The sequence below is a fragment of the Muntiacus reevesi genome, chromosome 9 (assembly GCF_963930625.1).
Source record: "Muntiacus reevesi chromosome 9, mMunRee1.1, whole genome shotgun sequence".
NCBI lineage: Eukaryota > Metazoa > Chordata > Mammalia > Artiodactyla > Cervidae > Muntiacus > Muntiacus reevesi.
The window spans coordinates 45,597,802-45,669,890 of NC_089257.1; the positions used below are offsets into that span (position 1 = coordinate 45,597,802).

General features: G+C 39.2%; 1 protein-coding gene across 2 annotated transcripts; it reads right to left on the reverse strand.

The window, feature by feature from the left end:
* Nucleotides 1-4,861: 4,861 nt before the first annotated feature.
* On the reverse strand, nt 4,862-57,073 carry LOC136174805 (interferon-induced very large GTPase 1-like). Of its 2 annotated transcripts, none has more exons than XM_065945019.1 (3): nt 56,999-57,073; nt 47,097-47,166; nt 4,862-14,005 (listed from the first exon to the last, which is right to left on the reverse strand). In XM_065945019.1, exon 3 carries the CDS (start codon nt 13,720-13,722, stop codon nt 6,724-6,726), a length of 6,999 nt encoding a protein of 2,332 aa, XP_065801091.1. In that variant the 5' UTR covers nt 13,723-14,005; nt 47,097-47,166; nt 56,999-57,073; the 3' UTR covers nt 4,862-6,723. The 2 variants fall into 2 exon arrangements, with proteins under 2 accessions (XP_065801091.1, XP_065801092.1); XM_065945020.1 differs by having other exon boundaries at nt 4,862-13,988; nt 47,090-47,166.
* Between the last annotated feature and the right edge of the window lie 15,016 nt (nt 57,074-72,089).

Below are 72,089 nucleotides of genomic sequence, written 5' to 3' on the forward strand. Positions count from 1 at the left end.
CTTTGCTAGGGAGTGAGATGAGTCCTATTGTGTGGTAGTTTGAGCATTCTTTGGCATTGCCTTTCTTTGGGATTGGAATGAAAACTGACCTTTTCCAGTCCCGTGGCCACTGCTGAGTTTTCCACATCTGCTGGCACACTGAGTGCAGCACTGTAACAGCATCATCGTTTATGGTTTGAAAGAGCTCAGCTGAAATTCCGTCACCTCCACTAGCTTTGCTCTAAGGTCTGCTTGACTTAGCACTCCAGGACGTCTGGTTCTAGGTGCGCAATCTCACCATTGTGGTCATCTGGGTCATAAAGGTCTTTTATGTCTAGTACTTCTGTGTATTCTTGCCACCTCTTCTTCATATCTTCTGCTTCTGTTCAGTTCAGTTCAGTTCAGTCGCTCATCTGTGTCCATTCTGCGACCCCATGAATCGTAGCAAGCCAGGCCACCCTGTCCATCACCAACTCCTGGAGTTTACCCAAAGTCATGTCCATCGTGTTGTTGATGCCATCCAGCCATCTCATCCTCTGTCGTCCCCTTCTCCTCCTGCCCCCAATCCCTCCCAGCATTAGAGTCTTTTCCAATGAGTCCGCTCCTCACATGAGGTAGCCAAAATATTGGAATTTCAGCTTCAGCATCAGTCCTTCCAATGAACACCCAGGACTGATCTCCTTTAGGATGGACTGGTTGGATCTCCTTGCAGTCCAAGAGACTCTCAAGAGTCTTCTCCAACACCACAGTTCAAAATCATCAGTTCTTCGACACTCAGCTTTCTTCACAGTCCAACTTTCACATCAATATATGACCACTGGAAAAACCATAGCCTTGACTAGACAGACCTTTGTTGGCAAAGTAATGTCTCTGCTTTTTAATATGCTATCTAGGTTGGTCATAACTTTCCTTCCAAGGAGTAAGCATCTTTTAATTTCATGGCTGCAATCACCATCTGCAGTGATTTTGGAGCACCCCAAAATAAAGTCTGTCATTGTTTCCACTGTTTCCCCATCTATTTCCCATGAAGTGATGGGACCAGATGCCATGATCTTAGTTTTCTGAATGTTGAGTTTTAAGCCAACTTTTTCACTTTCCTCTTTCAATGCTTCTGTTAGGTCTATACCATTTCTGTCCTTTATTGTGCCCATCTTTGCACGAAATGTTCCCTTGGTGTCTCTAATTTTTGTAAAGAGATCTCTAGCCTTTCTCATCTATTGTTTTCCTCTATTTCTTTGCACCAATCACGTAGGAAGGCTTTCTCTCCTTGCTATTCTTTGAAACTCTACATTCAGAGGGAAGTAGCTTTCCTTTTCTCCCTTTACTTTATTTTTTTATTTTTCTAATTTTTTTAAATTTTAAATAACCAAAATTGTAAGTTTAAAGTTTAATCAACATTATTTTTTTTCTTTTTTCTATTCATTTATTTATATTAGTCAGAGGCTAATTATTTTATAATATTGTAGTGGGTTTTGCCATACATTGATATGAATCAGCCATGGATTTACATGTGTTCCCCATCCTGAACCCCTTTCCCACCTCCCTCCCCATCCCATCCCTCTGGGTCATCCTAGTGCACCAGCCCTGAGCACTTGTTTCATGCATCAAACCTGGACTGGAGATCTGTTTCACAATTGGAGAAGGCGAGGGTGGAATGATCTGAGAGAATAGCATTGGAAAATGTATATTATCTCCCTTGACTTTAGCTGCTTTTCTTTTCTCACCTATTTGAAAGGCCTCCTCAGAAAACCGTTTGGCTTTTTTGCATTTCTTTTTCTGGGGGCTGGTCTTGATCACTGTTTCCTGTACAATGTTACAAACCATCCATAGTTCTTCAGGCACTCTATCTATAAGATCCAATCCCTTGAATCTATTTGTCACTTCCACTGTATAATTGTAAGGGATTTGATTTAGGTCTTACCAGAATTGCTTAGTGGTTTCCCCTACTTTCTTCAATGTAAGTCTAGTTATAATTACTAAGATTCATTCCCACCCATAGAACACTTCTGATACTAAAAATGTGGGTTTTCCTTATCAAACAGTTCTCTAACTCTGTGCAGATACCAGCTGGGTGTCCTACAATTTAATTCAGTTCTGACACATTACCTGGAGCTAGTTCAGACCTCAGTGGTTAAGGGCTCAGCCCCACAAGACTGCTCTCCCACTTCAGATAACAATTGCAAATATTGGGTCCCTAGTTACCCACAATTTATCTGACTTGTCTTAAAATTTGTGATTCCCATGACCCTCTCTTCTGGTTTGATAATTTGCTATGACAACACATGAAAGTCAGGGACTTTTCTTATTTACAGCTAAGTATATATAGGATATATAGGTATGTATCCTTATAAAGGATGTTAGAAAATATATAAATGAAGAACCTGATTAAGAGGCAAATAATATGAGATATGGAGGTGTCCTGAATACAAGGGCTTCTGTGACTGTGGAGGTTGAGGTACACCACCTTTCTGCATGTGGGGGTGTTCACCGCCCTAGAAGCTCTCCAAACCCTTTCCTTTACAGTTTTATGGAGGTTCCATGACATAAGCATGATTAAATCATTGGCAACTCCGGATTAACTCAGTCTCTATCCCTTTTCCCTCCTGGAGGTATGAGGGGATTTGGAGCTGAAAGTTCCAACCCTGTAATCACAAGGTTTTGTTGGCAGGCAATCTCCATCCTGAAACCATCTAGGGGGCTCATATAGAGTCACCTCATTAACAGAAACTCAGGTATTCTTGACAGGGACTTTTTAGGAGTAACAAAAGAGGCTCCTCTCATCCCTGTAACTCATGAAGTTCCAAGAATTCTAGGAGCTCTGCTCCAGAAACGTGGACAAAGTCTGGATATATCTTTATTATTTTTTCACAATATTGTACTAGTTAATAATGAGAACATCCCCTGGAATTGAAAACATCCCCTGGAAGCAGCCCCTTCCTTTTCGAGAAGAGACTCACCTGTGTTGCCAGTTTATTTCTCCTCTTGTCCCTCTTCCTCATTTTTCTTCATCTGTGTGTAACCTGTTCACTGAATGAGCTGGACTCAGTGGTGTATGATTGGAATACTCCTTTATTTATCTCTACCCTTGCTTGTCACCATGTTATTTTGGTTCTCCCCGCCCCCATTCCTGATAATATTCTTGGGAAAGTGACTTTTCTAGTCACTTTTGGTATTAGAATATCTAAAGTCTTAGGCATTAAAAAGTTTAGCCCTATCTACTATCAAAACTTCCATCTCTCATTTAATCCTAAGCTGGCTCTTTGACCACCTTTCACCACCTCCATCAAGTTCAGGCCTGATTTACAATTTCATAGACTAGGAGGGAGTAAACTGAACTGAAGTGTGTCATGACCTGTTTTCTTTTTCTCGTGTTTTTACTTCCTTTCCTCCTTCTACTCTCATTATTTGGTTTGAGGGATGAGGGCTGAAGGGTAGCTGGTGCTATCTGTGATTGTTCTTTTAGTTGTTGAATATACAATAGCTGCTTCTTGTGGTTGTGCTTTTGTGGAGTCTTCAGAACGCCCCCCTACACTTAATGACCTGACAGTGTACTGTTTGCAGACCTGTTTTGCTGACATCCCAGGGTAACCTCTTTGATTTGCCCCTCATTCCTGCTTCTGGCAGTATATTTCCAGTTGTCTCTGCTGAAGTGGGTGGTGGGAGCAGTGGGGCATGGAGGGGTGCGCAGGGTGGGGTGTGGGAGGGGTGAGGAAACTCTGTTGGGCAGAGGATCCAATCTGTATCCCATGGACCTTGGAGAAATTCAGCATCTTGTTCAGGAGTACAGGACACTAGTGATCCTTAGCAGGTAGCCCCAGCCACCATGTTAACTATCATTTATTGCTGTTTCCTGGAGTTTGTTCAAACTCAGTTATGCTATCTAACCATCTCATCCTCTGCTGCCCTCTTCTTTTGCCTTCAATCTTGATGTCTCCTCCAAATTAGAAGACATAAAAGTCTGTCTTAAATCTCTATGGACTAAGGGATGACAGTAATAATTAGTCCGTAATAGTCCATAATACACTTTATTCACTTTGAGACCTAAGTGAAAATCTTAGTGAAAATTTCCCTTTTTTTTTTTAAAGCATGTGCTGGTGCTCAGTCACGTCCAACTCTTTGCGGCCTCATGGATGGTGGCCCATCAGGCTCCTCTGTCTGTGGAATTTTCCAGGCAAGAATACTGGAGTGGGTTTGCCGTTTCCTTCTCCAGGGGATCTTCCCAACCCAGGGATTGAACTTCGCCGTCTCTCTTATCTCCTGCATCAGCAAGTGAGTTCTTCACCATTGGTGCCACCCGAGAAGCAACTCACATCTTATTTGTGTTATCTTGTCCTAGAATCCATCACTCTCCTAGCCCCATTCCTGCAGGATTTGTCCTCTCTAGCTTAAATCACTCTGGAAATTCCCTACGTCTATTGATGTGATGACCCCCAATTCCTTTGTTTCCGTGATCCACATTTTCAGTGACTCTGAGACACTCTACTGATCAGGTGAACCTTACCTCCAGTGACCTTACAATGCTGGCCATCTCTAATCCCTGTGACCTACACTGACCCCAGCATCTCCCACTTTTGATGACTATATAATTCTCACCCCTATGAACTCTATCACCCTACTCCAGTGTTCCTAAGATCTCCCTCACTGACCTCAACCCATTGACACTTTGATCCTGACCCCACCTTGATGGTACTTTACTCTCCACTACTATCATAGAAAACCACTTTCATATGTTTCCGTCTACCTTCATTCCCAACTTATGTCTATGCCATTTTGTAGGGAACACTTGACACCGTCTCTGAATTGCATTTAGTAATCACTCTCCTTAAATGCCTGAGGAATTGATAAAAAATTTGTTGTTTATACATAAGAATTTTGCCTGAAAATCAAAGTTAATCATGATGCTTCTTAGTTAAAGGTTTTAATGGGCTTATTGAACAAATATGAAAAGCATTGAACAAATGTTAACATTGCACAGTTATCAAGGATGCAGTGATGTCAGAGACAGGGGCTATATTGTGCATGGGTTCTGTTTTTGTCACTATTTCAACTTTTTCCTATTCGGAGGCTCCTCCAACTCTCAGTGAGACTATTTTTAAAGAACAAAAGGAAAATCCATCTATTCAAGAACATCTGCTTTCTGTATAGTTTTTCTGTTTCATGATTTCTTCTGGAGACATGGTCATTTGACCTGAAACTGAAGAGTATGCTTGGGGCACAAAGATAGAGTGAGCACTCTTGTCTCCCAGCTCCGAAGATCCAAGTTCTGTGATTGTTCTTCTTTGTACTGTATGTTTTCATACAGGCTGTGGAGGGGTAGAGAGTATGACCTTAAATGGAAGCCAATGAATGGCCCTATGTCAGACATGAGTAACTTTTTTCTTTGCTTCAGGGTTCCTTCAGATCCTCAGCTTTGAGAACCTAGCATAAGTCATTGTTTCAGAAGGTATAGGTTTGCAGAGTAGAGATTTCTCCCCTCTCAGGTCCTTGGTTGGCTTCAGTGTGTTTTCCTTTTTTATTTCTGATCATGACTCTATGGCTCAAATAGTGTGAAAAGTCACAAAGGTGCTGGATTTGGAGATAAGCATTTTATTACATTTTAATATACAGAAACATTTCTTATTGAATTATCACTATGGTTTAGTCACTAAGATGTATCTGACTCTTGTGACCCCATGGACTGTAGCTAGCCAGGCTCCTCTGCCCATGGGATTCTCTAGGCAAGAATACTGGAGTGGGTTGCTATTTCCTTCTCCAGGGAATCTTCCTGACTCTGGACTCGAACCCAGGTCTCCTGCATTGCAGGCAGACTCTTTATGACTGAGCTACGAGGGAAGCCCCGACCTGGTCCACAGCCTTGATTAAAATGGCCCTTTTTCCCTGGTCATAAATCTTGTTCTATAAATGGGTCCTTGTCAGACCTGTACAGAGCTCTAGGTCATGAATACCTAAACTCTTGTGAATTTTTTCTTAACCTTTTTAAAAAAACATGCGTAGGCCAGTGCCAAAGTGCCCAGGAAGAAGAGAAAAGTGGTTAAATTAGAAAAAATTATTTAACTTCTATTTTTCATATTTGTTTAATATTGTTTCCCAAATTGATGCAGGCTCTATCCTGGCCAAGTTTCTGGTTTTTGTTTTTTTTTTTTTTTTATTCCTATAATAGAATAGCTGTAAATGGCATTATATTTGAGAATTGGAAATCTTGAATTTCCTATGAATTTTTTTGCATTCAAGCATTAATACTCTTCCTCACAATTTAAGAGAGTGAAAAAAATACACTTACAAATGAAAAGTATTTGTAACTTCCAGTCAATAACTGTATATTGATAAAAATATTTGTATAGTTATTCTATAGATTTTGTAGCAGCCTGCAATGATTTTAATCTTCCTTTATGAAAATGACTTTCTTGAAGCTTTATATAACATTACATATTTAAAAATAAAAATATTCAGAATAATAATATAAAATATGCAGTCGGTATATTGAATGGGCTTTATTGGATTTTATCATGTACGCATGTATATCAGTTATCTGTTTTTAAAAAAGAAGGAGTTGACGCAATGAAAAATAAGGTTCTTACTCAAGAAATCTTCAACTCTTGCTATCATTGATTTAGTTTTAGATGTTTCACTTGAGAAAAATTGATACAAGGAAGGTTTTCATTCTGAGTGGGTGGTATTTTAGGCTTGTTCTGGTAATGTGCCTTCTTTGTTTAGATACTGGACCTCTTATCTGGTCATTGAGTATTATTTTGTTTTCAAGTCATCAAGCACCTCCTGCTTTGTGATTTTCTTCCAGGCATCAGGAATTTCACCTTTATTGATAAACTTTTTGTGATATATTTCTTCTAGCTTTGATCTGAAGTGACAGACAAACCATTTCCAGTATGGCTGGATGGATGTGTCTGGGGTGATGCTCCATGTGGCATACTCCCCTCCTGCCTGTCGATAGGTCTTATATGGGATTCTACTGCCATCATTCAAAATAAAATTGCATTCACTTGCTACTAAACTAGTGCAGTAATCAATGACAAAATAGTCTGTTTGAGACCACCGCCATCCATCGAGAGCCTGTGGACGGTGGAAGGGAACACTGTGGTCTCCTTCATGGGTAGGGATTGTGTTCGTACAAATTGCTTTACAGAAGGGACACTGTTTCCAGCAGCCACAGAGATGTTCAGAGAGCATTTTCTGGATTTCAGAAATCATTTCTACACATCTAGACAAACAGTTCTGTTCTACCTTCTTCATTTCAGGATCTAAAGCTTTACTCATGGCCTCTTTGATAAACTCGATATCTTTTATCTCCTGGTGTTCAATGCTTATCAAGTCTTTTCGTGGAAAGATCAAGGTACTCCCCAGGTGATCACAGAACAAATCTAACCACCCAGACACTGTGCTGCTTTTATCTTTGGCTTTTGCTGTAGATTCATGCACAGCTGAGAGGATGGCATTCTTGATGTCATCTAAACTGATTTGTAGAAAAGTCTTTATTTTTTTACTTCCTGTGTCAGAAAAATATCTTTTAACATGGTTTTCAATGTAATTCTTAAAAAATGATTCTGGATGATGAAGGTACTGCCAGTAGTTATCAAAATTTTCCTCTTCTGCCAGAGAGATGAGAATGTGTTTCTCCAGGTTAGCTCTGTTTTCATTGAATGCCCGGCAGGTGGTTCGAATGTCCCCAGCAATTTTGAGGACCATGTTTTTCCTTATGGTGCTGGAGACAGCAGGTGTGAGTTTGTTCCAGAGAAAATCAACAAATGTTTTAATTGAAGTTGCTCCTTGACAAGAGATCTTAAAGCTCATGAAGAAATCATCTTTCTTGCTTTGCAGATAGTTTACAGGATCATTTGCCCTCTTGAATGCCTTGTGCATCTCCTTAAACTTCACTGATGCTCTTTGGAATAAACACAATGATAAGTCTATTTCATATCTTCTTGTAAATGTGTATCTTTTCTGAGTGGATGCAGACTTCACCTCCTCATCTATTATTCTCAGGATTTCATAGAAATAAGTTGGATTGTAATCATGCTTTTGCTGAGATATTTTGTTAACAGTTTCATTAACTTTTGAAAGAATGCAGTCAGTAGTCATATTTATGGAGTGTATATCCTGGGTCTCTACTGTGATTGTAGAGAGTCCCAAATAATTCCTGTTCATCTTAACATGTTTGTCATAGTTGATTTCAAACTTTTCTCCAGAATAGTTCTCAAGTATGCTTGCCATGTTTTTTACCTTTTTGAAATACTCCAAAAGGATGCTTTCAGAATCCACTTCAATTTCAGGCTCTTTGACTGGAGGGAGATTTGAGGACACATAATAGACCCATTTTTCCCAAAGTGGGTTGAATTTCTCATGGAGCTCTTCCTCACTCAATTCGGTGCCATTTAGCAATAAAGCCAAATTCCTGCTTTTTTCTAATAATTCCTTTTCATAACCTGACTTTTTGTTATCTAGTTTTTCTTGATTTTTTTTGAAACTAATAAGTTCTTTGGCTTTTCTTTGGTTATCTAAAATTAGTGCTTCTTTAAGGGTTATTAGTTTATTTTCAAAATTTCCTTTCCACTGAACCAGCACTTCACTATCTGGGTCTTCATTAAAATATTTTTCAAGTTTTTGCTTGATGGCTTCATATATCTCTGTAACTGGAGCCTCCAGGGCATATGTTTTAAGTGTCTGGATTTTTCCGTTCTGAATCTGGTTAATCAGCTGGTCCTGTAATTTCTGCACATGACTCCTCAGCTCCCACGTCCAGGAGTTATACATGGTTTCCAGTTTGCTCATGGCCATGACTTCTTGAGTGTTCCTGAAGCTGAAAATAAAGTTCTCATTCAGTAGGGCTCTCCACAAATCTTGAACTCGGAATTTTACATCTGATATCTTCATGATTCCTCCCCTACATTCCTGTTGGGCAGTCACAAGAATTCTGCTTTTTAGTTCCTGGACATTGTGGCTATAACGAGGATTGGGTGGGGCCATTGGGGGATTGCCATCCCAGAGGTGAGCAAAGTAGTAGACGTGGGTATTGGCATCAAACTTAATGACATCACTAAAGCAGGTTACATCGGAGCACTGCTCTTCTTCAGCTGCCGTTGCTGACGTTTTGTCCAATCTCTGCTCTAGCCGCCTTCTTCCGTCCATAATTTTGTCTTTAGCTGTAACTTCCCCCACATTCTGATGGACAAAGAGGCAACTGGGAGAGATTTTTACTTGTTTCATCCTCAGAAAAGCTTGGACAACTATTTGTAGAATATCTTGCATTTCTGATGGATTTTCCCCCATAATATTGATCAGAGTCAAGTTTCCAAGTCCGATGACAAAGGTTGCCAACTCATTGTCATGATTCTGGGACGTGTTGCTGAGTTCTGGGGCTCGAAGTCCCTCTGTGTCCACAACAAGCACAAAGTCAAAGCCAAGTTCCTCTGTGAATGTGTCCTTCACTTTCAGAAGCTGCATGTAGGCCCCCCGGGTACACCTCCCAGCACTGACAGTGAACTGCAGCCCAAAAAGGGCATTCAGCAGGGTGGACTTCCCTGAACTCTGCAGGCCAAGGACAGAGACAACAAAGAGCCTCTTGTTTCCAAGTTTCTCAGAGAGCCTGTCAAAAACAGCTGCCACCCACCTCAGGGGCACATATGAAACATCCCCATCCATCAGCTCAATGGGAACGCCAGATATCATCAGATCTGCAGCAATGTGGGGAAGGGAGAGAAATAGGGTATCTTTCATGGGTGAATCTTCTTCCAGAGCTTCATAGATCTGGCCAACTTCTCTGAGAATGTGCTCAATTCTCAAGGTACAGTCATTAATCTCTCTGGAAATAGCTTCTATCTCATGTTGCCTGACTTTCAGAGAGTTACTGTTTCTGGCCTCTTGCTTTTCTGTTTGAACCAATGCCTTTTTCTTCTCATTTAGGTTTTCCAAGTGTCCTGCAGTCAGGTTGTCCAAAGCTACTTTCAGCCATTGGAGGAAGTAGAGTTTGGTGTCAGTTTCTGAATGATTTTGCAGAATTTCAAGGACAGAACGCATTAAATCATTGAGAGGAAAGGCTTTTTTCAACTGTTTATGTCTTATCATTTGTTTCTCTGTCTCAGTCTCACTTTTGTGTTGTTCAATGCTGCGATTCCCCTTTTCTCTCAGATGATAGAGTTCTCTGTCCTTTTCACACCAATGTTGCCACAGTTTTCCCTGAAGAGGTAGTAAGTTTTCCTTGACCTGAGATATTTCCATTTCTCTCAGTAGGGTCATTAGATTCTCTGCCTTTTCTTTAGCTTCCTTGCAATCTCTCTGGTCTTCATCAATAAGCATTCCTTGCTTGCGAGCAACTTGGGCACAGCTCTCCAAGCTGAGTGCACTGTTAGAGAGCTTCAGTAAACGTCTGATTGTAGTTGTGAGCTCACCTATTAATTCTGCCTCATTTCTGTTCCTAATCCCAATTCTCACTCTTGGGCCAGATTTATTGACTGTGACTTTTCCTTTGTCATCAAGCAACAAGATTAAAGGTTTTGTTGACTGACACATGTCATGGACTATTTTTCGGTTTCCTTTATTGTCATCAGAAGTTGACATGAGGACCACAATTATGGAAGAGACCTCCTGCAAAAAGGCGAGTTGCTTCTCATGTTCTTTTGCATCTCCATGAAGATTGGTAAAGGTCAAGCACTTGTCAAATCTCTCCTGCTCTTCCCCCCCAGGACAGAACCAGGCAACCTCCACCACTCCTTCCATCAGGAGACAGTCTCTGCTGCTGCTTTTGCAATGTCGGTGAAAAAAGACATCATGTTTCCTTTCACTGAGAAGACAGTTCATGATCTGAGATTTGGAGGCAGAGAAACCAGTTCCAACTCTAATAAAGGACACAATGGGGACAGAAACATGACACATCCGTTGATTCGTGTAATTGTCCTTCTCCCCTTTTACTGATTTCCCTTCTTGCTGCCAGCTCCTTTGAATTTGACTGAGAGACCAGAGAGAGAATTCAATTTGAGCATTGCAAGGATTCGGTATGAGAAGGGGGAGGGCAAACTGACAAATGGAAAGTTTGTCCAAAATGTATTGTCTGGCAAAATCATCTGCACAGTGAAGAATTGCCATCTGAATATCCATAGGGTGAACATAGGGTCTGACATTGGTGGCTGCTGAAGGCTTAGTAGGACTAACACTTTCTTCAGGTAGATCTTCATATGGATCAAAAGTCTCCTTTTCTTGGTTCAAGGTGCTTGAATAGACTTGGTTCTCTGTGTATTCTTCATGTTTGATGATCAGGTATCTCAGCCCATAATCCAGCATCAATAGCTTCTGTAGGAAATAAAAGGGAAGTTCTGTTTCAGAGCAGGGCTGGGTGTTGTACACAGAAGTCTTGTGGATCAGTTGGAAGTTAGCTCTGCTCATTTTTCTTGGGTAGTAATGTTCTAGGCCTAGACGTTCGAGCAAGTCTCGGAAAGCTCCATTTTCTATGACTTCTTCCTTTTTATTTTCATTATGGTGTGGTTCATGGAGCTCTTTCTTTTCATGGAAAACACTTTGCAATTGTTTTCTCACCTCCTCCACTTGGAATGAAGAGACGGTGGCCTCATAATTCCCATCAATGAGCAGTCTCAAGTCTTTTTCTAAGTTTTCCCAATCATAATTTTCAGGTTTGGTGAGGACATATACAACTTCTTTAGTCAAAGATTGTCCCATGTGATGTTTGATCAATGCCAAGCGTTGTGTTTTCTCCTCTGGAGAAACAGCTTTGATGCCCACTGTTGCTGTCAGACCTGTGAGCACCAGGAATGCCTGAGCCCCGTAGTTGCAAATATTTTTGAGCTCTTGGTATTTATTTTGTGCAGTTTGCATTTTACCCAATAGGAAGTTTAACTCATCATGCCCCAGGAGATACTGAAATATATTGTCAACCACATGATATCCTGTACCAGACGCTATCAAAAGTAGCAAGATGTGTGTGTCTGGCTTCCCTGTTTCTCGGAGGTATTTCAAGAAGGAGCCAAGAGACACGCTGACCTCATAAGTCAGCTTTCTTTGAGCTTCCTCCACCAACTCTGTGGATTCGGAATTGGCCTTTACTTCCCTAAGGTTATTCTGTGTTTTTTTAAATATTTCAGTTAACTCAGAAAATTGGGTGATATGAACATTGTCTTCCCTTGGTTCTGACTGAAATATCCACTGCATAATGGAATGAGCCTGAGGAAAGTTTGTTACTGTATAGATGTGAGGATCCAAAAGACTTCTCAACTGAGATTTAATAAATTTAGTTCCATAATTGGAAGATTTTTTGCAAAAGTTAACAGTGTTTACCAGAAAATTCTGCAGACCCCAGTCTTTGAGGCATATATTAGTCCAAATGGTATAGCTTTCAGTTTTTTGACTCAATCTTTGCATGAAATTTATCAGCCTTTTAAGCTGTTCTTCAGGATCAAAAACTTTCCAGGATTTCACATCCTCTAGGAAAATCCTAACCTCCCTCTCAATACTCAGTAATTCTTCTCCCTCCTGGATCTGGGCAGTGAGTTCAGTCAGAACAGTATAGTTGTCTTTCAGGCAGTTAGCTACTTTAAGAGGATCCTTAAAATCACTTCTGTGGCTAGAGAGGACAATGTCCCAAATAGGTACCAGCTGAAGTCCACGGTCAATGACACACCAGGTTTGATTACTGGCAACTAGACCAGCTTTCCAGTCCAAAAAGTCATTTGCTTCTGGTGGGCCACCTGTCTGGGCCACAGATAATTGGACTTTGGTCTGGAGATTTTGGAAGGTGGTTCTCTGAGAGGCTTTTTTCGAATGAGAGTCTGACACATCCAAATCTGTACCAATGTTCACTCCAGAGCCCCTGTAACTGCCCCTTATGTAAATATCCAGGGCCTCTGCTGCTTGCTGTTTCACTTCTGCCAGCTGCTCTTTTTGGAAACCCTCTGAAATGGCTTTCCACCAGTAGATTCCTCCCAGGTGCAGAGGGCCCTGGTTAGCATGAGAGCCAAACCTCTGGAAGAAGGCTTCAGTCCTATGCCTCAGCAAGAGTAGTTTGTCTGGGTCTTCTGGCTGACTCAAAAGGTCTTCAATGTATTTTAAACCCTGGAGAGCAGCATTGGATAGTTGGAGTTGGTCAATGGGAAAGATGCAGGAGGCCAGTGGGATATAGATGAACTTGGTTGAGCAGAAATATGAGTGTTTAGAATGTGACTGTTGTATTTTCTTGGATTCTGAATGCATGCTCTGATCCATACCAGCTTCCAGGCTAATCCCCCAACCTCCACCCTTTGCTAAGGTAGTTACACTGAAGCCCAGCTTCTCTACAGTCTGAGTGAACATGGAGTCTTCTTGAGAAGATGTAAATTCCTTCACTTCCACCCGTGTACCCTGATTAGGGCCACGGAGTACAAACTCCTTGGGGACACAGAGTAGCTCTTCTTTCTTCTCTATAAGACACCTTTGGTCACTGGTTTTGTAAATTCCCTGTAGGGCTAGTCCTCCAGATGCGTATCTCACCAATTCTCTATCTGAGAGATCTTTCCTGTGAGAAAGTGCCCCTTGCATGAGGTTGAGTTGTCTCTGCATATCTTCCATGACTTCTCCTAGGGGCTTTTCCGGAGATGGCTTGAACTCTTTGATCTCCATTGTTTGCCTCAGTTCTGCTTCCTTTTTCCTCACTGCCTCTTCTTGTTGTTGCTTCCCTTCTGACAGCATTTCTCTTTGTTCCTGCAGAGCCTGTTCTGCCTCCTCCTTCTGTTTCTTTAATGATTCCATCCAAGACTCCTGTAACTCTGAAAGAGTATTTGAGTATGATAGGTTAAGCAGTTTCTCCAGGGCCCTTTTCTCCCAGGAATGTTGCACCTGGCATTTCAGTTTCTGGAGGTCTTTTTCTTCTAAGTGTTGTAAGGCATGGGCAGAAGTCACACCCAGGTGTTTCTGCAGCTTTGACAACTTGTACTCAACTGCCAGTCCTATTCTCTGAGCATCTCTTGGAGATCTTGTCTATTTTTGCCTCTAAACAGGGGTTAATTGGGCATAGACTCTGCTGTGTCCATGGCTGTGGGAAGAAAAGACACTCAGTTAGCCTGTGGCATGTTAATATGCGGAATACTGTGATTCATTTAGAGATATCTGTTGCTTTTGTATACACTAATAATGAACTATCAGAAAAAAAATTCAGGGAACAATTCCATTTATATCACACTAAAAAGAAAAAAATACCAGGTGAAAATCTTAACCAAGAAGGTGGAAGACCTATATTCTGAAAATTATAACCACTGATTAAGGAATATGAAAATGATAAAAAGGAATGGAAAGATATCCTGTGTTCCTTGATTAGAAGGATTAGTGTTGTTAAAAATGGCCATCTTATCCAAAGCAATCTATAGATTTAATGCAATCACTATCAAAATACCCAGGACACTTTCACAAAAGTAGGAGAAAATGATTCTAAAAAATTTTTTGGAACTGCAAAAGACTCAATTGCCAATGCTGACTGGAGAAAAAAAAAAAAATAGCTGGCTGTACCATGTTCCCTATTCAGACTATACTACAAAGCTACATTAATCAAAAGAGCATGACATTGGCATAAAAGAAAACACATACATCAATGTGTTAGGTAGTTAGAATAGGGAAAAAGAGCCCAAAATGGCGATGGCTAAAAGAGCTGGAAGAGAAAAGCCCACAAAAATAAAACAAAGGAAGGTCTGCGGACCGGAGTGAGGACCTCAGGTAAAACAAACAGCACTCCTGGCTGGCCCAATTTACATAGGACAGGCCCAGGGAGAGAAAAACATATAAAAAGAGGAGCCAAAGCTAGCTCTCTCTCTCTTTCTCTCTCTCCCTCCTGTGCGCTGGGGCGCTCTTCTCTTCACATCTTTGGGTCGACATGACCTCACGCCTCGAGAATGATTTTCCTGCTATTATCTAAATAAAATAGAGATGTAACACTGATTTGTCTAAGAGCTATAACATGGTCCATTCAAGACTTGAGAGCTATAACATGGTCTGTCCAAGACCTGAGAGCTATGACATTCCAAGGGGGCTTTAATCTCCATCACTCCAAATCTTTGTTGTGACGAGACAAAAACTGAGGAGCAAAAACTCGCCTGACAAATGAAACAGAGTAGAGAGCCCAGAAATAAACCTACACAGTTATGGTCAATAATATATGACAAAAGAGGTGAGAAAACAATGGAAAAAAGAAAATTCCAATAAGTGATGCTGGGAAAATTGGATAGCTACATTAAAAGAATATTAGGAATAAATAGGCAAAGAATAAATAGATGTTTCTCCAAAGAAGACATACAGATGACCAACAGGCACGTGAAAAGTCACTCAACATTGATAATTGTTGGGGAAATGCAAATCAAAACCATAATGAGGTATCACCTCAAGCCAATCATAATGACCATCATCATAAAGTCTACAAATAATAAATGATAGTGAGGGTGTGGAGAAAAAGGAACCCTTGTATACTGTTGCTGAGAATTTAAGTTGGTTTAGCCACTATGGAAAAGATTGTAGGGTTTCCTCAAAAGTGAAAAATAGGATCACAATATTACCCAGCAATTCCACTCCTGGGTATATATGCAAAGGAAGTGAAGGCGGGATATTATATGCACCCCCATGTTTACTGCATTGTTATTCACAGTAGCCAAGATATGGAAACAGCCTAAGTGTCAGTCCATGGGTCAATGGATAAAGGATATGTGACACAGCATGCACAAGTGTGCACACAGACACAAACACACAATGGGATATTATATAGTCACGAGAAAGAGGGAAGTCCTGCCATTTGTCTGTGACAACACAGATGAACCTTAAGTGCATTATGCTAAGTGAGATAAGTCAGACCAAGAAAGAGAAATTCTGTATAATATTACTTACATGTGGAATCTAAAAAAGCCAAACTTGTGAAAACAAAGTTGTATGGTGGTTACCAGGGGATGGAAGGTGTAGGAATTAGGGAGATGCTGCTTAAAGGTACAAATGTGCCATCAGTAGATAAAAAGTCCTATATATCTAGGCTTCCCTGGTGGCTCAGGTGGTAAAGAATCCGCCCGCAATGCAGGAGACCTGGGTTTGATCCCTAGGTTGGGAAGATCCCTGGAAGAGGGCATGGCAGCCCACTCCAGTATTTTTGCCTGGATAATCCTTATGCACACAGGAGCCTGGTGGGCTACAATCCATGGGGTCACAAAGAGTTGGACACGACTGAGCGACTAAGCGTAGCACATAGCACACATAGTGATTATAAACAATATACTGTATTATAAACTTCAAAGTTGCCAAGAGACTTTATCTTAATTGTTCTCATCGCAATAAAGAAATGGTACTGTGATGTGATAGAAGTGTTAGCTAACTCTATCTTGGTCATATGACAATATAAAAATGTATCATATGAGCACCTTGTATACCTTAGACTTATGCAAGGTTATATGTTAATTTATCTCAATAAATAAAATGCACTTCTTAGCTGATTTATACTTGACACCCACTACTCACTCTTCCTCTAACACTAGTTAATATCATTATATTATATATACTTATTTTATATTATAAAATATATATGTATAATCAAATTCTCTTTATCTATTGATGCCATCGTAATGTGGGTATATAGAATCAAATATGCTTATATTCAATGTTTTCTCGATGCTGTTTCTAACTCCACTGTCTTTGAGACATATTATATGAGATGAGATTTCACACGTTTCAACTTCACACATAATTCAGGTTTCCTTTCTTGTATTTCCTGTCCTACTGAATGTCACTATTATAAGCCTATGCATCCTCTTCCTCCTAATGTGAATGTTGTTTCATGTTCTTTCAAATTATCCTTTTCAATCTCTCCTAAATCTCAATTCTTTTTAATCCCCTACCAGCTCGCCCTTAGATTTTTCCTTCATTTTGTCCCTATCGAATCACTATAATTGTCATCTCATCTTACAGTCATTTTGATTTTGTGCTTTCCATCTTCACCAGTGTCACTAAAAGTTGAATCTAAATTTAATGGCAGACTCATTAATTAAAAAAACAACTTTTCTGGCCTTCTCTGGTGGACAGTGGTTAGGAATCTGCCTTGTAATGCAGGGAACACTGGTTTGATCCCTGGTCCAGGAAGATTCCACATGCCACAGAACAGCTAAGCCTGTTCACCACAACATCTGCACCTGTGCTTAGAGCCCGCAAACCACAACTACTGAGCCCATTTGCTGCCACCACTAAAACCCATGTGCCCTAGAGACTGTGCTCCACAATAATAGAAGCCAGCACAATGAGAAGCCCTGGGTATTTATGCAAAGGAAGTGAAGACTGGATATGGATGAGATACATGCAGTGTGCATGTGCACACTGCAACTAAAGTAGCCCCCACTTACTGCAGCTAGAGGAAGCCTGTGCACAGCAATAAGGACCCAGCGCAGCCAAAACATAAATTAATTAAAAAAGAGAACAACTTTTCCAACTGAGTTATCTAAAATATCTAGATAAATTTTAAGACATTCTTTGACGTCTCAAGGAATTTAATAGATAGTGAAATAATATCTGATGGAAGAGGTAAATAAATTTGAAGCAAGAGAAACACTTCCATTACAAATTAAAGACAACTTTTAGGATACCTTGGCATACACCTCGGAAGACAAGTAAAAGAAATTCACACTCAGACATATCATCGTGAAATTGCAGAAAATACAATAGGAAAAACAAAGCATTTGGAGAAAAGCAGATTTTTAAAAATTAATGTATTTTAACTGGAGAATGATTACTTTACAATATTGTGATGGTTTGCCGTACATCAACATGAATCAGCCACAGTTATATAGGTGTCCCCCACAAATCTGAACCCCCCCTTCCCACCTTTCTCCCCACCCTTTCCTGGGTTGTCCCAGAGAATCTACTTTGAATGCTCTGCTTCATGCATCGAACTTTCATTGGTCATCTGTTTTACATATGGTAATGTACATGTTTCAGTGGCATTCTCTCAAAGTCATCCCACCCTTACCTTCTTCTGCTGAGTTCGAAAGTCTGTTTTTTATATTTATGTCTCCCTTGGTGGCCTGCATGTAGGATCGTTGGTACCGTCTTTCTAAATTCCATATATGTTATTATACAGTATTTGTCTTTCTCTTTCTGACTTACTTCACTCTGTATGATAGGCTCCAGGCTCATCCACCTCATTAGAATGGACTCAAATGCACTCTTTTTAATAGCTAGAAATATTTCACTGTGTATATGTACCATTGTGTATATGTACCACAACTTCCTCATCCATTCATCTGTCAGTGGACATCTAGGTTGCTTCCATGTCCCAGCTATTGTAAATAGTGCTACAGCAAACACTGGGGTACATGTGTCTCTTTTAATTCTGGTTTCGTTGGAGTGTATGCCCAGCAGTGGGATTACTGGGTGGTATGGTAGTTCTATTCCCAGTTTTTTAAGGAATCTCCACACTGTTCTCCATAGTGGCTGTACCAGTTTGCTTCCCTACCAACAGTGTAAGAGCATTCCCTTTTCTCCACACCCTCTCCAGCATTTATTGTTATAGACTTTGATGATGGCCATTCTGACTGATGTGAGATGATACCTCATTGTGTTTTTTTTCATTTGCTGTTACTTTCTCCATTCTGAGGACTGTCTGAGGTAAGGGATTTTATCTTCAAATAATAATTAGAGAGAATGATGACCTCAAGGCAGTAGGATGGAGTGTTAAACCTACCGAAAGAAAACAGCTGGTAAAGTAGGATTCTATAGAGAGTTAAAAATATCCTTAAAGAATTATGGTGGAAGAAAAACATAATTGAAAACAGCACAGTAACAGAATTTGTTACCTGGAAATGCACACTGAAGGAACTACTATAAGGCAGAAGAAGAAGGAGAAGGAAAATATCACCAATGAATAGTTAGAGTTGCAGGAAAAGATGGTGAGCAACAAATGAATAAGGTTATGGCAAAATCTAAATAAATGCATAAAACAGTGGGGTTTAAAATACATGATGGCAATTGCATTTAGGCTGGAGTGTGCAGCCAAATGGATTTAAAAGACCCTCAGTTCCTTGAGGTATTTGAGAGGAAGGTCAGAGATTCTACTGATTTTGTAGAATATATGTTGCAATTTCTAGAACAATCTCAAATATAAGAGTCAAGAATATATAACTGTCAAACTAACACAGGAAAATAAAATAAGAAACATTTGTGTATACATCTTATCAAAATTTGTGGGCTACAGTGAAAGCCGTGCTTAGAGGAAAATTTACATTGAATGCATACAAAACTAAAGAATAATTGTATGAAAACAATAATCTAAGTTTCCATCAGAGGAAATGAAGAGAAAGTTAAATCCAAATCAGCAAGAGAAAAGAAATAAGAACTAAACAAACCAATAAAATTGAAAACAGGAAATCAATAGAAAAAAATCAGTAAAAGTATAACATGATTCTTTGGAAATACCAACACGACTAATAATTCAGACTGTGAAAAGAGGGAAGATGCAAATTACTAATATCAAATAAAATATGGATTATGGATATGAATTCTATAGACATTGAGGATGAAATAAAGAGTAGTATGAAAAACTGTTTGCTCTCACATTTAATAGCCTAGATAAAAGGCATCAATTCCTTGGAAGACAAACTATTAAGCTTACATGAGAGGAAATAAATAATCTGAATAGGCCTGTGTCTGTTTAAAAAATTGAATCAATATTTTACAACCATTCAAAACAGAAAGCACCAGTCCCAGTGGGATTCACTGGTGAATTCCACCAAACATTTAAGGAAGAAACTGTACCAAATATCTACACTTTCTTTCAGAGGACTGAAGCAGAAGGAATACTTCCTAATTTAGTTTATGAGATCAGTATTAGCCTCATACCAAAACCAGTTAAGGACATTACAAGAAAGAAAACTGAAAAGCTACATCTCTGATGAAAAAAAATTAACAAATTAAATCTAATGATGTAAAAAGGAATTATATACCACAACCATTTGGGATTTACCTCAGGTAGGCAAAGTGGATTCAACATTCAGAATCAATGCATGTAATATACTACAATGATCTAAGAAGAAAAACCACATGGAGAGAACCCATTTGACAAAATCCAATACTTACTCATTATTAAAACTTCCAGCAAGCTAAGAAAAGAGGGAAACTTACTGAACTTGATAAAAGACATTAACAAAAGCCCTACTATTAACATTAAACTTAATGGTAAGAACCTAGAAGCTTTCCTCTTAAAGAAAAATAGGTTAATGATATCCCCTCTCATCACTCCTATCACACATTCTATTGGAAGAGTTAGTTAATAAGATAAGGAAATAAAATATACTGATTGGGAAGAAATAAATAAAACATGTCTTTGTTTGTAGATGACACTATGTAAAAAATGTCAAAGAGTCAACAAAAAATCTCCTGGAAGTGATAAGTGACTACAACAAGGTTGTAGAATATAAGGGTTAGAATACAAAAACTATTGTTTTTTAATATGCTAACAATAAGCAATTGGAATTTGAGATTCAAAACAAAATACCATTTAAACTATCACCCTCTCAAAATAAATACTTAGATATAAACCTAATAAAATATGTGCAAGATCTATATAAGGAAAACTACAAAACTCTGATGAAGGAAATCAAGCAATATCTATATAAATGGAGAGATATTTATGTTTAATATTGTTAAGGCATCAGTTCTCCCCAACTTAATTAATAGAGACAATGTCTTCTTCAGCACCACAATTTGAAAGCATCAGTTCTTCAGCTTTCTTTATGGTCCAACTCTCGCATCTGTACATAACTGCTAGAAAACCTATAGCTTTGACTATATGGACCTGTGTTGACAAAGTGATGTCTCTGCTTTTCAATATGCTGTCTAGTTTATTATTACTGTCTAGCAAAAAAAACTAGAAAAGAATTGAGCTGTAAAGTTATGAAAGACACAGAAGAATCTTAAATCACATTGCTGTGTGAAAGAGAACAGTCTGATATGCTACAAACTTTATGATTCCAACTCTATGAAATAGTGGAAGTCAAAAATATGGAGACTGTAAAATAGATCAGTGGTTGCCAGGGATTTTGGAGAGAAACAAAAATTGGTGCCTATAGACTTGCTTAATGCAGGGTTGCCCAAAAACTTCAGTTTGTAAACAACACAATATCTACAATGCACAATAAAATGAGATATGCCTGTATAACTATTCAGTTCAGTCACTCAGTTGTGCCCGACTCTTTGTGATCCCATGGACTAGAGCACACCAGGCCTGCCTGTCCAACATCAACTCCCGGAGTTTACCCAAACTCATGTCCATTGAGTTGGTGATGCTATCCAACCATCTCATCCTCTGTCGTCCCCTTCTCCTCCCGCCTTCAATCCTTCTCAGCATCGGGGTCTTTTCCAGTGAGTCAACTCTTCACATGAGGTGGCCAAAGTATTGGAGTTTCAGCTTCAACATCAGTCCTTCCAATGAACACTCAGGACTGATCTCCTTTAGGATTGACCGATTGGATCTCCTTGCAGTCTAAGGGACTCTCAAGAGTCTTCTCCAACACCACAGTTTGAAAGCATCAATTCTTCCATGCTCAGCTTTCTTTACAGTCCAACTCTCACATCCATACATGACTACTGGAGAAACCATAGCTTTGATCGATGGACCTTTGTTGGCAAAGTAATGTCTCTGCTTTTTAATACGGTGTTTAGGTTGGTCATAACGTTCCTTCCAAGGAGTAAGTGTCTTTTACTTTCATGGCTGCAGTCACCATCTGCAGTGATTTTGGAGCCCCAAAAAATAAAGTCTGACACTATTTCCCCATCTATTTGCCATGAAGGGATGGGACCGGATGCCATGATCTTAATTTCTGAGTACTGAGCTTTAAGCCAACTTTTTCACTTTCCTCTTTCACTTTCATCAAGAGGCTCTTTAGTTCTTTTTCAGTTTCTGCCATAAAGGTGTTGTCATCTGCTTTTCTGAGGTTATTGATATTTCTCCTGGCAATCTTGATTCCAACTTGTGCTTCATCCAGCCAGTGTTTCTCATGATGTACTCTGCATATAAGTTAAATAAGCAGGGTGACAATATACAGCCTTGACGTACTCCTTTTCCTATTTGGAACTACTCTGTTGTTCCATGTCCAGTTCTAACTATTGCTTCCTGACCTGCATACAGGTTTCTCAAGAGGCAGGTCAGGTGGTCTGGTATTCCTATCTCTTTCAGAATTTTCCACAGTTTATTGTGATCCACACAGTCAAAGGCTTTGGCATACTCAATAAAGCAGAAATAGATGTTTTTCTGAAACTCTCTTGCTTTTTCAATGATCCAGCAGATGTTGGCAATTTGATCTCTGGTTCCTCTGCCTTCTCTAAAACCAGCTTGAACATCTGGAAGTTCACAGTTCACATATTGCTGAAGGTTGGCTTGGAGAATTTTGAGCATTACTTTACTAGTGTGTGAGATGAGTGCAACTGTGCAGTAGTTTGAGCATTCTTTGGCATTGGTACACCTATTAGAATGACTAAAATTCAGATCACTAGTAACGCATATTGCTGGCAAGGGTGTGGTGTGAAAGCAACTCTTATTCATTGCTTCTGGGAATGCAAATGAAATGGCTACTTTGAAAGACAGTTCGTTTCATTGTTACAAAGTTAAATGTTCTTTTTCCATATGACTAGCAATCATGCTCCTTGGTATTTATACCTAAATTATACTCACAAAAACTAGTACAAAGATATCTATAGCAACTTTATTTATAATTTCAAAAACTTGGAGACAACCAAGACATCCTTCAGTAGGTAAGTGGACATTTTTCAAAACCCACAGAATATGCAAGACATATATAAACTATATGCCCTGGCTGATATTGACATTTCAGTGTGGGTTCATCACTGTAACAAATGTGCCACTTTGTTTGTGGATATTGATAATGCAGGAGATCATGCATTTGTGGGGCGAAGAAGTATATGGGGAATCTCTGTAACTTTTGCTCTTTTTTGTCTAAACCTGAAACTGCTCTAAAAAATAAATTCAATAAAATTAAATCAAAGTTTACAGACTTGGTGAAATTGAATCTACAACTACTTTAGGAAAGATTTAGTGTTACCATATATTTTGTTCCTGATAAAACAGACCAAGAAAAAAATCAGTAAATACAAAGAGCACTCAAACAATATGATTAACAACTCAACCTAATGTCCTCATTTAAAACTGGTCACATGTTTGCATTGTGTCTCTAATGACTTTTGGGAAACTTCTAGGCTTGGCACAAACAGACTGCTTATCTGGACAGAGGACAGACACATATTTGGGTACTGTTTGTGGACAGTTGAAAGGAGAGAAGAAAGTTGAATACCTGGGTTGAGGGCATGAAGATATGTATTTGGAGAGCCAATCTAGAGATCTGCCTAAGACAGCAGTGTGGTCTTCAGCAGACAGGACTCCCCATGAAGGTGGATCAAAAAAGGATGTCCCAGTTTGCACTTATCACTAGACTTCCAGACCTCTTCCTCCTTTTGTTTTCCCATCACATTCATCCCACTCTAATTTTTCCAGTGTTTCAGTTTCAAAATAGTTCTCTTTGACTTCTGTGTCTCTTTAGCTCACTACAGTCAGACATCATATTCTCAAATTTTTCCATCCTGTTCAAACCCATGTACATATCATAGACTATGTATCAGATTGAAAATGGGGTTATAGGTATGAATAAGACATGGTCAGAGAAGGTTCTACATCAGTCTAGGAGGAAAGAAAATCATGAGTAGTCTAGGAGAAGGGCGAAACAGAGCTTTAACTGGAGCTCCTCTAATCCTCACTAGACTAATTTTAGTTCTTGATTCTCTAGAGAATGCATAAGGTTCATCCACCTTCTTTGAGCCTTGCTCTCTCAGTTCAGTTCCATTCAGTCGCTCAGTCATGTCCAACTCTTTGTGACCCCATGGACTGCAGCATGCCAAGCTTTCCTGTCCATCACCATCTCCCGGAGCTTGCTCAAACTCATGTCAATTGAGTCAGTGATGCCAACCAACCATCTCATCCTCTGTCGTCCCCTTCTGCTGAATCTTTCTCAGTGACAGGGGCTTTTCCAATGAGTCAGTTCTTTGCTTCAGGTGGCCCAAGTATTGGAGTTTCAGCTTCAGCATCAGTCCTTTCAATGAATATTCAGGAATGATTTCCTTTAGGATAGACTGGTTGGATCTCCTTGCAGTCCAAGGGACTCTCAAGAGTCTTCTCCAACACCACAGTTCAAAAGCCTCAATTCTTTGGCTCTCAGCTTTCTTTATAGTCCAACTCTCACATCCATACATGACTACTGGAAAAACCATAGCTCTGACTAGATGGACCTTTGTTGGCAAAGTAATGTCTCTGCTTTTTAATATGCTGTCTAGGTTGATCATAACTTTTCTTCCAAGAAGCAAGTATCTTTTAATTTCAAGGATGCAGTCACCATCTGCAGTGATTTTGGAGCCCAAGAAAATAAAGTCTTTCACTATTTCCATTGTTTCCCCATCTATTTGCCATTAAGTGATGGGACTGAATGCAATGATCTTTATTTTTTGAATGTTGGGTTTTAAGCCAGCTTTTTCACTCTCCTATTTCACTTTCTTCAAGGAGCTCGTCAGTTCCTCTTTGCTTTCTGCCATAGGAGTAGTGTCATCTGCGTGTCTGAGATTATTGATAGTTGTCCCGGCAATCTTGATTCCAGCTTGTGCTTCATCTAGCCTGGCATTTTGCATGATGTACACTGCATATAAGTTAAATAAGCAGGGTGATGATATACAGCTTTGATGTGCTCCTTTCCCGATTTGGAACCAGTCTGTTGTTTCATGTCTGGTTCTAACTCTTGCTTCATAAGCTGCGTACAAATTTCTCAGGAGGCAAATAAAGTGGTCTAGTATTCCCATCTCTTTAAGAATTTTTCAGAGTTTGTTGCAATTCATACAAAGGCTTTAGTGTAGTCAATGAAGCAGAAATAGCTTTTTTTCCCTAGAATTCTGTTGCATTTTCTATGATCCAACGGATGTAGGCAGTTTGATCTCTGGTTCCTCTGCCTTTTCTGAATCTAACTTGAAGATCTGAAAGTTCGTGGTTCATGTACTGTAGAAGCCTGGCTTGGAGAGTTTTGAGCATTACTTTGTTAGCTTGTGAGTTGAGTGCAATTGTGTGGTAGTTTGAACATTCTTGGGCACTACCTTTCTTTGGGATTGGAATGAAAACTGACCTTTTCCAGTCCTGTGGCCACTGCTGACTTTTCCAAGTTTGCTGGCATATTGAGTGCAGCACTTTCACAGCGTCATCTTTTAGGATTTGAAGTAGCTCAACTGGAATTCCATCACCTCCTCTAGCTTTGTTCGTAGTGATGCTTCCTAAGGCCCACTTGACTTTGTATTCCAAGATGTCTGATCTAGGTGAGTGATCACACCATCATGGTTTTCTGGGTCATGAAGGTCTTTTGTGTATAATTCTTCTGCGTATTTTTACCACCTCTTCTTAATATCTTCTGCTTCTGTTAGGTCCATACCATTTCTGTCCTTTATTTTGCCCATCTTTTCATGAAATGTTCCTTTGGTATCTTTAATTTTCTTGAAGAGATCTCTAGTCTTTCCCATTCTATTGTTTTTCTCTATTTCTTTGTATTAATCACTGAGGAAGGCTTTCTTATCTCTCCTTGCTATTTGGAACTCTGCATTCAAATGGGTATATCTTTCCTTTTCTCCATTGCCTTTAGCTTCTCTTCTTTCCTCAGCTATTTGTAAGGCCTCCTCAGAAAGCCATTTTGCCTTTTTACATTTCTTTTCCTTGGGGATGATCTTGATCACTGTCTCCTATACAGTGTCACGAACCTCCGTCCATAGTTCTTCAGGCACTCTTGTCTATCAGATCTAATCCCTTGCATCTATTTGTCACTTCCACTGTATAATCATAAGGGATTTGATTTAGATCATACCTGAATGGTCTAGTGGTTTTCCCTACTTTCTTCAATTGAAGTCTGAATTTGGCAATAAGGAGTTCATGATCTAAGCCATAGGCAGCTCCTAGTCTTGTTTTTGCTGACTGTGTAGAGCTTCTCCATCTTTGACTGCAAAGAATATAATCAACCTGATTTCATTATTGACCATCTAGTGATGTTCATGTGTACTCTTCTCTTGTATTGTTGGAAGAGGGTGTTTGCTATGACCAGGGCTTATTCTTGGCAAAACTCTGTTAGTCTTTGGCCTGCTTCATTTTGTACTCCAAGTCCAAATTTGTCTGTTCCTCCAGGTTATCTCTTGACTTCCTACTTTTGCATTCCAGTCCCCTATAATGAAAAGGACATCTTTTTGGGTGTTAGTTCTAGAAGGTCTTGCAGGTCTTCATAGAACTGTTGAGTTTCACCTTCTTCAGCATTACTGGTCAGGGCATAGACTTGGATTACTGTGATATCGAATGGTTTGCCTTGGAAACAAGCAAATTTCATTCTGTCATTCTTGAGTTTTCCCCTAAGTACTGCATTTAGGACTCCTGTTGACTATGAGGACTACTCCATTTCTTCTATTAGATTCTTGCCCACAGTAGTAGATAGAATGATCATCTGAATTAAATTCATGAATTCCAGTCCATTTTAGTTCACTGATTCCTAAAATGTTGATGTCCACTCTTGCCATCTCCTGCTTGATCACTTCTAATTTACCTTGGTTCATGAACCTAACATTCCAGGTTCCTATGCAATACTGCTCTTTACAGCATCGGACTTTACTTCCGTCACCAGTCACATCCACAACTGGGCATTGTTTTCGCTTTGTCTCCGTCTCTTCATTCTTTCTGTAGTTATTTCTTCATTCTTCTCCAGTAGCCTATTTGGCACCTACTGACCTGGGGAGTTCATCTTTCAGTATCATATCTTTTGCTTTTCATACTGTTCATGGGGTTCTCAAAGCAAGAATAGTGAAGTCATTTGCCATTCCCTACTCCAGAGAATGCATAAGGTTCATCCAACTTCTTTGAGCTTTGCTCTCTCACTTATCCTTTATTTCTTACTTTGCATCCGTCTTGTTCCCCTGATTGTTTCATATTAGCCTCCAGAGAAGCTCAGGCACTGCTATTCTAAATAAATGCAGGTTAGAGTTAGTTTGTCTCCTCTTTAAGTTCTCAGTCTCTTTATTCCTTTCACTATAGTATTTCCCAACACTTGAAACATTATCTTAGTAAGTGTGACTATGTGTGCTGTGCTGTGCTTAGTCAGTCAGTCATATCTGACTCTTTGCGACCCCATGGACTATATTCCCCCAAGGTCCTCTGTCCATGGAATTCTCCAGGCAGTTCTCCAGTGGGTAGTCATTTCCTTCTCCAGGGGACCTTCCCAACACAGGGATTGAACATGGGTTTCCGACACTGCAGGTGGATTCTTTCCTCTCTGAGTTATCAATATGAATGCTCTTAGTCGCTCCTGACTCTTTGTGACCCCATGGACTGTAGCCCACCAGGCTCCTTTGCCCGTGGGGATTCTCTAGACAAGAATACTGGAGAAGGGTTGCCATGCCTTCCTCCAGAGCATCTTCCCAACCCAGGGATCAAACCCAAGTCTCTCACACTGCAGATGGATACTTTATCATCTGAGCCATCAGGGAAGCCCTCAAATATAAATATATGATAGCTAAATAAGTTAATGAACATTCAGTTTACTATTTTTTCATAAGTTTAGGTTGTGCTATATGACTTTTAATAACACAATCCTGTCCTTCAGTCTTTGGTTGCTAAGTTAAATAACATATTTTTGTTCTCTCTCTTCATCTTACTGATTGCTAAGACCAATGAAACCCTTTTCTTCTTTCTTGTGTTTATCTAAGCTAGTTTAATCCAGTAAATATTATAGACCAGAGGGAGTAAAAATAAACCAAAGTGTGCTGTGCTGTGCTTGGTCACTCAGTCGTGTCCAACTCTTTGTGACCCCATGGCCTGTAGCCTGTCGGGCTCCTCTGTCCATGGGGATTCTCCAGGCAAACAAAACTGGAGTGGGTTGCCATGCTTTCCTCCAGGAAATCTTCCCAACCCAGGGATTGAACCCAGGTCTCCCACATTGAAGGCAGATTTTTTTACCATCTGAACCACCAGGGCAACCCAAACCAAGAATGCCCCACATTGATTTCAGTGTTTACCAATACTGGTCTTTTGCCAGTAATGTTCTAGGTTCTATAGATTGCTCACTGAAGAAGACAGAGATGGCCTTGCTCACCCATGATAAGGAGAAAGATAATTCATACATAAACTGATATAATATAATAAATAATAACAATGTAATGTTAATTATAGTATTATTACAATGTTATAATAAATACAATAGCATTATAAGAAGAGGACTACTGATTATAAGGTGTGTTATCTTGTGTTTGTATGTGTGTGAGTGCCCCTGGGTGGAACATCACACATATAAGCCTTATTCATCACCCAGCTGTCAGGGTGAGCCCCTCCTTTACTTCTACCCACTGCTATGGAAATGCTTTCAGTTTTCTTTCTCTTTCTCTCACTTTCCAGAAACAATAGCTTTTCTTTTCTTTTTTTTTTAATTCAGCAGTGCCTTGGCAAGGATAGAAAACTTTTCCACATAAGGAAATATTGTCATGTACTATAAACTTTGTCTCAACTTCATTCTTGCAACAGAAGTTTAGTTTAGAAATAAACATTTTAGTACTGTTTTTATATCCTATGACCCTAGTCATAACTATAATGTTTAAAATGATAACACTGCCTATGAAACTTTGGTTCATACATTTTCTTCTACAAAGCTTTGACTTAGAATATTATCTGACATTTATGTTATGATACTGCAATATTTTATTACTTTGCCTGCTGAAAGGAGCCTAAAATCTTCAGGAGTTTTGATAACTGAGAGCTAGATCAGGTAAGGGTTTATGTTGTGAGAAAGTCTCATTGAGATTAGAAGTGGGGTATGTGTAGTGGACAAGAATAAGTGATAAATTCGTTAGAAAAGCATACAAGAGCATTTTCAGGGAGGAATAAAATCTCAGTCATATGCCTTCAATTCTTGACTGATTTGGGAAACTTTTCTTATAGATTCCCTTTTAGTGCCTTCTCAGAAACCTCTGTAAGCATCTGTTATGCCTTCAGTGACCATATTTCATGGTATCATGGAATCAGGTTATACTGTCTTATGAGAAAATTGGTAAATGTTCAAGATTTTGTAAGGCAGTTATTAAGCACAACCATTATGAAAATAAATTACAAGGGAGCACATCTACAAATATGAAGGGATAAATAACTCCAGGGATCCATCCTTCTACTGAAACAATAAATGAGGAAAAAACATCAGATTCTACTTTGTGAAAATCTGGAAAACAATTAAAGGTGTATGTGTGCTGACCAAGAAAAAGGCAACTTAAAAATGGGAGGGGAGTGTTGTGGCACTTTTACTTGCCTTTAGGCCACCTTTCTCCCCTACTTGAGAGAGTCGTGAAGGTATAGGCCACATTCCCATTGTGAGAACTTTGTCCCTGCTTTCAAAGGGAAAGGAGAAGATTCTGATCTCAAAGATTGTGTTTCTCTACTTGGAGCCCTCTGGGGTTATTGAAAGACTGAAGAAAGGCAATTTGGCTTTTATTTTGTGCAGCACAGAGCTCCATCAGAATGGAGCCAAGTGGAGGGCATTCCTTGCAAACAAGAAAGGTAAATAGACAGTCCCTCCTATCTGGGGGAAGATGTTAAGGTTGCGGTAAACAATAGACATGTTGAAAACTTGGTAAGAAAGACTGAGAAAAGACATTTTGTGGGGAAGTGGAACCGTAAAATGTTCCCTGTGTGTAGGATTTATACCTCTAAATGATCTTTAGGTTCAAGAGAAGCAGAAACTAAAGGCTAAAACGGAATTGTAAAGGACCTGGTTAAGCACTGAAGGATTTAGAAAAGGCACAGGAAGCAGCGATCAAATTGCCAAGATCATTGGATCATAGAAACAGCAAGAGAATTCCAGAAAAATAGCTACTTCCTCTTTACTGACTGCACTGAAGCCTTTGTGTGAATTGCAACAAACTGTGGAAAACTCTTTAAAGAGATGGGAACACCAGACCATCTTACCTGTCTCCTGAGAAACTTGTATGCAGTCAAGAAGCAACAGTTAGAACTGGTCATGGCAAGTGCTCGGGCCTGGTGCACTGGGACGACTGAGAGGAATCGGGTGGAAAGGGAGGTGGGAGGGGGGTTTGGGATGGGGAATACATGTAACTCCATGGCTGATTCATGTCAATATATGACAAAACCCACTACAATGTTGTGAAGTAATTAGCCTCCAACTAATAAAAATAATTGGAAGAAAAAAAAAAAGTGGTCATGGAACAATGGACTGGTTACAAATTGGGAAAGGAGTATGTCAAGTTTGTATAGTGTCACCTTGCTTATTTAACTTATATGCAGAGTACATCTTGTGACATGCCAGGCTGGATGAAGCACAAGCTGGAGTCAAGATGGGCACAATAAAGGACAGAAATGGTATGGACCTAAGAGAAGCAGAAGATATTAAGAAGAGGTGGCAAGAATACACATACAAAAAAGATCTCCGTGACCCAGATAATCACGATAGTGTGATCACTCACCTAAAGCCAGAGATCCTGAAATGAGAAGTCAAGTGGGCCTTAGGAAGCACCACTACGAACAAAGCTAGTGGAGGTGATGGAATTCCAGTAAAGCTATTTCAAATCCTGAAAGATGATGCTGTTAAAGTGCTGCACTCAATATGCCAGCAAATTTGGAAAGCTCAGTAGTGGTCATAGGACTGGAAAAGGTAAGTTTTCATTCCAATTCCAAAGAAAGGTAATGTCATAGAATGGGTGTGAGAGTTGGACCATAAAGAAGCATGAACTCCAAAGAGTTAATGCTTTTGAACTGTAGTGTTGGAGAAGACTCTTGAGAGTCGCTTGGACTGCAAGGAGATCCAACCAGTCCATCCTAAGGGAAATCAGTCCTTAATATTCATTGGAAGGACTGATGCTGAAGCTGAAGTTCCATTACTTGGGCCATGTGCTGCGAAGAACCAGCTCATTAGAAAAGACCCTGATTCTGGGAAGGATTGAAGGCAGGAGGAGAAGGGGACGACAGAGGATGAGATGGTTGGATGGCATCACTGACTCAATGGACATGAGTTTGAGCAAGCTCTCGGAGATGTGATGGACAGGAAAGCCTGGCATGCTGCAGTCCATGGGGTCTCAAAGAGTTGGACATGACTGAGTGACTGAACAACAAGGCATTGAAGGCATACTGAACACTGAGCTAGTATGCAGAGAGGCGGTTTTTTTCTTGCTGTTTGGGTATGTTTTTGTTTTGTCTCCAGGCAAAAAAATTCAGTTCAGTTCAGTCACTCAGTCGTGTCTGACTCTCTACGACCCCATGAACTGCACCATGCCAGGACTCCCTGTCCATCACCAACTCCCGGAGTCTACCCAAACCTATGTCCATTGAGTTGGTGATGCCATCTAACCATCTCGTCCTCTTTCGTCTGCTTCTCCACCTGCCCTCAATCTTTCCCAGCATCAGGGTCTTTTCCAACGAGCCAGCTCTTTGCATTAGGTGGCCAAAATATTGGAGTTTCAGCTTCAACATCAGTCCTTCCAATGAACACCCAAGACTGATGTCCTTTAGGACAGACTGGTTGGATCTCCTTGCAGTCCAAGGGACTCTCAAGAGTCTTCTCCAATACCACAGTTCAAAAGCATCAATTCTTCGGTGCTCAGCCTTCTTTATAGTCCAGCTCTCACATCCATTGGGCTTCCCTGGCGGCTCAGAGGTTAAAGCGTCTGCCTGGAATGTGGGAGTCCCCGGTTCGATCCCTAAGTTGGGAAGATCCCCTGGAGAAGGAAACAGCAACTTACTCCAGTACTCTTGCCTGGAGAATCCCATGGAGGGAGGAGCCTGGTAGGCTACAGTCCATGGGGTCGCAAAGAGTCGGACACGACTGAGCGACTTCTTTCTCTTTCACTTTCTTTCACTTTCTCACATCCATACATGACCACTGGAAAAACCATAGCCTTGACTAGATGGACCTTTGTTGGCACATTAATGTCTCTGATTTTTAGTATGGTGTCTAGGTTCATCATAACTTCCCTTCCAAGGAGTAAGTGTCTTTTAATTTCATGGCTGCAATCACAATCTGCAGTGATTTTGGAGCCCAGAAAAATAAACTCAGCCATTGTTTCCACTGTTTCTCCATCTATTTTCCATGAAGTGATGGAACCAGATGCCATGATCTTAGTTTTCTGAATGTTGAGCTTTAAGCCAACTTTTTCACTCTCCTCTTTCACTTTCATCAAGAACAAGGCATAAACTTACTAGAAGATAAAGGACACATTTCTGAGTGCACATACCACTAATACTTTTACAGAAAAAGGTAGAAAAGTGCTAGACATATAACCAAAACTCACAGGAACCAACCAAATCAAGCCCTGAGCATGAGAAAGTATATGATTTCAAAAGTTATCTTATTAGAACATTCAAAATGTCCAGTTTTCCACAAAAAATTTTTAAAAACTTGCAAAGAAACAATAAAATATGACCCCTTCACAGAAAAATTAATAGAAACTATCTATGAAGAATCAAATCATAGAAGTTATTCAGCAAGGCCTTTAATTCAACTGGCTTAAATATGCTCAAAATACTAAAGGAAATCATGGACAAAAATTGTGTAACTCCAGGGGAATGATATTCCTGAAACAGTGTACACCACTAAAGAGATGCAGATTATAAAAATGGACCAAACTAAGTCTAGGTTAAAAATTACAATATAGGAAATGAATTCACTAAGAATTTCAATATCAGATTTGAGAAGTCAGAGTTGAAAATCAGAGAACTTGAAAACAAATCATTTAAAATTTTCCAGTCTGAGGAACATAAAGACAAGGGAATGATTAAAAATGAACAGAGCCTATGAGATCTGTGAGACACCTTCCTTCAATAATAGAACATACAAATTATGGTAGTTTCTTAAGGAGAGAATAGAGAGAAAGGGATGTAAAAGAATTTTGAAGAAACTATGACAAACATGACCAATACATGAATCTATATATTCAAGAAGTTCAATGAACTTTAGAAAGGAAAAACACAAGAGATACACACTGAGACATGTTATAATAAAACTTTTAAAGCCAGAGACAAAGGAAGAACCTTGAAAGCAGCTAAAGAGAAATGACTGTCGTATATAAGGGAGACTCATGAAGCAAAGGACTGTACATCTTAGCAGAAACCATGGAGGCCAGAAGGCAGTGAGGTGACATATTTAAAGTACCTAAAGAAAGAGAAAGCCCATAACTCTATACCTGGCAAAACTATCATTCAAAAATAAAGGAGATGTTAAGACATTCCCAGATTAACAAATGCTGAGGGAATTCATCATTAGTAGATGAGTCCTATTTATCAAGTCACTGAGTTGTGTCCAACTCTTTGTGACCCTGTGGACTGTTACATGTCAGGCTTCTATGTCCTTCACTATTTCCTGGAGTTTGCTCAAATTCATGTTCATTGAGTTGGTGATGCTAGATGTGTCCTATAGGAAATGCTAAAAAGAGCCCTTCAGGCAGAAATGAAAGGACACTAGACAGTAAACTTAAAGCCATGTGAAGAAATAGCACAGATAAAGGAATATATAAGCCAGTATTATGTATTTTTCATTTCTGACTCCTTTTTCTTTCCCAGTTTGATCACAAAGACAAATCATAAAATGATAATGATAAGCCTATGTTAAATGGGCACACAAAGTAGAAAGATGTAATTTGTGACACAGTAACATAAAGGGGGGAGGGATGGAGAAGCATAGGATCAGAATTGTTACATACCTAGGGAAGTTAATATGATATTAATTCAAAATAGATTATTACATGTTTGTGAGGTTAATTGTAAGCTCCAGCACAACCAATGCTAAAATAACTTTTAAATATACAGAAAAATAAATTAGAAAGGGATCAAAATCATACACTACAAAAATACCAAACACAAAAGAAGGCAGTTAATGGTGACATTGAGGAACAAACAAGATATGAAACATACAAAAGACAAAGCAAAATTGCAGAAATAAATGTTTCATTATCTTTAATTATAAATGGATTAAACTTTTCTATTAGAAGGTAAATATTCTCCAAATAGATTAAAAAGCAATATTCTATTATATGCTGTCTAGAAAAGACTCATTTCATATCCAAGACAAGTAGGTAAAAGTAAAAGAATGGAAAAGGACATTCCAGGCAAATAGTTTCTAAAAGAGAACTGAGATATCAGTGCCAAGATCAGATAAAATAGACTCAGTCAAAATTGTTATAAGAGGCAAGGAGGAACACTAAATGTTGATTAAAATGTGAACCCATAAGGAAGATATAAACCTAGGAACCTAACAACAGAATTCTAACACATAGGAAGCAAAAATTGAGAAGTGAAAGCAGAAATAGACAGTTCTAAAATAATAATTGGAGATTTCAGTATATGTGCTGCCGAAGCGAGCACTAGTTGGAGATTTCTATGCTGTACTTTCCAAATGGACAAACAGTTAGAAGATCAGTAGCAAATGGGGGAATTGAACAATATTCTAAACCAGCTATATCTGACAGACATAAACATACACTCTCTCCAACCTCAGCTTAGTAGTGTTTCTGCTGAACAGATTTTCTCAAGTACTTTGTGGATCTTCTGTAATTGTCAATGGGATTCACTGCTCTAGGCAGTAGCCACATTTATAGATCTTTTCCAGACAAACCCTTCTAAGCCTTGTCCTCCTGCTGAAATAGTAGGAAACAGTACCCTTAAGCTTCCTAGAGGACTTCTAGTTTGGTTGATATCTGTAAGGCAAACCCAAATCCTCTTTTTTGGGGAGGCTGTGGTTAAAATGATTTTTACTTATTTATTATTATTTTTAATTGGAGGATAATTGCTTTACAGTATTGTGTTGGTTTCTGCCATATATCAACATGAATCAGCCAGGTAACAATATATCTCCTACCTCTTGAACCTCCCTCCAACCTACCATCCCACCCCTCTAGATTGTCACAAAGCACTGGGTTGAGCTCCCTGCATCATATAGAAAATTCCCACTGGCTATCTATTTTACATATGGTAATGTGTGTTTCCATGCTACTCTCTGAATTCATCTCAACCTCTCCTTCCCCTACTGTGTCCACAAATCTGTTCTCTGTGTCTGTGTTTCTATTCAGTTCAGTACAGTTGCTCAGACATGTCTGACTGCAGCCCCATGGACTGCAACACACCAGGCTTCCCTGTCCATCACCAACTCCCAGAGCTTACTCAAACGCATGTCCATTGAGTTGGTGATGCCAACCAACTATCTCATCCTTTGTCGTCCCCTTCTCCTCCCGCCTTCAATCTTTCCCAGCATCAGGGTCTTTTCCAATGGATCAGTTGTTTGCATCAGGTGGCCAAAGTATTGGAATTTCAGCTTCAACATCAGTCCTTCTAATGAATATTCAGGACTGATTTCCTTTAGGATGGGCTGGTTGAATCTCCTTGCAGTCCAAGGGACTTTCAAGAGTCTTCCCTAAAACCACAGTTCAAAAATCAATTCTTCAGGGCTCAGCTTTCTTGATAATCCAACTCTCATTTACATACATGACTACTGGAAGAACCATAGCTCTTGACAAGATGGAACTTTGTTGGCAAAGTAGTGTCTCTGCTTTTCGATATGCTGTCTAGGTTGGTCATAACTTTTCTTCCAAGGAATACGCGTCTTTTTTTCATGGCTACAGTCACCATCTGCACTAATTTTGGAACCCCGCAAAATAAAAGTCTGTCAGTGTTTCCACTGTTTCCCCATATGTTTGCCATGAAGTGATAGGACCAGATGCCATGATGTTAGCTTTCTGAACGTTAAGTTTTAAGCCAACTTTTTCACTCTCCTCAACTTTTTCACTTTCATCAAGATGTTCTTTCATTCTTCTTCACTTTCTGCCATAAGGGGGGTGTCATATGCATATCTGAGGTTATGATATTTCTCTCAGCAATCTTGATTCCAGCTTGTGCTTCATTCAACCTGGCATTTCACATGATGTACTCTGCACATAATTTAAAAAAGCAGGGTGACAATATACAGCCTTGATGTTCTCCTTTGCCAATTTTGAACCAGTCCACTGTCTATGTCCAGTTCTAACTGTTTCTTCTTGACCTACATACAGGTTTTTCAGGAGACAGGTCAGATGGTCTGGTATTCCCATCTCTTTCAGAATTTTCCACAGTTTGTTGTCATCCACACAGTCAAAGGCTTTGGCATAGTCAATAAAGCAGAAGTAGATGTTTTTCTGGAACTCTCTTGCTGTTATGATGATCCAGTGGATGTTGGCGATTTGATCTCTGGTTCCTCTGCCTTTTCTAAAACCATCTTGAACATCTGGAAGTCCACGGTTCATGTACTGTTGAAGCCTAGCTTGGAGGATTTTGAGCATTACTTTGCTAGCATGTGAGATGAGTGCAATTGTATGGTAGTTTGAGCATTCTTTGGTGCTAACTTTCTTTGGGATTGGAATGAAAACTGACCTTTTCCAGTCCTGTGGCCACTGCTGAGTTTTCCAAATTTGCTGGCATATTGAGTGAAGCACTTTCATAGCATCATCTTTTAGGATTATTTCCATTGCTACCCTGTAAATAGGTTCATCAATACTGTCTTTCTAGATTCCATATATATGTGTTAATATACCATATTTGTTTTTATCTTTCTGACTTACTTTACTCTGTATAATAGGCTCTACGTTCATCCACCTCATTAGAACTGGCTCAAATGCATTCCTTTTTATGGCTGAGTAATATTCTGTTGTGTATATATATATATATATATATATATATATATATATATATATATATATATATATATATATACCACAGCTTCTCTATCCATTCATCTGTCAATAGACATCTAGTTTGATTCTATGTCCTAGCCATTATAAATAGTATTGGAGTGAGCACTGGGGTATGGGTTTCTCTTTCAATTCCAGTTTTCTTAACGTATATATAGCCCACTAGTAGGATGGCTGGGTCATATGGTAGTTTTATTTCTAGTTTTCTAAGGAACCTTTATCCTTAAAATGATAGGAAGGCCTATTTTTGTGCCTGATTCTTTTACCTTTTAATCTTTCTGAAGTTTTAGGGAAAAGTTGTACAATCATACTAAACAGAGATTAAGACTGTGAATCTCTTAATTCTTACAGATGGTGAGAGATTTCAAACTCTTGATTTCTTTTGGTCTTGATTTCTTTTTGTTTAATAGTTCTTTCCTCAATTTATCATTCTCCTCTCCCATATTATCATAAATAGAAAAAAGAATTCAAGAGTCAATTTTAACACTTTACTTGGAAATCTCCCTATGTAGAAAACCAGCTTTTAAGTATTTTCTTGAACATAACTCCAGGATATAATTTTGCTAAGTTTTTTTTTTATCACTTTGTAACAAGAATCTTCCTCCTTCTGTTTCTAATAACATGTTCCTCAATTTCTCCTGACTCTCACTGTGGCACACTTAAAGATTAGATTTCTACCAACAGTCTGTTGAAAACATAGGCTTTCTCTCAAAGATCTTCTAGTCCCTGCTCAATTGACTGATTTCAGAGCTATTTCCAAGTTTTTAGGTACCACTTCTAGGCATCAAAATCTGTATTATTTTTGTATTGTTTTATAATGGATTACCACAGACTTAGTATCTCAAAACACAGACATATCCCAGTTTCTGTCAGGAGTCTGGCATGACTTAGCTGGGTGCTGTACTTGAGGTTTTGTAAGGCAGCACTCCAGGTGTTGACTGAACTGTATTTTCATCTAGAGTTTCAACTAGAAAAGCTGCTCTTAGCTTATACATATTGACAGAATTAATTTACTTGTGATTTTAGGACTGTTCACAGTTCCTGGCCACCTTATCTTTTTCATAGGCCTTCCTTCACCATAATAGCTTACTTCTGTAAGTCAGCAGGAGGGAAAATTATCTCTAAAGAAGGGCTGAGTCTCTCTTTAAGGCCATTTGCTTGATTAAGTTGAGCCTATCCAGGATAAACTTCCTTTTGGTTAAAGCAAAACCAATTGGTTTGGGTCCTTCATTTTATCTGAAAATTTCTACATCTATGCTACATTCTATTGTTTAGCAGCAAAAGGAGGTCATTAGGTAGGCCTGGAATCATGGAGCTAACCTCATCTGCATGCCAAATTGTTAAGTATGTGAATTGCTCAGTCCAGTGTTTGACATAGACTAAGAGCTATGTTATGTGTTATGTTATATGTTATGTGTTATGTTATATGTTATGTGTTAGCAGTAAATGTTAACACCTCCTATCTTTTATTTTTCTAAAGTCTCTGTTGGAACCACAGTGTCAGTGCCCAGAGGGATGTGGGACTCAATGAGGTAAATCCCACTGAAGGGGAAGAGGATCTGAAGGAGATTGCCACCACCTAGCCAAGGGAGAATCAGATTCTCTTACTTATAAGAGCATGCTTCACAGCTTAGGAAAATCTGGAGAGAGGAACTGTTAGTGGAGACTTGAAGACCTAAACCAGAGAACTTGGAAGGAATACTTATGCAGATTAGGTTTCAGGGAATTTTTCAGTGCATCAGGTAGAGTATAGAAAGGAGTTAAGAGAGAAGAATAGCAGGGGGAGTATATGCCACCCAAACAAGTAAGATGGCTATTATATGGAGATGCATATAACCTTCAAGATATCCTTTTAGTTGACCAAAGGGACTTGGAGTTTAGGTGGTTTAGGATTATAACTGAGCTGTTCTGTACATGGAATTCATTTGGTGCTTATACCTATTCCAGGTGATAGAGGCAAATTTCAAGAGATGATATTCAGTTAAGATTGGCCTATGAACTTAAGTAACCTGAAAAGTGGCAAGTGTATCAGGGAAAACATGAAAAGAGACAAAGGCTGTTTGAATGGGATGAATAAAGCCTAAGGACTAGAGGACCAAGAATGGAAATGTAGGAAAAAGAGAAGCTCCCCAAGGTAGAAGCAGATTCCCATCTCCAGGAGACCATGAAAACTGAAAGTAGAATGTCAGATCCACCACTCCAGGGAGAATAAATAAAGGGTTTAATGATAATATGTCAAGTCCAATAAAGATTGGGAAGCTTACATACATTTGAGAATGAAAGGAAAGATCAAGACTTAAGGGTCGGAAGGAGGAGCTAAGATGGCGGAGGAATAGGACGGGGAGCTAAGATGGTAGAGGAATAGGACGGGGAGACCACAAATTCATCGAAAGATCATTTGAACGCTGAGCAAACTCCACAAAACAACTTCTGATCGCTAGCAGAGGACATCAGGCACCCAGAAAAGCAGCCCATTGTCTTCAAAAAGAGGTAGGACCAAATATAAAAGATAAAAGAGAGACAATAGAGTTAGGGATGGAGATCAGTCCTGGGAAGGGAGTCTTAATAGAGGAAGTTTCCAAACACCAGGAAACCCTCTCTCTGGCAGGTCTGGGGAAAGCCTTAGAATCTTGGAGGGCAACCTAACTGGGAGGAAAAATAAAAAACCCACAGATTATATGTCTAAAAGCAACTCCCAGCAGAAAAGTACCCCAAACGATCGCATCCACCACCAGCAAGTGGAGGTTGAACGGAGAGTAGCGGGCGGCATAGCTTAGGGTAAGGACTGGGCCTGAATGCCCTGAGGGCAATCTGAGGGAGCTAAGGTGAGACAGCAACTAAACAGTGGGATAGCAAGAGAGAGAGAATTAATCTGGGAAAAGCCCTAAATTAAGGCACTGCCCGCCCATTTCCAGAACAAAGGACTGAGCAAATACTAGAGAAGAGCTAGCCAGCTGCAGACCGGCCCATCCTCCACTGGAGTCAGGAGGAAGGGAGGAGGGGAAAGGGGCAAACTCAGCCCCAAAGCCGGGATCCCCTGCCAAACTGCAAACAGGCTTCCAGTCTCTAACCAAAGACTTCCTGATATTCTGGATGGTTGACATCTGCCAGGAGGGTCGCAGCCAGAGATCAGCTCCCCAGAAGAGACACAAGCTGCACTGGACCAGCGTGCCCGGGAAACTGAGGCTGGGACCACGGAGGGAATAAGGCGCACTGCACCTGGGAAGAGTGCGCTTGTCAAACTCCTGGTTGCCTGGGCTGCATGGATGGGAAGGCACAAAACTAAGGCCCAACCGAGTCTGTGCCTTTGTGGATTACCCGAAAACCTGAACCTGAGCAGCTTGGGCCTGGGAAGTGCATGCAACTCAGGGCCCGCTCCCTGTAGAGCAGCGTGGAGCCTGAGCAGTGTAGACGGAGAAAGCACACACACCGCGAGCGGGGGCAAACCCAGTGTGGCCAGAACACTGTGAGCACTCCCCACACACGCCAGTGATATTTGTTTGCAGTGCCCCTCCCTCCCCACAGCACGACCAAACAAGCGAACCTAAACAAGAGACCACCTCTGCCCACTTGTGTCAGGGCAGAAATTAGACACTGAAGAGACTGGCAAACAGAAGCCAAATAAAGAGGGAACCGCTTTAGACGGGACAGGTGCAACAGATTAAAATCCCTGTAGTTAACACTGACAACACTGGAAAGGGCCTATAGATATTGAGAAGTGTAAGCTGGAACAAGGAGTTATCTGAAACTGAACCGAACCCACACTGCCCGAAACAGCTCCAGAGAAATTCCTAGATATATTTTTACTATCATTATTTTTCTTTTTAATTAAAATAAAAAATTTTTTTCTGTCTTTCTTTCTTTCTTTTTTTTGAAAGTCCTCTATCACTCCTCTACTACTCCTTAATTTTCATTTTTATAACCCACTATAACCTGGCCAAAAAAAAGGGGGGGCCCAATTTTTAAAGCAAACTTCATATATATTTCTTAAATTTTTTCTTTTTGTTCTTTTAATGTTGTATTTTTAAGAGTCTAACCTCTACTCTAGATTTTTAATCTTTGTTTTTCAGTATTTGATATCAACTTTGGACATTTAAGAACCCAACCTTCATTACCCATTTTTACTCAGGAGTGTGATTACTGGTTTGATTACTCTATCCCTCTTTCGCTCTCCTTTTTTTCTCCCAGATCACCTCTATTTCCTCCTCCCCCTTCTCTTCTCAATCGAATTCTGTGAATGTCTGTGGGTGTTCTGGGCTGCGGAGAACACTTAGGGAACAGAGTACTGCCTAGATCTGTGTCTCTTCTCTTGAATCCCCCTTTTTCTCCTCCTGCTTACCTCTATCTCCTTCCTCCCTCTCCTCTTCTTCATGTAACTCTGTGAACCTCTCTGGTTGTCCCTCACTGTGGAGAATCCTTTGACTATTAACCTAGAAGTTTTATTATCAGTGCTATATAGTTGGAAAAGTCTTGAGGCTACTGGAAGAATAAGACTGAAATCCAGAGGCAAGAGGCTTAAACCCAAAACCTGAGAACACCAGAGAACTCCTGACTATAGGCAACATTAATTAATAAGAGATCATCCAAAAGCCTCCATACCTACACTGAAACCAACCACCACCCAAGAGCCAATAAGTTCCAGAGCAAGACATACCATGCAAATTCTCCAGCAACACGGGAACATAGCCCTGAACGTCAACATACAGGCTGCCCAAAATCACACCTAACACATCGACCCATCTCAAAACTCATTACTGAACACTCCATTGCACTCCAGAGAGAAGAAATCCAGCTCCATCCACCAGAACACCGACACAAGCTTCCCTAACCAGCAAACCTTGAGAAGCCAATCCTCCAACCCCACCCACTGGGTGAAACCTCCACAATAAAAAGGAACCACAGACTACCAGAATACAGAAAGTCCACCCAAAACACACAAATCTAAATAAGATGAAAAGGCAGAGAAATACACAGCAGGTAAAGGAATATGAAAAATGCCCACCAAGTCAAACAAAAGAGAAGGAGATAGGGAATCTACCTGAAAAAGAATTTAGAATAATGATAATAAATATGATCCAAAATCTTGAAAACAAAATAGAGTTACAGATAAATATCCTGGTGACAAAGATTGAGAAGATGCAAGAAACGTTTTAGAAGAAATAAAAAAGAGTCAATTAAAAATGAATAATGCAATAAATGAGATAAAAAAGACTCTAGAGGGAACCAATAGTAGAATAACAGAGGCAGAAGATAGGATAAGTGAGGTAGAAGATAGAATGGTGGAAATAAATGAAGCAGAGAGGAAAAAAAGAATCAAAAGAAATGAGGACAACCTCAGGGACATCTGGGACAGCATCAAATGCCCCAACATTCGAATCATAGGAGTTTCAGAAGAAGAAGAGAAAAAGAAAGGCCATGAGAAAATACTCGAGGAGATAATAGCTGAAAACTTCCCTAAAATGGGGAAGGAAATAATCACACAAGTCCAAGAAACCCAGAGAGTCCCAAACAGGATAAACCTAAGGTGAAACACCCCAAGACACATATTAACCAAATTAACAAAGATCAAACACAAAGAACAAATATTAAAAGCAGCATGGGAGAAACAACATATAACACATAAGGGGATTCCCATAAGGATAACAGCTGATCTTTCAACAGATACTCTTCAGACCAGAAGGGAGTGACAGGACATACTTAAAGTAATGAAAGAGAATAATCTACAACCCAGATTACTGTACCCAGCAAGGACCTCATTCAGATATGAAGGAGAATTCAAAAGCTTTACAGACAAGCAAAAGCTGAGAGAATTCAGCACCACCAAACCATATCTTCAATAAATGCTAAGGGATCTTCTCTAGACAGGAAACACAGAAAGGTTGTATGAACGCGAACCCAAAACAACAAAGCAAATGGCAACGGGACCATTCTTATTAATAATTACCTTAAATGTAAATGGGTTGAATGCCCCAGCCAAAAGACAAAGACTGGCTGAATGGATACAAAAGCAAAACCCCTATATATGCTGTCTACAAGAGACCCACCTCAAAACAGGGACACATACAGACTGAAAGTGAAGGGCTGGTAAAAATATTCCTCACCAATGGAGACCAAAAGGAAGCAGGAGTCGCAATACTCATATCAAATAAAATAGACTTTAAAATAAAGGCTGTGAAAAGAGACAAAGAAGGACACTACATAATGATCAAAGGATAAATCCAAGAAGAAGACACAGCAATTATAAATATATATGCACCCAACATAGGAGCACCACAGTTATGTAAGGCAAGTGCTAACAAAAATGAAAAGGGAAATTGACAATAACACAATAATAGTGGGAGACCTTAATACCCAACTCACAACTATGGATAGATCAACTAAACAGAAAATTAACAAGGAAACACAAACTTTAAATGACACAATGGACCAGCTAGACTTAATTGACATCTATAGGACATTCCACCCCAAAACAATCATTATCACCTTTTTCTCAAGTGCACACGGAGAATAGATCTTCAGAACAGATCACATCCTGGGCCATAAATCTAGCCTTGGGAAATTAAAAAAAAAAAAAAAAATGAAATAATTCCAGTCATCTTTTCTGACCACAATGCAGTAAGATTAGATCTCAATTACAGGAAAAAAAAACTATTAAAAATTCCAACATATGGAGGTTAAATAACACACTTCTGAATAACCAACAAATCATAGAAGTCAAAAAAGAAATCAAAATATGCATAGAAATGAATGAAAATGAAAACACAACAACCTAAAACCTATTGGACACTGTAAAAGCAGTGCTAAGAGGAAAGTTCATAGCAATACAGGCTTACCTCAAGAAACAAGAAAAAAGTCAAATAAATAACCTAACTCTACACCTAAAGCAACTAGAGAAGGAAGAAATGAAGAACCCCAGGGTTAGCAGAAGGAAAGAAATCTTAAAAATTAGGGCAGAAATAAATGCAAAAGAAACAAAAGAGACCATAGCAAAAATCAACAAAGCTAAAAGCTGGTTTTTTGAAAAGGTAAATAAAATTGACAAACCATTAGCCAGACTCATTAAGAAACAAAGGGAGAAGAACCAAATCAACAAAATTAGAAATGAAAATGGAGAGATCACAACAGATAACACTGAAATACAAAGGATCATAAGAGACTACTACCAGCAGCTATATGCCAATAAAATGAATAACTTGGAAGAAATGGACAAATTCTTAGAAAAGTATAACTTCCCAAAACTGAACCAGGAAGAAATAAAAGATCTTAAGAGACCCATCACAAGCAAGGAAATCGAAACTGTAATCAGAAATCTCCGAGCAAACAAAAGCCCAGGACCAGATGACTTCACAGCTGAATTCTACCAAAAATTTAGAGAAGAGCTAACACCTATCTTATTCAAACTGTTCCAGAAAATTGCAGAAGGCAAACTTCCAAACTCATTCTATGAGGCCACCATGACCCTCATACCAAAACCAGACAAAGATGCCACACAAAAAAAGGAAACTAGAGGCCAATATCAATGATGAACATTGATGCAAAAATCTTTAACAAAATTCGAGCAAACAGAATCCAACAACATTTTAAAAAGATCATACATCATGACCAAGTGGGCTTTATCCCAGGAAAGCAAGGATTCTTTAATATTCACAAATCAACCAATGTAATACACCACATTAGCAAATTGAAAGATAAAAATAATATGATTATCTCAATAGATGCAGAGAAAGCCTATGACAAAATTCAACATCCACTTGTGATAAGGACTCTCCAGAAAGCAGGACTAGAAGGAATGTACCTCAACATAATAAAAGCTACATATGACAAACCCACAGCAAACATTATCCTCAATGGTGAAAAATTGAAAGCATTTCCCTTAAAGTCAGGAACAAGACAAGGGTGCCCACTCTCACCACTAACAGTCAACATAATTTTGGTGTGTTGGCCACAGCAATCAGAGCAGAAAAAGAAATAAAAGGAATCCAGGTAGGAAAAGAAGAAGTAAAACTCTCATGGTTTGCAGACGACATGATCCTCTACATAGAAAACCCTAAAGACTCTACCAGAAAATTACTAGAGCTAATCAATGAATATAGTAAAGTTGCAGGATATAAAATTAACACACAGAAATCCCTTGTATTCCTATACACTAACAATGAGAAAACAGAGAAATTAAGGAAATAATACCATTCACGATTGCAACAAAAAGAGTAAAACACTTAGGAGTATATCTACCTAAACAAATAATAGACCTATATATAGAAAACCATAAAACACTGATGAAAGAAATCAAAGAGGACACAAATAGATGGAGAAATATACCGTGTTCATGGATTGGCAGAGTCAATATTGTGAAAATGACTATAATACCCAAAGCAATCTACAGATTCAATGCAATCCCTATCAAGCTACCAACAGTATTTTTCAGAGAACTAGAACAAATAATTTCACAATTTGTATGGAAATACAAAAAAACCTCAAATAGCCAAAGTAATCTTGAGAAAGAAGAATGGAACTGGAGGAATCAACCTGCCTGACTTCAGACTCTACTACAAAGCCACAGTCATCAAGACAGTATGGTACTGGCACTAAGACAGAAATATAGATCAATGGAACAGAATAGAAAGCCCAGAGATAAATCCACATACTTGTGGACACCTTATCTTTGACAAAGGAGGCAAGGGTATACAATGGAAAAAAGACAGCCTCTTTAACAAGTGGTGCTGGGAAAACTGGTCAACCACTTGTAAAAGAATGAAACTAGAACACTTTCTAATACCATACACAAAAATAAACTCAAAGTGGATTAAAGATCTCAATGTAAGACCAGAAACTATAAAACTCCTAGAGGAGAACATAGGCAAAACACTCTCCGACATAAACCACAGCAGGATCCTCTATGACCCACCTCCCAGAATATTGGAAATAAAAGCAAAAATAAACAAATGGTACCTAATGAAACTTAAAAGCTTTTTCACAATAAAGGAAACTATAAGCAAGGTGAAAAGACAGCCTACAGAATGGGAGAAAATAGTAGCAAATGAAGCAACAGACAAAGGATTAATCTCAAAAATATACAAGCAACTCCTGAAGCTCAATTCCAGAAAAATAAATGACCTAATCAAAAAATGGGCCAAAGAACTAAACAGACATTTCTCCAAAGAAGACATACAGATGGATAACAAACACATGAAGAGATGCTCAACATCACTCATTATCAGAGAAATGCAAATCAAAACCACAGTGAGATACCATTACATGCCAGTCAGAATGGCTGCTATCCAAAAGTCTACAAGCAATTAATGCTGGAGAGGGTGTGGAGAAAAGGGAACCCTCTTACACTGTTGGTGGGAATGCAAACTAGTACAGCCACTATGGAGAACAGTGTGGAGATGTCTTAAAAAACTGGAAATAGAACTGCCATATGACCCAGCAATCCCACTCCTGGGCATACACACTGAGGAAACCAGATCTGAGAGATACATGCACCCAAATGTTCATTGCAGCACTGTTTGTAATAGCCAAGACATGGAAGCAACCTAGATTTCCATCAGCAGACAAATGGATAAGGAAGCTGTGGTACATATACACAATGGAATATTACTTAGCCATTAAAAAGAATTCATTTGAATCAGTTCTAATGAGATGGATGAAACTGGAGCCCATTATAGAGAGTGAAGTAAGCCAGAAAGGTAAACACCAATAGAGTATACTAACGCATATATATTGAATTTTAAAAGATGGTAACAATAGCCTTATATGCAAAACAGAAAAAGAGACACAGATGAACAGAACAGACTTTTGGACTCTGTGGAAGAAAGCGAGGTTGGGATATTCTGAGAGAATAGCAGTGAAACAAGTATACACTCATGGGTGAAACAGATCACCAGCCCAGGTTGGATACATGAGACAAGTGCTCAGGGCTGGTGCACTGGGAAGACCCAGAGGGATGGGATGCGGAGGGAGGCGGGAGGGGGGATCGGGTGTGCAACACATGTAAATCCATGGCTGATTCATGTCAATGTATGGCAAAAACCACTACAATATTGTAAAGCAATTAGCCTCCAACCAATAAAAATAAATGAAAAAAGAAAAAAAAGGGAAATTAACAAGGCATATCCTCTGTACCTTGTCTTGGATATCATTCAGTATAAAATAAAATTGAAAATGTTACAGAATAATATGGATATACATATTGTTATTTATCTTATGAAAAGTATAAAGTAAATAATAAATATATGTGCATATGATTATTTTTTTAAAAAGACTTAACGGTCTAAATTAAGGCCAAGGTTTTATTTTTGTTTGTTTGATTTTTATTTTAACTAGAAACTACATACCACAACTGCAGTCAGGAATGCTGATCCTGTAGGTTTTCTTTCAGAAGTGACTTCCCATCCCCTGGAGCTTCTGTCAGGAGATAACAGGCAATGTTAGGAAATAGCAATTTGGAAATTTCCAATTTCCAGTTAGGAAATAATAGGAAATAGCAATATGGAAATTGCTGCAATATGGAAAATAACTTTCAACTTATTGGTATAGACTGAAAGTTAATGGAGATGCTGTGTGTCTTTTCTGCTAATGTTTTAGCAATTCTATTATTTTCTTGTTGTCTCAAAATGGGGAGATGATTTCCTTCAGGAGATGTGTGAGATTGTAACCCAAAGAAGGCCTCTTCAGCATTTGAAATCCCATGGTCATTGACCTCCATATAGGTTAGGAAGGAACAAAAAATGTTCCTAAAACAAACTTGGTTATTTACAGATATCTTATTAATCAAAGCAGACCGATGTCAGAGTTCCCAGTAGCAGCATGCTATTGCTACATGATATTATAGCACTATTTTTAATATTCTTAAGGTATTTGATTTGGATCCTAAGATCCAAATTAGTAACCAAGTTAGTAAAGGAAAAAGTAACGCTACTATTGTAAATGATTTTTATTGTATAAGGTAAAAGTTAAAAACAGTTATAATAAAAATTCTCGCTAGTTCATACAAACAATGAATGCTTGAGAGGTTGTGGAGAAAAGGGAAACCCCTTGCACTGTTGGTGGGATTGTACATTGATTCAGCCATTAAGGAGAACAGTATAAATATTCCTTAAAAAAATAAAAATAGAACTAAAATGTGACCCAGCAACCCCACTATTGGGCAGTTACCCAAAGAAAACCATATTTCAAAAAGACACATGCACCCCTATGTTCATTGCAGCATGACTTAACAATAACCAGGATATGGAAAGAACCTAAATGTCCATCAACAGAGAAATGGATAAAGAAGGTGTGGTTCGTACACACAATGGAATATTACTCAGTCATAAAAAGGAACAAGATGGGGTCATTTGTAGAGATGTGGATGGACCTTGAGACTGTTACACAGGGTGAATTAAGTCACAAAAAAGAAAAACAAATATCATATATTAATGTATATATGTGGAATTTGAAGAATTGCCATAGATGATCTTATTTATAAAGCAGAAATAGTGACAACAGATGTAGAGAACAAATACATAGGTATCAAGGGGGAAAGGGGGATGGGATGAATTGGGAGGTTGACACTGACATATACATGCTATGTATAAAATAGATAACAAATGAGAGCCTACTGTATAGCACAGGAAACTGTACTCAGTGCTTTGTGGTAAACTAAACAGGAAGGAAATCTAAAAAAGAGAGGACATATGTATTTGTATAGCTGATTCACTTTGCTGTGCAGTAGCAACTAACACAATATTATAAAGCAACTATACATCAATAAAAACTTTTAAAATTCCAGTTAGCTCAATACAGGATGAGGTGGTATAGGTGAGGATACTGTGTGTGTGTGTATGTGTGTGTGTGTGTTTGGTGGTAATGAGAGTGAAAATGTACCAAGCTGGTAAAAATTTAATTTTGAATGTGACAGATAAGAATGAAAGTTAGTGATGACATAAAAGGGTGATTCCTTTCTCTCTATGTGTGCGCATGCTCAGTCGTGTCCAACTTTTTGTGACCACATGGAATGTAGTCCCCAGGCTTCTCTGTCCATCATCTTAACTAATGAAATAATAAAATGAAATAAAGAAATCTTCATTGGTATCAAAAAAGTATACAAGAAAAAATTCAAAGGAAGAAATTATGGGTACATGTAAATAAGTGACAGGAATAAGTCAAGTTTTTCATCCTTATGTATATGCCAGTAGAACTGTGTGTAAACATACATCAAGACGTATCCACCAGAATGTTCACAGCATCACTATTCATAAAAGTAAAAAATTGGAAACAATCCTGATGTCCTTTCACAGTCTCATGGTAAATAAAAAGTGACATATTCGTACAATCATAAAAACAATATCATGGTGATACACAACAATATGGGTAAATTTCACAATTTTAAGTTTTGAAACAAGCCAAATACAAAAGGATACATATAATACGAATCCATATACAGAAAGATAAATACCTGCCAAAATGTATTTGTAATATCACAAGTCTGAGTAATGACTAGTGTAAAATGTTAGGAAGTAGCAAGATTAATGATAAGAAGTAGCTAAGACTATGAGAGATTGTTCTAGAATATGGGCAGTGTTCTAATTCTCCACCTGGGCATGCTTTATGTAGTCAATGTGTGATACTTCATTAAACTATAGATACTGGTAGACTTTAATCTCATGGCATGATATTCTCTATGGGTTGAGAAATCATTGGTCAGTGGAGGAAGGATCAAAGAGACCAGGAGAAAAGACCAAAGCAGTCTTTGTTCCATCCCAGGAGGACTGTCAAGTTAATCTGTGTTGTTCCTAATCAGAATAAAGTCACAGGCACATGTTTTATGGTTATTGGGCTCAAGTCTTTCATAGTCACATAAACAGAAAGCAAAAAATCTCAGACCTTATATGGAAAACCCCTGAGAACCTGTTTGTTATTTCCTGAGCTAAAAAACCTGAACATGGTAGGTGTGAGAGAGACTTGAGGGTACAGTTGGACAGGAATAGAGAAAGACTTGTAGTTCTTTAGGGTAAGGGTCAGGCCACTGAGAAATGGAGATTTTCAGAGACTAGCAGGTAAACTTAGGCTTATTATTAAATGACTTGTCCTCTGTAAAAAAGGAGAGCATAATTCTTTGTTTAATTTCCTGTTGTCAAAGAAAAACACAGATAAGTTGTGTGGACATCTATGTGACAGAAAAATAACATCAGATAACTTGTATCCAGGGATCTTCTCTGACATCCGCTAACTCAAAGTTTCCTTTCTATTATACCTCAGGTTCTAAAGAGGAAGACTGTGGAGAATAGGCCTCTCAGCCATATTTAGCAGAAATTCAGTAGAAGGGATATAGTTGATGACATAGATGTTATAAAAGTTTAGATAATTGTTCACTTTTCTAATCTATATTTATCTCTACCTTGTTAAAGTTCATGAATACTATTAACTCCAACTTGCTGAGATTATCAAGAAGCTTTGAGGTATTCAAACTCAAGATGTCTTCTCTCAGAAATAGGGATTCTTTTGACTTTTTTGACCTAAGTAAATTGCACATGTATATGTGGTTTGGGTGTGTATGTAAAACAGAAGGAGGTCATTACATTGTCTCATTTTAAGACTTACATAAGAGCTACCAAGAACAAGATGGTATTAATGAAGACAGATATAGGTCAATGGAAATGGAAGAGTACAGAGGATCTAGAAATACACTCATACATATGTGCTACACCAGTTTGCAAAGAGGAATGGAAAATCTATTCAACAAATGGTGCTGGGACAATTGGATATCCATGTGGAAAACACCTGATCATTGACCCCGCTTTATACCACACCCAAAATAGCTCATCACACCACAGCCAAAATAACTCAAAAGAGACCAAAACTTAAATGTAAAAATTAACCTATTAAACTTCTGGATGAAAGAAGAGTGAAAAATATTAATATTCCTGGCCTTGCAGTGGGCAAAGCTTTCTTAGGACACTAAAATCATGAGCCATAAAAAAACTGATCAATTAGACAATCAAAATGAAAAATTCGGCTCTCTGAAATTACGTTAAGACAATTAAAGGTCAAACTAAAGAATGGAAGAAGATATTTTCAATGAATATATCTGACAAAAAACTGGTATCCAAATTATATAAAGACTCTTACAGTTCAATAATATGTAAGAGAATGCAGTAAGAATAGGGCAAAGTGTTTGAATAGCTGATTTCATAAAAGAAGGTATTGAGTAGTCAGTAAGTGCATTGAAAAGATGGTCAACATCATTAGTCATTAGGGAAATTCAAATTAAAACTGCAATGAAAAAACAGAACAAACTCATTAGAAAGGCTAAAATTAAGAAGACTGAGAATATCAAGTGTCAGAGTATGTAGAGCAGCTAGAACATGCCTCACTAATGGTAGTAACCATTGCAGAAACTTGTTAGGCACTTGTGAAACATGCACACACCATATGACTCAGACATTTCACTTCTAGATATCTATCCAAGAGAATGAAAAATTTTTGTCCACACAATGATTTGTGTATAGATGTTCATAGGATATTTTTGCATTATAGCTAAAAACTGGAAATACTCAAAATGTCCAAAATTAGGTAGATACCAGGTTGGCCAGAAAGTTCTTTTGGGTTTTTGTGTAACATCCCTGAATGAAGTTTCTGGCTAATCCAATAGCTAAACAAAATACACTATACAATAAAATACTGGTTAATAATAGAAATGGATAACTACTCATACAAACCACAACATGATTGAACTGAAAATTTATTATGCTGTGTGAAAGAAGCCATCAATGAAAGAATGTTTCATGTATTATTCCATTTGTATAAAATGCAAACTAATTTATAGTAACCCAAATCATATCAGTGGTTGCCTGGGACTGGAGCAGAGGAAGGGGCAAAGACTGCAAAGGGGCACTGTAATATTTTGGGGGTCATGAAAATATTTTATGTCTTGATTGTGGGAATAGTTTCAAGGGTTTAGTAGTTTCGACTTGGCAAAATTCATCAAAATGTAAACCTTAAGTGGATGCATTTTTTGTGCTAGGTTTTTTCTCAATAAAATTGACATAAAAATAAGAAAATAATTTTAAACTAGCATAGAGGAAGCCACATGATTCCATCTTCTGTGGGACCTTTCAAGTGCGAGAACATAGGGCCCGTATAGGTGAGAGTGTATGCTTACACGTAGGCATGACTTCCTTGATACCATTTTATTCCCATATTCTAATTTGCTTTTAGACTAGTGAGGCTTCTGGGAGCATTCTAAAACCACATAGCAAGAGAAGATCTTTTCCCTTTCCTTAGTTTTTACATTTTTGTCTTCATGTACTTAGCGATTAGTAGCAAATGCCTTAGCGACAGTTGAAACATGAGGAATTGTCTTGAGGACAGAAAGAAACTGAACTGGGACCTGAACCAAGAGCAGCCAAGTGTGTAGAGGATGTTTTTGGATAACTGAGGAGACTGATGAAAAAAGGTGAATCCCTGGGGTCCCAAGGGAATGTGAAACCAGCATGGGAACAGCCTAGGACAGAGTTGTACTTCTTACCAGCAGATGAGACCCTTGAGGTGGAATATAAGTGCATCCTAGCTTGCACCCAGTTACTTGTTTAAACCTCTCTCTGCCTTTTGTTTTCTCAATGCATCTACTATGTTGCCATCTTCCCAGGGTCTCGGGCCCCAAAAGAGTCTAGCTTGACTCTTCTTCATTCTCTTCTTCACTTCCCACAATCAAACAATTCATCTTCATAATTTTACATATAGTTTACACTTACTGGTCTAGTCCTAAATGCCAGCCACTTTTTGAAACAATGGGGTTAGAAAGATAAATATGAAAAAGCCTGAGAAGTTTCTTTGAACTGATAGTCCAGAAGCATTGAGAGGGGTCTATGAATACAGGAAAGATTACATCAAAGAGAGCATTATTTGAGGCTCTTCTCACATTTGGTGACCTCCCTTTCCATTTCTACAGGGTGTAGAAGCTATGTGGTCAAACCTTCCTCATCTTCAAAGGTTGTCACCTTCAAATTAAGACTCTATTATCCATTCTTGTGTTCTTCCCTCTGGTCCCCAAGGAAGAGGCATCCCTAAACTCTTTGCAATACTAACTCTGTTCTTTAAATCCTGCTGCTACTCACCTCCCATTGGCCTTTTTCTTCTTTTTTTTCTTTATCTTAGTTCTATAATATTTGGGGTAATTTTACTTTTGTGGTTGCTTCACTTTGAATAAAAAAATACATCTTCCCATTTTGTTTGAATATAGAGTGGATATTGCCTCCTCCATAAGCTTTTCTCTATATTTCTTTTATTGTTAGATTTCTCAAAAAGGAATTTCAAATTTAGCACTTATGGCTCAGTAAATGTTGGTTGATGAAATAAATTGCTGAATGCATCCTATCCACTTATTATTATTTAGTTTCACTTCTGACCTCATCTTTTTCTAGAAAAAGTTCTCCTCAAGTCTGATATTCACATTCTAATTATCCAGTCCAGGGAGCCTTTCCAGCTTTCTATCCTGTTAAATCTGGGAGCTCCTCCTTGTTGACCATCTCTCCTCTCTTGTACCCATGATGATAATGTGCCTTTGAGTGAATGAGATCATACAAGTACCGCTGATTGGAAGTTTGGTAAAGAAGTTTTAAATGTCAGCATCTTTTTCACACATATTTATTGAGGGCTTTCAGCACGCTGGGAAACAATTTAGGTACTGAGTGTTGACTAATGAATAAGGCAGGTTAGCTCCCCGCCTCTACAGTGTTTACCTCTACCTGAGGGAAGCAGACCATAAACTTCAAAATATTTGGAGAAGGAAAATAATTTCAGGTTAAGTGTTAGCAAAGAAACAGTCAGATAATTGGATGGAGAGTAACCTGAGACTGCTTTTGATCATGTAGTTAGAGAATAAGTGTTCAAAGACTTTGCTGCTAATCGTGAGCTGCTTTAGGCTCTTTATGCAGCATCTAGCCTTTACCAGTTATCAAATATCATGATTCACCAATGACACCACTGGGTGTTTATCTAAAGGAAAAGAAAATACTAATTTGAAAAGATCCTCCCCATCCCTGACCAGGTCCATTCCAGCATTATTTACAATAACCAAAGTTGAAAGCAACAGAAATGTCCATTGATGGATGGATGGATAAAGAAAGTGTGCTACATTTCTAATATATTCAGAAAAAAAAAAGAGAGAGAAATCCTGCCATTTGTGACAACATGGTTTGACCTTGAGGGCATTATGTTAAGTAAAATGTCAGACAAAGATAAATACCATATGATCTCACTTACATATGGAAGCTAAAACAAACATAACATAACCAAAAACAAGCTAAATGATAGAGAGAACAGATTGGTGGTTGCCAGAATTTGGGAGAGAAGGATGGAAAATGGGTGAAGGAAGTACAAAGGCTGAAATTTCCAGTTATAAAAGGAATGAGTCCCGGGAATATTATGTGCAGCATGATGACTATAATTGATAATACAGTATTGTGATTTGAAAGTTGCTAAGAAGACCTTAAAATTTTTCATCATAAGGAAAATAAACTATAACTGTGTGGTGATGGATGTTTACACAGGCTTGCTGTGTGTTATCATTTTGCAATGTATACACATATGGAATCACGTTACACAGTTTAACTAATATTATATGTGAATTATATCTCAATAAAAATGAAAAAAGTAACAACATGTTAGCTTATCTCTTAATCTCTACCTCCTATTGTAGATTTTACTGTTTCTGTAGCTCCTCTTGGACTTGGATTTACGGTGTTGAATGGCTCTTCCAGTTAGAAACTTATTTTGAATTCGTAACTCTGGCCCTTTGGGGGTATTATTCCATTTTGATGGGCAAATGGTGATGTAGGCACATTTTATTTCTTGGAAGACATTTTTTCCTACTTCTTCACCTAAATTATGTTCTTGTTAGTTACCTACTAAATGCTGGGCATTAGTTTGTGCTATTTGACTGCTCTGTATAAGCAGCTCTCGAATCCTTATCTCTATCCTTGTATGGTCCACCTTTCACAGGGCATCCTGAAATGCATAGGTAAGTCATTTACTTGTTTACAAAACTCGAAAAGTCCTCATTGGTTTATGCCATGATCAAATTACTTGGCACTAGCATTCAATCCCCCTCACGGTCTGGCAATAATCAGCCCAGTCCCCCACTCTTTTTCTTTGAAGTGAAGTGAAGTCGCTTAGTTGTGTCCAACTCTTTGTGACCCCATGGACTGTAGCCTAGTACTGGAGTGGGTTGCCATTTCCTTCTCCAGGGGATCTTCCTGACCCAGGGATTGAACCCAGGTATCCAGCATTGTAGGCAGACACTAAACCATCAGCCTTCTGTTATAATACTACTTCTCTTTTGTGGTTTGGTTTCCTGGCTGCAAGGCAGGTGGCATCTTAGCTCCCCCACTGGGGGTCAGACCTCAAAAAGCAGTCTTAACCACTGGACTGCCAGGGAAATCGTAACCCAATTCTTTTTACAACCACTCTTTTTCCTTTTCTGACCTTCTAGTTCCCTTTCTTCCCTTAAAAGCTGTACTCTATCATCTTTCCTTGATCTCATAGTTTTTTTTTAACCCTGTATGTTGAGATGGACCAGAATATGCCACCTTCAAATCTGTCACATTGACATGTGGATTGTTCTGTGCAGAAGGCAATTAAGACCCAGCAGACTCAGGAAAAGCCTTTTTACCTCTCCTTGAACTTCCTAAAAGAATTATATAGAGGGCCTGTACCAGTAAGTATCGGAAAAGGAAATGATAACCCACTCCAGTATTCTTGCCTGGAGAACTCCATGGACAGAGGAGCCTGGTGGGCTACAGTCCATGGGGTAGCAAAGAGTTGGAGGGACTGAGCGACTAACACTGTACCAGAAAGAGCTATTACCAGAGACAGCTTTTTTATCAGAAAGACACATTTGCATGGCATCTCAAACATTTGCTTACCAATCATTTGCTCTTCCCAAGTTAACTGTGTTCCTCCTCTTTGAAGCCCCAGACCCCTACTGCCTTCTCCTTAGCTTAAGATGGTTTATATGCCTCAAATCCCAGGCCATCTTTGAGTCTTGGTGGGGATTCTGTAAGTATGTAATTAAACTTAACTTTGTCCTGTTAGTCTGTTTTATATTAATTCAAATATTAGATCAGCAAAATATTATATTAGATGAGTATTTTCCAGGACACTATACTCCTAATCCAATTCTCCTTATTTGTGAAGCCTTCCTTTATTCTTCCAGGTCCAGTTAGTTCCCTTCTTCTCTGTATTTACTATAGAACCTCTTACTTACATGAGTCATAGTAAAGTTAAACTTTTCATGAGGCCTTTTCTCTTAGAATGCAGTGATGGTTAAAAGAAATTCACTCAATCTTTTGTGTTCTGAGAATTAACTTACTGCAAAGAGCCACCTTTTTGCATACGACTTAGGTAAGACTCATTTGTGTGTTCCCCTATTACTGTTACTTATAAGGAGGCCAGACACAGGCCCCCTTTTTAAAAATTAACTGCTTTTCTTTCCCTATTTCTTTATTGCTATACAGTAGATCTTTCTTGGTTACTTGTTTTAAATATAGCATCAGACAAAGACCCTTTAAATTCCATTCTTTGCCTCATGAAACTTTCACTGAGCTGTTTGTCCCCCTGATCAATTGGAGCGTTTGAAATTAAAGTTAATTAAACTTCTCTCCTTTTTAGCCCCTCAAGGATGGCCCATCCTCGATCTGATGCAGCATACAACCTGCCTTAATGATCCCTCCTAAGAATAAAAATATTTCCTTTTATACACACCCTCTATTCTCTGTTCTTTCTAGCCTGTTGACCCTTCCCTACAAAAGAAAATTCCTTTCTGCCTGTCCTTTGCAGTTCTGTTTGAATTGTTTTCTCTATTACAGTAGTTTCTTTTGCTTTATTGCAATAATCTTTTCAAATGAAATCTCTTTTTATGTTACTGTAGATTTATTTTTATCTGATGATAGAAGTTACCAAATTGATTGTCTGTTTTGATAATGTACTCCCTTTCCCTGAGATTTGGAGCTGTTTATTGGAACAATGAGAATGTTAGATTCATATTTGTGTTCTCATCATGCCTTAAACTGCCTTGATTTCTGACTGTCCCTATTGCCGTTTCCATCCATTTCTGTTTTTATTTTAGTCTCTGAGTGTGTTCTCTCTCTCTGTCTACCCATTTTGTATTTTAGTTTGTATTTTGTTTGTAGTTTAGTCTCTGAGTATGTTGTTGTATCTCCCTGTCTACCCATTTCCCTCCTTCTCCTTCACTTACCTGTCTCCTTGAGGCCAAGCTCCTGTCTTCAGTTTGCTCCAGAGAGATGAGCGAGAAAGCAGAGCAGGTTCCTTCCGAGTCTGGCAGTTTGCTTATTGAAATCTCTAGCCTAGACTTCAGCTCCTTCTGTGGTAAAAGGGCAAGCAGGAAGTGAAAAACTGGTTTCACTTTAGTTTCCGCCCCCCCTCCCCTTTTAAAAGATCAGCTGATTTTAAGGAATCCTTCTCATTTATTTATTTATTTATTCATTCATTCATTCATTTATAATTGTGATTTATATTTATTTATATTATTATGATTAGATAAGTGTGATTTATAATTGTGTTTACATTGTGATTCCTGGGTGTTAAGGTTTTTCCAAATGGAAGACTAATGTTCAGGGGGAGCGGTGTGTGTGCATGTTTATTTATGGTGGCCTGGGGTGAGCACCAGATAAGGAACATGGGAGAAACAGGATAGGGAAAGAATTTCAGAAAAGAGACAAGGGCACAATCGAATGTCTTCCTCAGGGAACTTGCTTTACCTGCTTTACTGTTCTAGCTGTGTGATTGATTTGAAAATTAATAAAGTTTCAAAATTGTCTTAGCTGATGTGGATGATTCAACACTACCATGAGCTAAATTCTTAAAAGCATACTGTATGTTTATACTGAGAAAGAGAATTTTACTGTTCTCTAATTTTATATTAGAGCTTTTGTAGTAGTTTAGTTGCTAAGCTGTATCCGATTTTTGCAACCCCATGGACTGTAGCCTCCCAGACTCCTCTGTCCATGGGGTTCTCCAGGCAAGAATACGGGAGTGGGTTGTCATTTCCATTTCCAGGGAACCTTCCCAACAAAGGAATTGAGCCCAGATTCTTCTGCATTGCAGACAGATTCTTTGAGTGACTTACAAGGGAAGCAGAGCTTTTGAGTAATGTTAAAAATCTGTTTTCCCTTACATATCTCATGTAAAGCATTTTGTTTCATTGATTATCATCTTACCCCATGATTTAATTCATTATGATTTTGCTTATAAACAGTACTGCCTGCTTCATTGTTCCTCTGTTTCAAGCTGTATATGTCTGCACATGTCTTCTTGGAGGAGAACCTCATACTTATTTTCCCAGGACCTCTAGAAAGTCTCCCCACGTCATCTCACATTTCCCCTTCCACCCCCAGTGCACCTGTGCGTCTCCCCTGCAGGGACCTTACTGAGCTGGCTGGGAGTGCTCCCAGAGCACTGAGTCCACTGCCGATGCTCCTGCCACAGTGCGCTGCTCTCTAACTGTGCTTGTCCACTCATTTCTCCTCCAACCTCAAACCTCCCCCCTCCCTGTCTTCCTCCCAGTTGTGGGCAATCTGTCTTATTCATCTTTGTATCCCACACGTAGTGCGTGAACCATATAGATGAACAAAATGCCATGATTGAATAAGAAAATGATTGGTCTGTTTGAGCCTGTGTCTCCAGTTATATGTGAGAATATTAACAGCTATTTCAGTGAGTGACATGAGACACAAGGAAGGGATAAGAAGGGCTGGAATGGTACCCTTCCCGTAAGACTTCCCATTTCCTACTCTTAGAATAGGAATGAAAGTGCTTTCTAGCAGGCCAGAGTTTCAATGTTAGCCATTAGTTAGAGTCCAGGATCCAGCACTTCCTAGCTATATTTGCTTATGAGTGTGAAGAGGGTGACCTAGGTAATGAGGAGCCGTAGAGTAGTGGAATCAATTTGTGTCAGTAGCACCATCCACTCGCATATTATTAATGAGGATAAAATGAGGTAGGTTAATCTCATCCAGTGCTTGGCCTGAAGTGGACGTTCACGTATGAATTCTTTTCCTCAGCACACAATTGCTTTGATGATCAAATCTGTCAGAACAAGAAATATCAACGGACGTGTCTTTAGCGGCAGAGTTCCTTCCACTGTTCAATCTGCACCTCTGAGTACTTCTGTTATCTGCGTGTCTTTGCGATTCTTGTGCTGGGCTTTGCATCAGTGCCCGTGTCTTCTCTGTTGCTATGCTTTGGGTCTAGAGGTCACAGAGTCTTCCTGATGTACCTCAGATTCTCTCACGGAGTGAGTAAATTTTCTGTACATGGTAAGATTTCAGTAAATGTATAAATCAACGAAGGAGTAAAGGCAATCCCTTAGAATAAAATCAGGTTTGAAAGCAAGTTTATTTCACCACATATTTACCTCCTATTACTCCACATCAATACCCAAAACAGAAAACAGACTTCTGCTTTCTCTTTCACTTTTCTCTCAATTCCAGGAAATGTTTGTTTTTAACATGAACTTCAGTTAAATGACTAGTGACTGTTGTTTGAAAGATGTTTTCTCCGGGCTTTTTTGTTTCTTTCCTTATTGCTAGTTTTTAACTTATATTCTCTTTGAAAAATTATAGCCTTATTCTGAATAAACTGTGCAAAAAGGAAATCACCCAGTCCTCCACAGTGATACTAGAGAGAACCAAGCATCCGGGGCTGGAATTAGGGTGAAGCAAGAGAAATTTAGGGTACAAGGGAACTTGTGAGTGAGAGAGATTTAAATATTGTGGTTTGGGTGCCTGACTTGCTTCACCCGAATTTCAGCCCTTCTTTTAGCTTCAGCTAAACATCCTGGCATGAACCAATCCATCTGTAACCCACTGATTACAGAGAAAAGGGCAGCTGAGATCACTGGGTCTCTCTTGTCTGACATTTTCCCCTGATTCTTTCCTTCTAATTGGCTCTTCTTTGACTAAGAGAATATGTCCATTAAGGGACTCTGTTGGCTTCTTCTGAAATCAGGTGGGTGATACTTGCCAACAAAAAAGGGGGGTGGTAGTATTTTCCTTTTCCCCCTTTTATTTCTTTTGGCTAGTCAAATAATTAAAATGACATAAGACATTCACAGTAGAAAATAAGTTTAATACATATGTCTGGAGAATTAACATAGGCATGAGAAATTTGAAAAATAGTAAGGCAGCAGCCATCCTGACTGGCATGTAATGGTACCTCATTGGGGTTTTGATTTGCATTTCTCTGATGATGAGTGATGTTGAGCATCTTTTCATGTGTTTGTTAGCCATCTGTATGTCTTTGGAGAAACGACTGCTATCCAAAAGTCTACAAGCAATAAATGCTGGAGAGGGTGTGGAGAAAAGGGAACCCTCTTACACTGTTGGTGGGACTGCAAGCTAGTACAGCCGCTATGGAGAACAGTGTGGAGATTTCTTAAAAAACTGGAAATAGAACTGCCATATGACCCAGCAATCCCACTTCTGGGCATACACACCAAGGAAACCAGATCTGAAAGAGACACGTGCACCCCAATGTTCATCACAGCACTGTTTATAATAGCCAGGACATGGAAGCAACCTAGATGCCCATCAGCAGATGAGTGGATAAGGAAGCTGTGGTACATATACACCATGGAATATTACTCAGCCGTTAAAAAGAATTCATTTGAATCAGTTCTAATGAGATGGATGAAACTGGAGCCCATTATACAGAGTGAAGTAAGACAGAAAGCTAAAGACCATTACAGTATACTAACACAAATATATGGAATTTAGAAAGATGGTAATAATAACCCTATATGCAAAACAGAAAAAGAGACACAGATGTACAGAACAGACTTTTGGACTCTATGGGAGAAGGCGAGGGTGGGATGTTTCGAGAGAACAGCATCGAAACATGTATATTATCAATGGTGAAACAGATCACCAGCCCAGGTTGGATGCATGAGACAAGTGCTTGGGCCTGGTGCACTGAGAAGACTCAGAGGGATTGGGTAGAGAGGGAGGTGGGAGGGGGTATTGGGATGGGAAATACATGTAAATCCATGGCTGATTCATGTCAATGTATGACAAAACCCACTACAATATTGTAAAGTAATTAGCCTCCAACTAATAAAAATAAATGAAAAAAAATGAAAAATAGTAAGGCAGGGTAAGGTACATTTATAAGTCATAGTGGACTAAGGAGAAAGAGGTCAGAGTCTGGGACTTCTAAGGGAAGTAAAGTAATTCACAGGAAAACATAGAGATTTAATGTTTGTTAAACCAATGTTCGCTGCTCAATCTAGAGAGAATACGACTCAGAGAGGACTCCAATCAAACTGGCCTTGCTAAGTTCTTCCCTGTTTAGCACACCTAGTTCATAGTATACTATAGTTATATACAGTGTTGTATAGTTATCTATAGTGGTATCTCCCTCCTGGAACAGGCTCTATATTCTGTTCTTTTAGGCAGTTAGGCAGAAGTTCAAAATTTCTTTCTTAGTCTTTTGGACCTTCCTTACTTTCAGGTTGAAATAATCTACACCCGAAGTGGGACATGTTGTGTCACCTGCACTGTGTCCCATCAAAAGAGTGGAAGAAGAGGAGGAAAAAGTCAGACAACCTAGCTGTTTTAGAAAAAACAAAAAACAGTTTTCCTCTGTTTCATCACCAGATGTGTGTGGGGCTTTCCCCACAACAAGCAATTCTGCAGCACTAGCCTGGTGTCTTACAATTTAACTAGACTCTGACACTATGGATCTTTCTGGATGTACTGTCAGGTCCCACAGTTTAAGGGCTCCCAGGATACTGCCACTGGCTTCACATGTCAATTTCAGGCAGTAGACCCCCAGGTTACCCTCAACTTCTGTATGACTTGGCTATAAATCAGAAGTTCCCGAAAGCCGCCTTTTCAGGTTTGATGTACTTGCTAGAGAAACTTCTAAAACTCAGGGAAGACATGTTTGCTAGTTGAGTAAAGAATGTGATAAAGGATACAGATGAAGAGATACATAGGTTGAGGTCTGGGTGGGTTCTGTCCCTGTGGGGTAGGGGTCCATCCCTCTTTTGATATATGTGGATGTGTTCACCAAACTGAAAGCTCTCCAACCCCCATGCTCTTGGGATTTTATGTAGGCTTTCTCACATAGGATTTATCTGTTATTAATTTTCAGTCCCTCTCTGGAGAATGGGAAGTAGATGCCTGAAAACATGAAACATCTAATCATGGCTTTGTCATTCTGGTGACCATTTACCAGCCAGTGGCCCATCCAGACTTGTCTCATTAGAACAGAAGTGCTTCTATCATTCTTACTACTTAGGAATTTATAAGCATTTCAAGAATCTGTTTTATGAACTGGGACAAAGATTACTTATATATTTCTTATTGAAAATAACAATATTTCACAGGGAAAGAGAGGCATCAGATCCTGCCTTGAGTGGGCTTCCCCCCTACCTCTCAGGGCAGTGCCCAGCTGAAAGCAGCAGGGCGTTGCTAGCCCTAGTAGAGGTAGAGAGGAAGAGCGTCCTCTTCTGTGAACCCTGAGATTTTCCTGCTTCTGCTGTCTGATCCTACTTCCAGTCTACTCCCTTTAGGAAACATGAATTTCTAAGTGAATATTTAGGTGGCATTATCCTTGCAGATGACAGGGATATAAAAATTTGGGCTGATTTGTCAAGTTTAGGAATGGCTATCAGTACTAGTCTCCTTAAAGGTATGTATTTACATGAAAGTGGACCTGAACTCCATTGTTGTTACTTTCTAATTATGCAGACTTTGGTCACTCATTTAATCTTTCTCCGTTTTTCAGTAACTAAGTTGGACCCTGTAGGGCTTTCCCAAAACCAAAGGGCTCACCCTGCCATGTGCTCCATCTGCCTCTTGTAGAAAAGCTTTAGTCTCCCAGGTCTCCCCTGAGTTACAAAAGCCTGGCTCAAGGCTTAATTTAAACACTGTGAATTTGTAGTAACTAAAAATACCAGCTGGGCCAGGATAACTAGTAACAATTTAAACAACAGATCAGCGATATAGCAAAGTTACAGGATCTCTAGTTCCTTCCTGAAGTACATAGATTATGGTGTCTGATACAACTTCCTGAGTTGTTTTGCAAATACTAGAAAACCTCCACCAGATGTAAGAAGTTAAATGCATTAGAACTATGAGAAGATGGCCCCCAGACTGATTGGAGTCTGAAGATTGATGGTATTGACCCCTATGACACAAACTTGTTATATCACCACCAGTTAATCAGAGAATTATGCAAAGCTGATCACACACCTGTGATTCTCTCCCTCACTTTGCTTTTTTTTTTTTAAACAAAAAAAGTCTTTTCTGAAATCTACTGGGGACTCTGGACCTTTTGAGCCCATATGACTCCTTGTATGGCCCTGTAATAAATGCAGCATGTGCTGTAGTTCAGGTGGTGAAGAATCTGCCTAAAATGTAGGAGACCCCAGTTCAATCCTGGGTGGGAAAGATCCCCTGGAGTGGGGAAAGTTTACGCACTCAGTATTCTTGGGCTTCCCTGGTGCCTCAGCTAGTAAAGAATCAGCCTGCAATGAGGGAGATCTGGGTTCAATTCCTGGGCTGGGAAAATCCCTGGGAGAAATGAACAGCTAGCCACGCCAGTATTCTGGCCTAGAGAATTCCTTGGGTATATTCCACAAGGAGTGGGATAGGACTGAATGACTTTCTCTTTCACTTTCCTTCACCAAAACTTGGTGTCAGTAGATTGCCTTTACATGTGCTAGTGGACTCAGGTTTGTAAACGTTCAGTAACATTTCTTCTTGCTACTTTTCATTGTGTTAATGAAATGAGAATTCCAGGGCTTAACCTGAGGGAGGGGCTCAAAATATTAGTTCTTTCCATCTCTTCTTCCCATTTAAGTTCTGCTTAAAGGAATCTCCAGTGTAAACTCCATCTCAGTCTTAGATGGAGATACTGAAACTACTTATGCAAAACTGAAGGTGTCTCAGACAGTAAAGAATCCACTTGCAGTGCAGGAGTCCTAGGTTTGATCCCTGAGTCAGGAAGATTCCTGGAGAAGGGAATGGCTACCTACTTCAGTATTATTGCCTGGAGAATTCCATGGACAAAGGAGCCTGGCAAGCTACAGTCCATGGGTTGCAAAGAGTTGGACATGACTGAGCGACCTACTTTCACTTTCACACTGCACAAAGCAGAAGATGGAATTCAAGGAATCTTCCATCACCAAGCCAAGGGGAGAATTTACTATGCCTTTCTAGACATTAGAATAGGTTTTATAATTGATGATATTGAATACTTTAGAATCTAGAGTAAATATTTATCAATATGAATCTAGAAGAACATATGTAGAAAATTTATAGTGGTTGGGGATATAAGGTGGCCCCCATTTCAGAAGAATCTGAGGGATTTTCAGAATAACCAAGGAGAATGCAAAGGGAAATTAAGTCAGAAGCCTAATTCAGAGTGGCCACCATGGAAATGCTAAGAATGGACTTAGGGAAGTGCTCCCAATAATATGGGAGCAGTTGCGGATTTTGCTGGCTCTGAAAGGGATTCAGTTGCATTCTGGCACTACTCATGAATATTGAAATCTTTAGAAGAGATTACTAATTACTAAAGGTATCCCTCAGATAGGAGGGGGAAGCAGATCCAGGATTTTTGCTAATTTGGTCAAATAGAGACTTGGAGTTGATGTAATTTGGGATACAATTTTAGGGGAATATTTATGAACCCTAAAACTAATTATCCCAGACACGTTGGGATGTCTGGGATATTAATTCAATTCAAGCAAATCTTATTGGTTCTACTATTAAAATATATCCTGGATTAGGTCACAGACCATGTGTAGCACTAAGCTGTCCTAATACAAGCTGCTATCATCTCTTTCCTGAATTGTTGCAATAGTCTTCTAACTTATTCCCCTAAATTGTCATTGTCATTGTACTCTACCTCATTTTCTCTGTCTGTTCACACAGTATGAACATTTTAATAAGAGAATGACCCTTTTAAATAAAAAATAAGATGTCACTCCTCTCCTTAGAAATCTCCAAGAGCTTCCCCTCTCTCTCTTAGCAAAAGTAGCAAGTCCTACAATGTGCCACAATCACTTATATCAGTTTCCTCTCTGATGAGCACCAGAAAATGATTGTTCTTTTGTGCTACAACTATACTGGCTTCTTTGTTAGACCTTACCTGCTTCCATCTTTACAGTCTTTGCTCTTGCTCTGTCTGAAAAAAAGTTTTGTTTCCATCCCTTTCTTCAGAATTCTGCTCATATTTCACTGTACCTGGGAAAGTGTTTCCTGATGACCCTATATTAAATAGCAGTCTTGTGTGCCCAGCACTCTTTACTTTCCTTATTTTCCTATATTTTTTCTTCTTAGCATTTGCCATCATCTGGCATATCATTTATGACCTAACTCATATCTCTTATGATTATACAGTGAAAGTGACAAATAGATTCAAGGGATTATATCTGATAGAGTGCCTGAGAACTATGGACAGAGGTTTGTGACATTGTACAGAAGGCAGTGATCAGGACCATCCCCAAGGGAAAAAATGCAAAAAGGCAAAATGGTTGTCTGAGGAGGCCTTACAAATAGCTGAGAAAAGAAGAGAAGCCAAAGGCAAAGGAGAAAAGGAAAGATAGACCCATTTGAATGCAGAGTTCCAAAGAATAGCAAGGAGAGATCAGAAAGCCTACCTAAGTGATCAGGGCAAAGAAATAGAGGAAAACAATAGAATGGGAAAGACTAGAGATCTCTTCAAGAAAATTAGAGATGCCAAGGGAACATTTCATGCAAAGATAGGCACAATAAAGGACAGAAACAAAATGGACCTAACAGAAGCTGAAGATATTGAGAAGAGGTGACAAGAATACACAGAAGAACTATACAAAAAAGATCTTCATGACCCAGATAACCATGATGCTATGATCACTCACCTAGAGCCAGACATCTTGGAGTGCAAAGTCAAGTAGGCCTTAGGAAATATCACTACGAACACAACTAGTGGACGTGATGAAATTCCAATTAAACTATTTCAAATCCTAAAAGACGATGCTATTAAAGTGCTGCACTCAATGTGTCAGCAAATTTGGAAAACTCAGCAGTGGCTGTAGGGCTGGAAAAGATCAGTTTTTCATTCTAATGCCAAAGAATGTTCAAGCTACACACAATTGCACTCATCTCACATGCTAGTAAAGTAATGCTCAAAATTCTCCAAGCTAGGCTTCCACAGTATATGAACTGAGACCTTCCAGATGTTCAAGCTGGATTTAGAAAAGGCAGAGGAACCAGAGATCAAATTGCCAACATCCATTGAATCAAAGAAAAAGCAAGAGAATTCCAAAAAACATCTACTTCTGCTTTATTTATGATGCCAAAGCCTTTGACTGTGTAGATCACAACAAACTGTGGAAAATTCTTTAAGAGATAGGAATAACAGACCACCTTACCTGCCTCCTGAGAAATCTGTATGCAGGTCAAAAGCAACAGCTAGAACCGGACATGGAACAATGAACAGGTTCTAAATAGGGAAAGGAGTATGTCAAGCCTGTATATTTTAACCCTGCTTATTTAACTTATGTGCAGAGTACATCATGTGAAATGCCAGGCTGGATGAAGCACAAGCTGGAATCACGATTGTTGGGAGAAATCTCACTAGCCTCAGATATGCAGATGACACCAACCTTATGCCAGAAAGCAAAGAGGAACTAAAGAGCCTCTTGATGAAAATGAAAGAGGTGAATGAAAAAGTTGGTTTAAAATTCATCATTCAAAAAACTAAGATCATAGCATCTGGTCATATCACTTCATGGATATAGATGGAAACAGTGACGGACTTTATATTTTTGGGCTCCAAAATCACTGCAAATGGTGACTGCAGCCATGAAATTAAAAGACGCTTACTCCTTGGAATACCAGGCAGCACATTAAAAAGCAGAGACATTACTTTGCCAACAAAGGTCTATCTAGTCAAAGCTATGGTTTCTCCAGTAGTCATGTATGCATGTGAGAGTTGGACTCAAGCTCAGCTCAAGAAAGCTGAGCACCAAAGAATTGATGCTTTTGAACTGTGGTGTTGGAGGAGACTCTTGAGAGTCCCTTGAACTGCAGGGAGGTCAAATCAGTCAATCCTAAAGGAAATAAGTCCTGAATATTCATTGGAAGGACTGATGCTGAAGCTGAAGCTCCAGTACTTTGGACACCTGATGCAAAGAACTGACTCATTGGAAAAGACCCTGATGCTGGGAAACACAGGAGGAGAAGGCGATGACAGAAGATGAGATGGTTGCATGGCATCACCAACTCGATGGACATGAGTTTGAGCAAGATCTGGGAGTTGGTGATGGATGAATTGGGAAGCCTGGCATGCTGCAGTCCATGGGGTCAAAAAGAGTTGAACATGACTGGGCAGCTGAGCTGAATTGAACATACTATTTATATCCTTGTTTATTTATTGTCTCTTTCCAATAGAAAGTTTATAAAAATAAGGACTTTATCTCTTTCTTTCTTTTAACACTTGAGTCACTAACTTTTGTAATAATATCTAGAGCACAGAATGTACCTCAATGATTATTGAACATATGTAACACTAATAGTTTCTTTATTTTACCAAAATTGGATCATATTATAGACAGTTATTTGTACCTTGCGTTGTCTATTTAATGTGTCTTCATATTTTTCTATGTAGATGTACAAGGAGTTGTCTCATTTTTCTTAATTTCTTTTTAAATCCTATTGAAGAGATAGAGTGTTTTTCTGCTTAGCATCTTCAAAATAATGGACCTTTAAACGATTTTCACATTTTGTTTTTATTTATGATTCTGTGACCAGTGCTTTTCCATAATTCAGTTCAGTTCAGTCGCTCAGTCATGTCCGACTCTTTGTGACCGCATGAACAGCAGCACGCCAGGCCTCCCTGTGCATCGCCAACTCCCGGAGTCCACCCAAACCCATGTCTATCAAATCAGTGATGCCATCGAGCCATCTCATCCTCTGTCGTCCCCTTCTTCTCCTGCCCCAGCATCAGGGTCTTTTCCAATGAGTCAGCTCTTCGCATGAGGTGGCCAAAGTATTGGAGTTTCAGCTTCAACATCAGTCCTTCCAACAAACACCCATAACTGATCTCCTTTAGGATGGACTGGTTGGATCTCCTTGCAGTCCAAGGGACTCTTAAGAGTCTTCTCCAACACCACAGTTCAAAAGCATCAATTCTTCGGTGCTCAGCTTTCTTCACCATCCAACTCTCACATACATACATGACCACTGGAAAAACCATAACCTTGACTAGATGGACCTTTGTTGACAAAATAATATCTCTGCTTTTAAATATGCTTTCCAGGTTGGTCATAACTTTCCTTCCAAGGAGTAAGCGTCTTTTAATTTCATGGCTGCAATCACCATCTGCAGTGATTTTGGAGCCCCCCAAAATAAAGTCTGACACTGCTTCCACTGTTTCCATCTATTTCCCATGAAGTTACGGGACCAGATGCCATGATCTTAGTTTTCTGAATGTTGAGCTTTAAGCCAACTTTTCCCCTGTCCTCCTTCACTTTCATCAAGAGGCTTTTTAGTTCCTCTTCAATTTCTGCCATAAGGGTGGTGTCATCTGCATATCTGAGGTTATTGATATTTCTCCTGGAAATCTTGATTCCAGCTTGTGCTTCTTTCAGCCCAGCGTTTCTCATGATGTACTCTGCATATATGTTAAATAAGCAGGGAGACAATATACAGCTTTGATGTACTCCTTTCCCTATTTGGAACCACTCTGTTGTTCCATGTTCAGTTCTAACTGTTCCTTCCTGACCTGCATACATGTTTCTCAAGAGACAGGTCAGATGGCCTGGTATTCCCATTTCTCTCAGAATTTTCCACAGTTTATTGTGATCCACACAGTCAAAGGCTTTGGCATTGTCAATAAAGCAGAAATAGATGTTTTTCTGGAACTCTCTTGCTTTTTTGATGATCCAGTGGATGTTGGCAATTTGATCTCTGGTTCCTTTGCCTTTTCTAAAACCAACTTGAACAACTGGAAGTTCACGGTTCATGTATTGCTGAAGCCTGGCTTGGGGAATTTTGAGCATTACTTTACTAGCGTGTGAGGTGAGTGCAATTGTGCGGTAGTTCGAGCATTCTTTGACATTGCCTTTCTTTGGGATTGGAATGAAAGCTGACCTTTTCCAGTCCTGTGGCCACTGCTGAGTTTTCCAAATTTGCTGGCACATTGAGTGAAGCACTTTCACAGCATCATCTTTCAGGATTTGAAATAGCTCAACTGGAATTTCATCACGTCTACTAGCTTTGTTCATAGTGATGCTTTCTAAGGCCCACTTGACTTCACATTCCAGGATGTCTGGCTCTAGGTGAGTGATCACACCATAGTGATTATTTGGGTCATGAAGATCTTTTTTGTACAGTTCTTCTGTGTGTTCTTGCCACCTCTTCTTCTGCTTCTGTTAGGTCCATGCCATTTCTGTCCTTTGTCAAGCCCATCTTTACATGAAATGTTCCCTTGGTATCTCTAATTTTCTTGAAGAGATCTCTAGTTTTTCCCATTCTGTTGTTTTCCTCTATTTCTTTGCATTGATCTCTGAGGAAGCATTTTTTTTTTTTTAATCTCTCCTTGCTATTCTTTGGAACTCTGCATTCAGATGGGGATATCTTTCCTTTTCTCCTTTGCTTTTCGCTTCTCTTCTTTTCACTGCTATATGTAATGCCTCTTCGGACAGCCATTTTGCTTGTTTGCATTTCTTTTCCATGGGAATGGTCTTAATCCCTGTCTCCTGTACAATGTCACGAACCTCTGTTCATAGTTCATCAGGCACTCTGTCTATTAGATCTAGTCCCTTAAATCTATTTCTCACTTCCACTGTATAATCATAAGGGATTTGATTTAGGTCATACCTGAATGGTCTAGTGGTTTTCCCTACTTTTTTCAATTTCAGTTGAATTTGGCAATAAGGAGTTCATGATCTGAGCCACAGTCAGCTCCCGGTCTTGTTTTTGCTGACTCTATAGAGCTTCTTCATCTTAAACTGCAAAGTATATAATCAATCTGATTTTGGTGTTGACCATCTGGTGATATCCATGTGTAGAGTCTTCTCTTGTGTTGTTGGAAGAGGGTGTTTGCTATGACCAGTGCATTCTCTTGGCAAAACTCTATTAGCCTTTGCCCTGCTTCATTCTGTACTCCAAGGCCAAATTTTCCTGTTACTCCAGGTGTTTCCTGACTTCCTACTTTTGCATTCCAGTCCCCTATAATGAAAAGGACATCTTTTTTGGGTGTTAGTTCTAAAAGGTCTTGTAGGTCTTCATAGAACCATTCAATTTCAGCTTCTTTAGTGTTACTGGTTGGGGCATAGGCTTGGATTACTGTGATATTGAATGGTTTGCCTTGGAAATGAACAGAGATCATTGTGTTGTTTTTGAGATTGTATCCAAATACTACATTTTGGACTCTTTTGTTGACCATGATGGATACTGCATTTCTTCTAAGGGATTCCTGCCTGCAGTATTAGATATCATGGTCGTCTGAGTTAAATTCACCCATTCCAGTCCATCTTAGTTAGCTGATTCCTAGAATGTCGACATTCACTCTTGCCATCTCCTGTTTGACCACTTCCAATTTGCCTTGATTCATGGATTTAACATTCCAGGTTCGTATGCAATATTGCTCTTACAGCATCAGGCCTTGCTTCTATCACCCATCACATCCATAACTGAGTGTTGTTTTTGCTCTGGTTCTGTCTCTTCATTCTTTCCGGAGTTATTTCTCCACTGATCTCCAGTAGCATATTGGGCACCTACTGACCTGGGGAGTTCATATTTTAGTGTCCTATCTTTTTGAGTTTTCATGCTGTTTATGGGGTTCTCAAGGCAAGAATACTGAAGTGGTTTGCCATTCCCCTCTCCAGTGGACCACATTCTGTCAGACCTCTCCACCATGAACCGTCTGTCTTGTGTGGCCCCACACGGCATGGCTTAGTTTCATTGAGTTAGACATGACTGTGGTCCTATGATCAAATGGGCTAGTTTTCTGTGACTATGGTTTCAGTGTGTCTGCCCTCTGATGCCCTCTCGCAACACCTACTGTCTTACTTGGGTTTCTCGTACCTTGGACGTGGGGTTTCTCTTCACGGCTGCTCCAGCAAAGCACAGCTTTGACATTCATGACTGAGCACTTTTCTAGTTTCCCTCCTTTGCAAACCTGAATGCACTTCTCTGTTGGCTTTGCAGACTCACCAAACCTTATACAGACTTGTATACTGTAATTCATTATGGCAATGTTGTATCACTCTCCTCATCTACTTAGTTCTCTCACTCTAAGTGACCCCTTGGCTTCACTGGTCAATTTGTATGTAAGTTATTGTTTTGTCTATCAAGCACTGTATCAGAGTTCTATGTAAAAGAAAACTGTTGCTTTGAATAATTTGGAATATGGGATTTATTATAGGGGTTTGATTTCATGAAGCAGTATGACTATTGCCTCTGTGATTAGTGGGCCTAAGCCATGGGGACAGGCACTTGGGGAGAAAAGATAAATATGACATGGGGGAGGATAATGATAAACTGGAATCCATGAGGATGAGCTATAGACTGCTTTGGTCCTTTAGAGCCTCCAATCATCTAATTACCTGACTTTGATAATTCAGGTAATCTACAAAAGAAGCTGGTGCCCTTGGTCACAATATTAAACTTCTACCTGGCTCATGAGTCAGTGAAGATGAAGCAGGGGAGCTGAATGGGAACTGATGGAGTTGTCAACTGAACCACTGCCCCACATCTACAAAGTGAGTCAGTGACAACATCTGTGAGTTGAGATAGTGTCCCTAATCAACTTCCTACATGGAAGAAGGATACAAAGAATATACCTACTGCTTCAGCTCTGCCTTCTAAATCTCACACAAAATATCTCTGTGGTTTACACTAACCTTTAACTATTAATGAAGATGGTGACTGCAGCCATGAAATTAAAAGACACTTGCTCATTGGAAGAAAAGCTATGACCAACCTAGACAGCTTATTAAAAAGCAGAGACATTAGCATGCCAACAAAGGTCCATCTAGTCAAAGATATGGTTTTTCCAGTAGTCATCCATGGATGTGAGAGTTGGACTATAAAGAAAGCTGATTGCCAAAGAATAGATGCTTTTGAACTGTGGTGTTGGAGAAGACTCTTGAGAGTCTCTTGGACTGCAAGGAGATCCAAAAGGAATCCTCCTACACTGTTGATGGGAATGTAAATTTGTGCAGCCACTATGGAAAACTGCGTGGTCATGCCTCCCTTTTAGGAGAAAGACAATAATTAAATGGAAAATTAAACTTGGCAATCTGCATAACTTTAAGTAAGTGAAAGTCA

What these genes read in the sequence shown, in the direction of transcription:
- LOC136174805 (XM_065945019.1), bottom strand. Translation starts at nt 13,722, where the DNA reads ATGGAATCATTAAAGAAACAGAAGGAGGAGGCAGAACAGGCTCTGCAG.